This window comes from Coccinella septempunctata, chromosome 3, assembly GCF_907165205.1.
Source record: "Coccinella septempunctata chromosome 3, icCocSept1.1, whole genome shotgun sequence".
In the NCBI taxonomy this organism is placed as follows: Eukaryota; Metazoa; Arthropoda; class Insecta; order Coleoptera; family Coccinellidae; genus Coccinella; species Coccinella septempunctata.
This window is the reverse complement of record NC_058191.1, coordinates 35,184,687-35,256,775: the sequence shown is the minus strand read 5'-3', so window position 1 is coordinate 35,256,775 and position 72,089 is coordinate 35,184,687. Positions and strand designations below refer to the sequence as shown.

The window sequence follows — 72,089 nt, the reverse complement described above, 5'->3', positions numbered from 1 at the left end:
CATCCTTTCATATTCGCAAAAATTTCAGATATTCTTCGTCTAGCTGGCGACTGGTCCGTTTTTTACTGCGATAGAAGGAGCTTTCCGCTCGGATAGATATCAGATTTTCATCCGAGGAAAATAGCATTGTATTTATTTGCGCGAATACAGGTATCTAAGGATGCTTTCCGGCCGTTCGACTGGAATTCCATAACTGAAAATAGCGTGCGGAAATTCATCCCCATTATAGGGAGGATTTGATAGAATCTCGTTGCTCGAAATTGATGTTGCGTTCAAGATTGGCGACATTGTTAGCTTTCGGGATGATATTTCTGATGCTCCACCATGTTATTCGTTCACATCGAAAGTTCAGCGAGAATGTCATCTATTGAGTATCGTTATAGCGTATTTATCGCTGTTCAAATGTTTCTTTACATTCATGATCATTGCTTTGTGAATTATCACGAATAACTAGACATTTAAGAATTCTATTTTATAACGAAAAATACAGAGCATGCTGAAATTGTTCACATTATGAGTTGAAATTTTCATCCTAGGGATATGAACAACCCCAGCACCAACAGAGTTATTTTTTGTACTTGGCATCAAAACTCTTAAACTCAACTAAAACACAACCCCATTCAAGTAGTAGTAGTACCTAGTAGTAACAGTCGTTTATTGCAAATATAGCATATAAGCAATTGGCCCATTCAACAAACAACATAATTGATTACTCTGAAACTTTTCGGACACTTCTCAAATGAGGAGCACTCTTCTCATTCTTTTTCTTCTACTTCCGGGCTGAACTGAAGCCTTACAACGTGCGTTCAAAAAAATTTGTCGTCAAGTAGGCTATGGAATTTTGAACGTCGATATTTCGTGTCTAAACGTAATTCTTAGCTTTTGCTGTACTATATGTTCCAGGTCTGTCAAGTTAGAAGTTAGCATATCGGATTGTTGTTGAATTAAAATGATCAGGAAATTATAAAGATGGTTTTTACCTTTTACGGACGTGTAAAAAGCATTTATTATTGAATTCTACTTCAAAATTGAGGGGAAAATAAAAGGAGGTGGAAATATTCTTTAATGTTCCAGCGACACTTTCAATGTAAGAGGATTTATTGATATCTAGTTAGCCTAGACCAGTTCCATGCATGAAAACTCACTAGAAGTGCCAGTGTTAAGTTTGAGGTCAAAAAAGTACACCAGAGTTACGCAATAAATTAAAAGAAAGAAGATGTCCACCGAAATTGTGAAAATCGAAAAATTGGAGTATCGAGACATCATCAAGTACCTGTATTTAAAACGGTTAAGAGGTAAGCAGATTTACGAAGATATGCTTAATACTCTTGGTGATCAATGTCCTTTGTATGCGACCGAGAAAAATTGGACTACAAGCTTCAAAAGAGGTAAATTTTCCATTGAAGATGATGACCGAACGGGAAGGCCAGTTTCTGTGTCAGTCCCCGAAAATATCGATGCAGTTCATGGCATGATTTTATCAGACCGTCGAATTGGGCTAAAACGGATATCTGAAGCACTGGATATTTCATACGAACGCGTTCATCATATAGTTCACGTCGATTTGGACATGCTGCAAAACGGATCCCCAAATGTTTGAATGTTGGCCAAAAGCGTGCAAGGGTAGAAACATCGACTTCTTAAACCGAATCCAGAAAAAAAGCAACAATCGATGGAATGGCGACACTCTGGTGCTCCAAAACCTAAAAAGTTAGGTCCAAAAATCTGCTGGAAAAGTTCTTGCTTCAGTTTTTTGGGATTGCCATGGAGTGATCATGATTGATTTTTTGGATAAGGGTAAAATAATAACTGGAGCTTACTATTCGACATTACTGACCACTCTACGGGAAAAAATTAAAGAGAAAAGACGCGAAAGCTATCCAAAGGTGTTTTTTTTTGCAGGACAACGCCCCTGCACACAAATCTCATGTTGCCATGCAAAAAATTCTTGATTTACGGTTTGAATTACTAGAACACCCCCCTTATTCACCAGATTTGGCTCCATCTGACTATCATCTCTTTCCTCAACTGAAAAAAAGTTTAAAATGTCGTAAATTTTCTTCCAACAAGGATGTAATAAAAGCTGTGGAGATCTGGTTTGCAGAGCAAGAAGAAACATTTTTTTTTTGAAAGGTCTAGAGACGATGTAGGTTCGCTGTAATAAATTTATCCAATTAAGAGCAGAATATGTTGAGTAATAAAATATTTTGACATTGAAATTTTGTTTGGTTCTATAGTAGGCTAAGAATTCAATATATCCTCGTATATCCCAACCTAATGTTGCTGAAAGAATCAATCTTTCGAAAGTACTATTCTGCGATGCGTTATTTATTGAAAAGGTGGCTTGTCACTGCACCAGTCACCGGAATCTGATGTTTCCTCCCGAGAGCTTTTGACATAAGAGGAGAATCTCTTACTCTGTGTACTCAATGTAATTGCCAGACAATGGGGGTTATTGAAAATCAATCGATGGGTTTCAGGGTTTTCATTTTGAGTTATCGATTGTAGAAATATTAATTTTATTCCAGACTTATGCCCAACCCTGCGTATATTCGCGGAGAGCACGCTTCATACGAGGGTACAACTTCAATCTGAATTCTCGTGAAACAACATCATAACTACCCTCACTTATATGTCATATATATGAGCTCTTCATGTTCATTCCATGATATCTATCTCGAGTTTACCTATTTCGAGTTCGGGAATTACGTCTGATGAGAAGCTGTCTCGTAACTCTGCTCGAAACTAGCATTGCAATAAAAATCTATATTAAATTTCGAAAGTTGTTTGTCGCATCAGAAATTGCTAACTAATAAAGTAAGCGGTCTTCTCGTCCAACTTATTAATTGGATTTTTACTGAGTTATACTCCGGCAGAATGGTGAAATTGCTCTCGAGTTTAGAATAATAGAAATTTATGGACGAAATGTAGGAACTGCAAGATGTAACCATTCCAGTATAAACGTGAATTTGAGTTTTAAGTATATAAAATTACATTGTGAGGTTTATTGGGCGGAAACGATGCTATCTTAATTTTCTCTTTCAGACTGCGACGATGAAAATTTAAACATTTAAGTTTTCAAATTAGTTTCTTTGCGTAGAAATTGTCAGGATATCAAAGTTGATGTGATTCTTGGAAAATATTGGTATATTGTAATATCAACGTATGATGAAACTGATGAGGAAAAGGTTTTTCATGTATCCGTGAATTAACTATGTATACAGGATGTGAATGAATAGTGGCTATAAAATTTAACGGATGGTTCGTCGTAGAAATTAAAGTGTGGGTCTTCCATAATATCTTTTTTGAGCAGCATCCTAAAGGAAGCACCTTACAATACACAAACTCATATCATTTTCGTGGAAAATGGAAGAAATAATAAAACATACAATAAGCAATGTTTGCATGTTTTTTAAAATGTCAAGCATATTTTCGTTTTCAATGATTTTCAATAGTTTTCAATAATCAGACACATACTTCCAGAATAATGAATGACTGTTGAATACAAAATTTTCTTTCAAGAAAAAAAAATTCGCATAAAATCTAAACCCTAATTATCCCGAAAAAGAAAATTGAAATACATACAGGGTGACAATTTAAAAACTTGCCAGGCCAATTATGTCGCGACAAGGATCTTTTCAGAGAAAATGCCGTAACAGGTCAATTTTTTATTCAGAGGGGGATATTTTGAGCAGAATTGTAAGCCGAAATCTCCTCAACCCTAGTTGTAGGGGCTATCACCCCTAAATTCTTGATAGGGAATAGGGGGTGAGATTTACCTCAATTGAAAGATCACTTGTTTCTCTACATGGATACTATGGTTTGCAAATTTTTATTGATTCCTTGAAGTAGTTACAGGAGGTGACAATTTGAAAACTTGTCAGGCCTATTATGTCTCGACAAGGATGTTTTCAAAGAAAAAGTCGGAACAGGTCAATTTCTAAAGAGAGGTGGACATATTTTGAGTAAAATTGACGAAATCTCCTCAAACCTAGGTGTCAGTGCTATCACCCCTAAATTCTTCATAGGAAATAGAGGGTAAGCTAAACCTCAATTGGAAGACAATATGTCCCTCTACATAATACTATTGTCTTCCAATTGAGGTATAGCTCACCCTCCTTATTAAGAATTTAGGGGTGACCTCCCCTTCACCTATGGTTGAGGAGATTTCAGCTTACAATTTTGCTCAAAATATGTTTCCCTCCCTTTAAAAATTGACCTGTTCCGGCATTTTCTCTGAAAACATCCTTGTCGAGACATAATTGGCCTAGCAAGTTTTCAAATTGTCACCCTGTATGTGAAATCAACGAATGGTTGAAATATATTCCGAAATTTATCGAGTAACTTTCAATCAAATCTCCCCCACACATATTAACGTATAATACACGTGCATGTGATTATTGGGAGTGTTTACCTGCTGCATAACTTCTTGGAAGTTGTAGAAAATACTAAGTTACTGGGTCTGGGAAATTCCTACAAGAAACAGTTTCAGGAGAAGGAAAAAATCGAAAGAGAATCACTCTGGAAAAATCTTTCGTGACTGAAACATCCTGAAAGGGAATTTTTGCACTACGGGGCAGAAGAAGTATCCAAATCTTATGGAGAATATGCTAAACCTCCTTAGTGGATTCCTTACAGGGAATCTACAACCATTCCGTGATGAAACAATAATAATTAAAGTAGATGGGAACGCAACTGAGTGTATAGGTACACTCAAATGCATTTTCTCCATTCAGATGGATGATGCAGAACAAAATTAAGGCAATTTAATCCGAGAAGAACATCTCGGCGGTTTATTGCTTCAACTTCGACTGAACTACAATAATTATTTCCTAGTCGAGTGGAAAGTGGATCATTCGGTTAGATTTGAAGTAAATTAATTGAAGAGTACGAGTATATATCTCTACTGGTACAATAGTATCGATTTTGAGGAGAAGAAAGTTTATCATGTGAAGGATATGGTCTATTATCAAGCGATAGTATAATAGCGCTCTATTTATTTAAAATTTCCTATGGAATAGAGGATACCCATGCATTATTATGATGAATGATAACTTACTATGAAATGGAGGTCTTAATTCATGAATAATGTGGTAGGTACATTCTATGTCGACAAAAAGAAAGGAAACTTCATATGAAACTATATCATATCAGTGCTTTAGAGAGACAACACAATAGAGAAATGAAAAAAATAAAGTTTACTCTATCCAACCATGAAAGTTTGCAGGAGGTTTTGCCCACATTCCGTCAAAGCATTGGCGAGCTGTTGTAATGTCTGCGGTGGGTTAGATTAGCAGTGTTTTTGCAGTGACTTGGCAGACTAAACATGTTCAATACAATTTTGGTTTATAGAGGCAGCGGACCAATCCATTCGGTTAACGTCATGCATAAAATTGTAGTTGATGGGTGCCCCAAAGGTAAAAATAATAGGTTCTACAGTAAAATCGTCTTAATTTACATTCACTTTCCAGGAGCTCATAACACCTTCCTTTTCTTGACTATCCCTGTTATAACGGCAATAACAGAAAGAAGCTGGAAGAGTAGAAACTTTGGAAAAACTTCAGCAGTAAATGATTTAATAAGTTCATTTCTAAATGTACTCGTTTTGCACATGTTTTGTACTTGTTTGACCCCTAGTCCTAATAATATATGTATGTACACAGATCATTGCAAATAATTTTGAATAATTAGTTATAGCAATATACTTCTTATTTTCGTTTCACCTTTCCCTGCGAGGATATCGTCTATGAAAGATGCCCAAAAACAACCTACTTATCATTCGTCAAACAGAGCTTGTTTGTGATTGCTTGCTAAGATTAAACTTTTTATGCATTCTTCCGTACCATACCTACCAAACCGTAAATCATTCTTTCTCTTTCCAGAATGAATCATCTAGTTCATGCAACAGCTGACCTGAAATTCCACAGAGTCGTTCCTCAAAGATCAGATGTGTGTATATATTCATGTCCCCTAATGCACTTACACATAAGCGATGATAACGTATGTTGTCAACGGTTCAAGCTTGGCAACCTGCCAAATTCATAATTTCCCGAGAGAATGAGGAAGAGTTGACAAGTAACGATCAAAAAGTGGATCACAGCTCTTAGTGAACCTTGAATAGAAACGGACGAAACGGTATACAATACTGAATTATTGACCAGCGGTTTTTCAATAAGAGTCAGAAACTTAGGTTAATTTTCTCTAGAATAGTGAACGAATAAAACACTTTTGATACTCTCTTTGGATATACTGAGAGTTCATAATATTTTTAGTCATGTGGACAAAGTACTACCATATTTTCTTTTGAGAAGTTTCTGTAGTTTTCAAATATTTTTGACAGCTGGTCAATGCCCTCTTCTGAAGCTTTTTACGAGGATGTGTTTAGCCTAGACCAGTTCCTTGAATAAAAAAAAATATTGCGCTACCATAACAACCAATAATAACTCATTAAAAGTGTCAGTGTGCAGTTTGAGTTCAAAAAAGTAAGCCAGAGTTACGCAATACATTAGAAGAAAGAAGATGTCCACCGAAATTGTGAAAATCGAAAAACTGGAGTATCGAGCCATCATCAACTACCTGTATTTAAAAAGGTTAAGAGGTAAGCAGATTTACAGGCCAGTTTCTGTGTCAGTCCCCGAAAATATCGATGCAGTTCATGACATGATTTTATCAGACCGTCGAATTAGGCTAAAACGTATATCTGAAGCACTTAATATTTCATATGAACGCGTTCATCATATACTTCACGTCAATTTGGACATGAGGAGAATTGCTGCAAAATAGATCCCCAAATGTTTGAATGTTGACCAGAAACGTGCAAGGGTAGAAGCATCGCGTTCGATCTGTGCTCGATTTGAAACGATGTAGACTTCTTAAACCGAATTGTTACTATGGATGAGGCTTGGGTATATTTCTACGATCCAGAAACAAAGCAACAATCGATGAAATGGCGACATTCTGATTCTCCAAGACCTAAGAAGTTTCGTGTCCAAAAATCTGCTGGAAAAGTTCTTGCTTCATTTTTTTGGGACTGCCATGGAGTAATCATGATTGATTTTTTGGATAAGGGTAGAGCAATAACCGGAGATTACTATTCGACCTTACTGACCACTCTAGGGCAAAAAATTAAAGAGAAAAGATGCAGAAAGCTATGCAAAGGTGTTTTGTTTTTGCAGGACAACTCCCCTGCACACAAATCTCATGTTGCCATGCAAAAAATTCGTGGTTTAGGGTTTGAATTACTAGAACACCCCCTTTATTCACCAGATTTGGCTCCATCCGACTATCATCTTATTCCTCAACTGAAAAAAAGTTTAAAAGGTCGTAAATTTTCTTCCAACGAGGAGGTAATAAAAGCTGTGGAGGTCTGGTTTGTAGAGCAAGAAGAAACATTTTTTTGAAAGGTCTAGAGACGTTGCAGGTTCGCTGTAATAAATGTATCCAATTAAGAGGAGAATATGTTGAGTAATAAAATATTTTGACATTGAAATTTCGATTGGTTCTATAGAAAGCTGAAACTTTTTCAATTATATCATCGTATTTCAAAATGAATTTGGTGAAACATTTTTCTGTCCGGTGTTTTTTGTCCAGGAGTAGTGTATATCCAAGAATATTGCGAATTCGGAAGCACTTGTAGTATCAAGTTGAACGAACCGCTGCGTGAGGTTCGCAGCGTTATTACTTTCGGCGTACAAAAATACGTTTCGCAATTAATCTCATATCCATACACAACAAAGCCTGAACGTCGTCGTACAAGTCAACATTGGAATCGTGCCAAATTCAGTATTCCACCGGCAATAAAGGATACGTAACTCCGGTTTCTCTTTGCGATGCTGTGCTTGTTTTCGCATTATTGCATACCCCGACATTTTTTATTAATTCAATAACGAGATGTGACGACCGAGAGCAATCTCGCCCACCGTTCCTCCTTGCTCTTTTTGTTGTGAAATATCAGACGAAAGGTTTCCGATAATATGCGAGCGCGACTTGATGTACGAAATATACGCTGTTACTTTTTGTGATGCATTATTGAAATGAGCTCTGGAATAGTTGATGAGGATAAAAGCATTTTAATGGCGCTTTTCATTTGATACTAGCCATTAACACTCATTACGTAATCTGGTCAACTGAGGGAAAATAGATGTCGCCTTTTAGTGGTCTTCAATGGTGGATAGATGGATGGAGTTTTGTTGAAACACGGTCTGAATATTTGCGCAAATTCATTGGATCCTCTTCGACTATCATACAATGCCAACCCTCGCATTGAAGTACCAAATCTATGCGACACTCTTCAATATAAATGGTCGTCATCGTTGATTGAGTTATGCGATACTGATGAACTCTAATACGAGCGCAACCGGTCTATCGCTTTTCTCCTTGATATTGGCACATTCTCTATGATTAACTTTTGCTTTATATCTTTGCTCGTCTGATTTTCATCTTTATACATATACAGGGTAAGTCGTTGACTCGAACAAATATTTAAACATTATATCCTTCAGGTCAGAAGAAACACTTTTTTCCTACAGGTACTATTTTTTTCGATTCGGCCCTGATATAAAGATATAGTCATTCTAATTTTTCCTAATGAGCTGTGCCACCCCTGGAAAAACATAATTACCATCAGAATAACTAGCTGAATCTGTGTCACTACATATCTGTGAATCTTTCAAACACAGTTGTATTCAGCCAAAGTACCCAATTTTTCGAATTTCCCAGATACATTTCAATCTTTGACCATGAAATTACTCGACAACGGCGCATTATATGAGAAAATATGAGGAATACTTGAATTTTACAAAATGCTCAAATATTGATTAGTTAGCGTCCAACTTAGTTTCAAGAGTTGGAGTTATGTTACGTAATGGTCATAATGGAAAAACTGGAAGACGTGGGTGATATCTTGTGTTCGAAAAAGATTCATCAAATAAATGAAAAACTCTATTCTGAATTTCAGTTCATTCGATAAAACCGTTTGTGAGATAGAAGTAAAAATAATTTTTTTGATGATTTTTCAACAGCCTGTATCTTATAAACCGAGCCGATTCGGAAAAAATTATAAAGGAAAAAAGTGTTTCTTTTGACCTCAAGAATCTACTGTTGAAATATTTGTACGAGTCAGACTCACCCTGTATAGCTTAGTTTGACTGACTTACACTGATTCTTTCAGGGACTATCATCTGAAAAAATCATTTCACATTTTTAAACTTTAGTTCATTGCCTTATCTACTGTGGCCATGGCGTACATATGTCTCATTCAACTGTTTGCCGAAATTGGAAATCAGCCGTTATAAAAACTACCAAAATAGGATAGCCTCCATCCACGAATAAAATAATTATAGATTCTTTCGTCAACTGCAAATCAGTGACAATTAACCGTTTGTGTTAAAGTTGACTGAAAAAATGAAAAACCTTCAGTTATAACAGTCATGAATAAGTTGCATAGAATTCAAAATCCTTCCTTCCTCATTCAAGACTTCAAACGGAACGAAAATAGTACCTTCGAATCTAGTTTCGACTGTGCAAGAAAAAAAATCAAACATTCTCAGTGAAAGGGGGCAGTAACAGAGTTTATTCACCTGATGGAGTGACGTAATTCCATCTCTTTATAAAGTCTCGTGTAATAGGACAATCCTACGGCCAGAACCAGGGATATGCGGATAACATCGATGGTTTTAGAACAACGATTTATTTTCCTCGATATTTCCATGCATCATGTATCTACCAGAAGAATTTTGTTTTCCGATGATAAAGGAGGTCATGCATATCACATTCAACTTGCAAGTAAATATCATTTTTTACCTCAGAATCCAGTCGTACGAAAATCACTGAAATTTGTACACTGGAGTATTATGATATCAGAAATCTCATAGTGCTACCTATTTTGGAGATGGACCCTCTTAAGCTACTTTTTACTGGGCTACGATGAAGCTACTAAACATTAACTCTATATTTGAATTCCTTGACAATTGTTAAAACGTTAGAAAGCCCATTCAATTGAGAAACTTTCTTGTGTCTTGCAATTTTTTATAAAACGCAATATTTCAAACTAATGAATGATAACGCCAGGGTTTTCCATCCAAGAAGGTATTGTGTTGCTCTGACGATGTCAAATGAGACCGAAACCATGGTCAGTATATACTCTTCTTCGTTGGAGCGTTCTCCCTTTCATTATCCTGACGATGATAAATTGGCTACTTCAATTTAGATCGTAACACTTGTTGATATTCATATCAGCGAGTGGTATGCATCTAAATTAATTCTTATTATTTTAAACTAAGCTCAGAGATAAGAGAATATCCATGGTAGGCAATTCACTCGATTCAGGTATTGTATGTAGATCAGTTTGTAATCCAACGATCATCAATGATAACTGCTGTTTGAGATTGATGAAGATAACTGATAGTGGTAAGTAATTATTCATAAGTGAATAAAGTGTGATGTTTGAGAGGTTTTACATAATTACCGTCTCCTATAAAAAAGTGATGTATCACATGGCCAACTTTGCCCTATTGAATTTACCAGGTCAAATTAGTCAAATTCAATCCGATTTCCGAAAAAAGTGCAAAAATAGAATGCTGACGTCATAAGCTTTCATATGAGGGGCCTGTTCCGATATTGCTGGTTTTACTGGCCCGCAATCGAATATCAATAGAACTCGAACGACTGGGCCAATAGGCATCGTCTCTGAAATACTGACAGTACTGTTCAGGAATATCGGAACAGACGGCATGTATTTCATCATCATCTCCCCTATTCAGAATTTGAGGGTGGCCCGGCAGGGTATCCCAAATTGCTTGATTTTGGCTGTTTTTGGTACTTCTAGACTATAGATAGGTAAAAACGTTGAAAGAAGTTCTAGACTCGATTTTCGTGAAAAGTCCATCAGAAGAAACCATTTCACGATATCTCCATTTCTCTTGAATATATAACCAAGTTTAGATATTTTGTCAATTTCGAAAATATGCCATATCTTCTTCATTTTCGAAAATATCTAATAACGATAAAAACTTTCAAGCAATTTGGGATACCCTGTACAGAAGCATGATGTTTGTTAAAGCATTTGGCGTTCACATCAGAAATAATTAGAACAGTGTTTGAAATTTCACCGGAATCGCTTTGGACTAGAGGAATGATAACTTTGTCATAAGACGGTAGTTGGGGAGCCCAAGAGGGAAATTCGGAAATTACTCGAGCGTGTCAGATTAATATAAGGGAAAATAACTTGGACCCTGCTTAGTACCTCTACCAAAAATTAGACCTGCATATAGGGGGAATTGTACATACTCGAGCGTGTCAGATTAAGATATAATAATGAGGTTAATTACATGTTGAAAAGTCTATATTCTCTAAATCTGGCAATTTAAGCATAACGAAAACATTTTGAAGCAAATGATTCGAGAATAACGGAAAAAATATAGGTAATCTGACAGTTTCAGCAAGACGAAACAATAAGAATTGCCCAGGAAGGTCACAAAAATAAGTTTCTTTGAATTATCTCCTCTCCTGGGCTTCAAATTGTTTGCGCCTTCATCATATAAGTTGTAGAGCATAACATTTTCAATAAATTTTGTCCGAAGCAATTTTTTCTACTTTCGAACGTTTTTGAGATATATCGCGATAAATGTACATTATACTGGGTTATTTCTACATTGACCTAGGCCTTTCGCACGTGTGGCTAAGCTCCTCACCCTTATCGCCCTCTTACTCGAAAACGCTCAAGAGTATGTAAAATTGCTTCAGAATACAGAATACAGAAACGATTGAAGGTACAGGAAGGAAGATATTAAAAAAAAATGCCTTGTTATCATCTTCAAACTGTCAGATTAAGAAAGACCCTTCTGATTAGTGTCAGATTAATGGGTCAACACGTCTGCAACACCGAGATTAACCATCTGTATGAAAATCTAACACGAGAATGTAAAATTAACTATATTTTTGCATTTTCAAAGGACCGCTGTGACCTTGCTTCAACTCAGAATTGTCAGTCTCTTGAAAAATAGCTTCCTTTGGGTCCAATTAACATATTCTCAAAAAATCTGATACGTTACCGTTTTCAACTCTTCCGTACGGCCAACCCCACCACGCAAATTGTCAGATTAAAATGAATTTATTATCAGAGACACGTAGGGCATATACAGTATCTTAATCTGACACGCTCGAGTATGTACACCTGAAGATTTTTTTTACATCTTTGAGAACCTGCAGACGCTTTCCCCACCGCTGAAAGTACATACATCATTGAACCTCTCCTTCTTTCTACCATCTAATCTTCAAAATCCACTAGGTCTCCACGACGCTAGAGTAAATCCCGAACTATAAACCCGAGTATAAACCTATAACCTTCTGCAAACAAATCATTCTGTATTGATGTTAAATGGGACACTCTCAGTCAAGAAAGTAGGTACATATTAATTTTCTTTTCGAAATTTTCCCAGCCTGATCCTCGATCGAGAAACGAAATAGAAGATACATGTATATGCTAGCTCCATAACAAATTCAGAGATACAAAAAAAAAGGCGGAACGACTGGAATCTAATTATCTCCCTTATTCCGATTTTTCCGAACCGCCACTAATTTTAGTCGGGCGATATTCCCCAACCGATCCTACCAACATCGGGAAACATGTCAAAGGACCCCGCTCGGGACATGGATGCACATTCAAAGGATCCTGCCTGGGTCCGACCAGCAGCAGCAGCAGCAGCCGAGTAATCATCGTGTTTCGATTTTCGCGGCCGTGAATATCTGAAAGAAATGTCGGTTTGTCATTATAACGAGTCGGATCGATGCAACGCCCGTCGGGGCTTTTCATACCCGGCGTACCCACAAGTCCGAAGAAAGGCTGAATTATAAATAAATAGGTTCGGGCTTGTTGCAACTGCAGAATGACGAATCGCGTTAAAAATTCACGAGGGACGAAATGGAGACGACGTACGAATGATTGGTAGGTATTCATGTCAGAATACATAAAGACTGGAACAAGAATTATCAGTCCATTATGTCCGAGGAACATGAAGTCGAGTTCTAAAGATAGTATAGGAACCTATCCGTAACCATTTCGGCACAGTCGATCGAAGCCATATCTATTATGTAAGATGAAGATGAATACCTGAAGATGCATTTGTAATAGCGAAAAACGGATGGTAGTTTATAACGCTCTATTCAGTGAAAATCATGTAGTTTTATACGACTGGTCTTTAGGATAATTAATATATCAGCTACTTCCATGCTACGGAGATTTATTGAAACATTCTCAGCCTACTATAGAACCAAACAAAATTTCAATGTCAAATTATTTTATTACTCAACATATTCTCCTCTTAATTGGATACATTTATTACAGCGAACCTGCAACGTCTCTAGACCTTTCAAAAAAAATGTTTGTTCTTGCTCTGCAAACCAGACCTCCACAGCTTTTATTACCTCCTCGTTGGAAGAAAATTGACGACCTTTAAACTTTTTTCCAGTTGAGGAAAGGAGATGATAGTCGGATGGAGCCAAATCTGGTGAATAAGGAGGGTGTTCTAGTAATTCAAACCCTAAATCACGAATTTTTTGCATGGCAACATGAGATTTGCGTGCAGGGGCGTTGTCCTGCAAAAACAAAACACCTTTGAATAGCTTTCCGCGTCTTTTCTCTTCAATTTTTTTCCGTAGAGTGGTCAGTAATGTCGAATAGTAATCTCCGGTTATTGTTCTACCCTTATCCATAAAAATCATGATTACTCCATGGCAATCCCAAAAAACTGAGACAAGAACTTTTTCAGCAGATTTTTGGACACGAAACTTCTTAGGTCTTGGAGAACCAGAGTGTCGCCATTCAATCGATTGTGGCTTTGTTTCTGGATCGTAGCAATGAACCCAAGTCTCATCCATAGTAGCAATTCGGTTTAAGAAGTCTTCTTCGTTTTCAAATCGAGCACAGATCGAACGCGATGCTTCTACCCTTGCACGCTTTTGGTCAACATTCAAACATTTGGGAATCCATTTTGCAGCAATTTTTCTCATGTCCAAATTGACGTGAACTATATGATGAACGCGTTCGTATGAAATATTCAGTGCTTCAGATATCCGTTTTAGCCCAATTCGACGGTCTGATGAAATCATGTCATGAACTGTAGCTATTTTTTGGGGGACTGACACATAAACTGGCCTTCCTGATCGGTCATCATCTTCAATGGAAAATTTTCCTCTTTTGAAGCTTGCAGTCTCAGCAGACGTTCTGTTTACTGAAGAGTCAATGTCACTTATTGTAAAATAAGACTACCACTTTGTGATAATCAAGAGTAGGTAAAGAAATAAAGTGGCAATTATATTCAAAGCCGATTAGAAGGGTGCTGACGTAGAAGGTGGCTAAGTCTGGGTTCGTTAGCAGTGGCGTCTCGATAAATAATAGTAATAGGTTAATTGAGAAAGAAGATAATTTTAAATAACCTCAACTTTTGTGCCAAAACGTTGTTATTGGTTAAATTGCACTGCCAATGAGCGCTTGTGTGACGTGGCGTGTGGAGATACCAAAGGGAGCCTAGTATTTTCGATCTCTTATTGAGCCTTCTTTATATATTTTCAATTTAAGCGACCGTGTACCGTGTAGAATCAAAAAACATGCCCCTCTTGACGATCCCCATTGTTATCATTTATTTATATACCAAGAGTATAAATAGATTCTATACCCTGAGGATGAATATCTAAAAAGTCCCAGGGCGTATTTATATCCACGATGCATTCAAACTCCAATCACAAAATATTTCTTTATAACATCTGCAATGAATTATTGTTGAATGGGAGATGTTCGAAAATGTGATTTCAATAAAATCAACGGAAAACTCCAGATACCAGTCCAACTTGAAAAGTAAAACGACTTCATATTTTTCAAAACAATCGTGTCAACGAAAATGAAATATTTATTATGTAGTTAAATGATAAGACTAAATTTATACAGCGAATAAAAAAATACCTACTGTGAAAAATTGAGCAGAATTAGTTGCTGAAGGATGGAGAACAATTTATCTTCAGAATCTTGTACCTTGAAACCCAAAGAATGAACCAGTTTTATGTTAGTTCAACCGAAAAAAGATGAGGAAATATTTTATATGATTTATTTCATAATATGGGTTTTTATAGATACAGCAGAACTGTTTTTCATAGCTTATTTATAATGTAGTTGGTAAATAAGCAATAAAAATACAAGAATTAAAAGTATGAAATGGTATTTTTATTGCACTGCTTGGAGACCTGAATCTTCCAGAGCGATTCATATGTGAAATTTGAATATTCCTGCAACAGCATTTAATCGATAATTTAATTTCATCTGGAAGGTTGAACTGGCTAGACAAATATGCCATTATCATAATGATCGCCTATTACCTATAATCAGCTACCATCCTAATAACCACTTCAAGTCAACAACTTTTTCTGAAAAATGAAAATTGTGGAAGGAATTACTTTTCAATTTTATTATTTCATCAAGAATATCAACATTTCATTACGAAATTTAGACATTCATCAAAACATTTTCTTATGCATCATTAATATGAATAGTTTGATCCACATCATAGTATCAAAATAATGTGAAATGTATAAATAATGCTTGTTAAAATCAAGTCCACATCAACTACAGTTCGCAAAAAAAGTTTCATCAATAATTTAGTGAATCTCATGAATATCCACAATATGTTCATTTCTGATAACGCAGAAAATAACAAAAAATTCAGAAGAAAAAGAGTGAATGATAAGGCATATAATCTGCTTCCAAAATTATTACACAATCATGGTGAATTCTCAAATATTATAACAGATGCAGATGCATTTTCCTCAATAAACCAACAAGTGTAAAATTATTGATCCACATATAAAAATGTCTTTAATGGATAAATTTCACACAAATTTTCAATAATTTCTTCCTCTCAATCTTCAGTATGCGTCATATGGTCATATTTTGTAATATTTATATCAATGAATCGTATAACAGGAAAATTTTACAGGAATATGAACTTCCTACCTCAATTCCAAAAAGATAACGTATCATTTTAGGATAAGGCGTTGTTTACTTACTTAGAATAGGATAATGATCCAATTCAATGTTTATTCAGGAAATCGATATAATTTTATATGTGGGGATTCTCCATTTCGTTTTTTTTTATATAAAAAATCACTTGCTAATTTGAATATTTGAGTAGGTATTCGATGTTTTCCGATAATGGTCTATTGCATAAAAGGGATAAAGTGCAAACTTAGTTGACTAAAAAATAATGTAATTAACCATTGCATTTCATTCCATTGACAGAAGTCAAAGAAACTCATAGAAAACTGAAAACTTGGAAAAAAAATTTAGAACCTTGAAATGGAACAATCCATAAATGACGTGATCTGTTGAAACAGCTCAAGCACTACTTAAGTTCAGTATCTTTCTGATAAGCACAATTTGTAAATAAATTTTAAACTTCTAATTTCGTTTCAATTCAATCATAGAAATCTTTTTTTCTTTACTTCGGGAATGTCCTAGGAAGAACATTCCTTGCTTGCTCCATCATCAGGTCAGACGGAGACAAGAGGCATCAATCTACGTCTTGACGAGTTTGAAACTTTCCCAAAAATGAAACTAAGAATGAAACAGCACACAGATAAGGCCGATTCAGTCCCCGGCAGTTCTATGGTGCGAAGAAGTTTGGAGTTAATCATTTCCAAGAAAGATTGATGAGCCATTTCATCACCATTTGTCCCTTCCACAGAACGTTGTGTAGATGGCGCTTCCAAACGGGACGATAACGGGTCATCTTTGGAGAAAATCGAGCGGGGTAATACCGTTGGGACATAAAATATTATCAACTTTCCACATTTACGCTTTTTACGCGATAGCGATGTTAGGGATCATTACCGCAAGGACTGAAGATAGATAATAATAGTTCCATTATCGATACATGATGGCTATTGGATATTTTCCGAGGGTTTGAATTCGTTTTATCTATAAGCAAAAAGGGATGTGATTCCTTTCTTTCCAATAAGAAATAAATGGTCTGCAATGAAAATTTCCTGCATTGACTCGTACGTAGAAGAGAAATGACCAGAAGAAAAAGACTTTCTTCGTCGATTTACTCTCCGGGTTCTCACAGACTTCTCAAGTTTTTTAGAATAATTTTCGGAATCATAAGAAGAATATCTCAGATTCAGTTAAAAACTAACCTTTGCCATTGGAAATATGGACATGGGAATAAAATCTGAAAGGTTTCGAATGGACACCACACATTCTCATCTCCCTCATCGTCTATTTGATGATGACAAATGTTGTAAGTTAGACGATATGTACAGGGTATCCCAAATAGCTTGATTGTGGCTGTTTCTGGACTGGATTGGTAAAAACGTTGAAAGTAGTCCTAGAATCGTGAAAAGTCCATTACTGGAAACCGTTTCACGATATCTTCATTTGTCTTGGATATATAACCAAATTTTGATATTTTGTCGATTACAAAAATGTGCCATAACTTCTTCATTTCAGAAAATATCTTCATCTGCATCCCCACGAATCATGTTGGCTTCGAATAGCTACCCAAAAACCAATATTCTTTCGTGTAAAGTTTGAGTTTGACACTGACACTGATCAGTTGCATGAAGCCACATTGCGTTTACAAAAATTTCAGGCAAATTTTTCTCTTTGAAATCCAACATAGTGGGATCAAATTTGCTTCGATGCCTCTAACCTTTTTCATACATTTATCTTCTTTTTTCTTTGTTCCATATGTGTTTTGGAACACCTGATATCTAGTCATTGATATACTGTTCAATGCCATACACTCATGAACGCATTCAATTTTTTCTCTTCTGGGTCTGCCAATGATGCGAATATTACCATTTATAAACTAATTTAACATTAAGGGCGCTTCCAAGATCAGGAAACTCGTATTTCTAAACTATCTGTCGCTCCCTGCTAGCGTTTAAACCTGAACATATAAAATCTAGGCAACAATGGATGTGACGGACTTTTGACCAGGCAACCTTATACTGTGAGGTAGGGGATAAAGTAACCTTTCATTAAAAAAAAAATCAATTTAATCAGTTCAATGGAGCCACATTGCGTTAAGAAAAATTTCAAGCAAAATTTTTTATTTAAGTGCAATCTAACATGGTGGAATCAAATTTGCGTCGATGCCTCCAACCTTTTTCATACTTTTATCTTTTATCGTTTTTCTTTGTTCTATATATTTCATGTAACACCCGATATCTAGCGTCATTAATGCTAATACACTGTTTAATGCCATAAATCAGTAAACTCTTTAACGTATTCAATTTTTCTCACCGAAAATATCTTCTGGGTCTGCCAATGATGCGAATATTACCATTCATAAACTGATTGAACATGAGGGGCGCTTCCAAGATCAGAAAAATCGTATTTCTAAACTGCTAGCCTGCTACCCTGCTAGCGGTTAAACTACAACATATAAAATCTAGGCAACAATGTATGTGCCACACTTTTGACCAGGCAACCTTATACTGTGATGTAGGGGATAAAGTAACCTTTCATCTTAAAAAAAAAATCAATTTGATAACTGATTAGGTTATATAAATAACGGCAGTCTACTTGTTTGTACCTGGCAACTTCATAGGCGCACTAAGGGGAAGTAGGGAACCCTTGTTTTCCCAATAACTCGTGTAAAGAATGGCAACTCATTATCTCATGAACATTGAAAACGTTAAAAGGTCTCATACAGCAAAACGCTCAAGTGAGACATACCACTAACACCGTATTCTTTCGAAAAATGGCTCCCAACTTGGATTGCCTCAAAAGACGATACTTCCGATATCTATCTTCATCTTCACATGGTTTCTGCCAATCTGTGCAAAGAAAGAAAAGGTTCTTAAAGGGGTAAATTATCCACATGCCTGGCAACTACCTCAAAATTATCCAACTTTCGAGCGATACCAATCTAGAAGGCCCATACCACTTTGAAATTCAGCTGCTGAACTGACTTCAGAAGCCAACTCGTCGATGACCAGCATGAACGTGCAGCGACTAGGCAAACATCCTTCGAAACCACAACCAAGAGACCACGTGGCCGCATAGGTGAGCGACACCAAAACCAGAAATACGTCAACATCTCCATACAAACCCAACTACGTGATCAACACCGATGTCGAAACAATTCCAATTTATTCCGCAGACTTTATCGCGAATATCGCCTCGTCCAAACAATGGGTTATGACCTCGGTCATGAAATCCTTTCTTGGTTGAGGCAGCGCAGGGGTGTGATGTAAAAATATGTGCGCGTCGTGTTGGGACTACATAATAGCCGGTCCGAATTATAATCGCAAATATCAACAGTGCAATTTATACGGAACACGCCTTCATGCCTTATCATTGGATTGTAGGAATGTGAAAAGCTCGTTTTAATAGCTCTACGATAGCGCGCGTTGGCTCAGTTTCTGAGCAAGGTTAATAACCCTCGTTGTGGTAAAGGAAAAATTTCGCACCCTCATCAAGCAGAAGAAGGAGGTTATCCTCTTGATTTCATGTTAGGGCGGAAAATAATATCCTAAATTAATTTAGATATTGGTCCATTTGTTCATTTGTCTTAGAACAAAATGATTGAACAGATCATTCGAAGTATTGCTGACTACTAGTCTAGATTTCTCCACTTCTCAGAAAATTTTCTAATTTCATCTAGAAAAAATGCCTGAGGCAATCCAGATTGGGAGCATTCAGAGCAACCCTTCAGAATACAGCATATGTGGAAACACAGGGCGACAATTTAAAAACTTGCTAGGCCAATGATCTCGCGACAAGGAGGTTTTCAGAGAAAATGCTGAAACAGGTCAATTTTTATTCGTAAGAGGACATATTTTGAGCAGAATTGTAAGCCGAAATCTCCTCAACCCTTGGTGTAGGGGCTATCACCCCTAAATTCTCAATAGGGAATAGGAGGTGAGATTTACCTCAATAAAAAGATCCCTTGCCCCTTTACATGAATACTATGGTTTGCAAATTTTTATTGATTCCTTGAAGTAGTTACAGGAGGGGGTAATTTGAAAACTTGCCAGGCCCCTACACGGAGAAAGGGGAATGGCTTATACCAATACTGATAAGGCAGATGCATTGGCGGACTCGATCGAACGAGAATCGAGAATAAATTACAGGATAGACGACGATAATGAAGATTTGGAAGAACTGGTTGAAGAAAATGATGAAGAAATGGATGAATTACCAGCGACTGCTGAAATAGACAAGCCAACTTGCCCAGACCCCTACACGGAGAAAGGGGAATGGCTTATACCAATACTGATAAGGCAGATGCATTGGCGGACTCGATCGAACGAGAATCGAGAATAAATTACAGGATAGACGACGATAATGAAGATTTGGAAGAACTGGTTGAAGAAAATGATGAAGAAATGGATGAATTACCAGCGACTGCTGAAATAGACAAGCCAACATCGCCAAATGAAATCAGGGAAATAATAAGAAGTTTGAAGAAGAGGAAAGCTCCCGGAAGCGATAAAATAACGAATGTTATGTTAAAGAAATTACCTAGAAAAGGTATAGCCGCTCTAACAAATATCGCGAATGGAATTATGAGGACAGAACACTACCCAGAAAAATGGAAAACAGCAGAAGTCATAGTATTCAATAAACCATTCAAAGAGAAGAAGTTTCCACAAAACTACAGACCGATAAGTCTACTGTCGGCTTTAGGAAAAGTAGTAGAAAGAATTATCGCCACGAGGCTAAATGAGGAAACCGAAAATCTGGAACTAATTCCACCAGAACAGTTCGGATTCAGAAGAGAGCATTCAACAGAACAACAATTATTGAGGCTCACAGAGTACATAACAGAGGGATTCCAAAATAAACAAGCTACAGGTCTTGTTTTACTAGACGTCGCCAGAGCATTCGACAGAGTATGGCATGAAGGATTAATATATAAGATGAGATGTGCTGGATATTCGATCAAAATATGCAAGTTGATACGGAATTATCTCAAAAATAGAAGATTTTACGTGAAAGTGGGAGGAGAATGCTCCTCAACAAGAGATATAGAGGCTGGAGTACCCCAAGGATCAGTACTTGGGCCACTTCTGTACAACATATACATCCACGATATTCCGAAAAATCCAAGAACCATGCTAACGTTATATGCTGACGACACAGGCATAGCAACTCGACACCGAAACCCTGAAATAATAGAACGAGTTCTACAAGAGTCGATTGACGAAACAAATGACTGGTGCATAAAGTGGAAAATCAAGCTCAATGGACAAAAGAGCCAAGCAATATTACTACAGAAGAGAAGACTGCGACCCACAACGAAACTGGATGTTGACGGCGAAGAAATCGACTGGAAAAATGAAGCCAAATATTTAGGAATAACGCTTGACAAAGGACTTACTTGGAAAAGTCATATCAAACAAGCAATCGACAAAACGAAAGCAGCGATGAATAGACTCTATCCTCTGATAGGAAGAAGAAGCCACATGTCGAAAGAGACAAAATTGAAGATAATCAAAGCCGTTGCTAGGCCTCAACTGACTTATGGATCAGTTGCCTGGGGTTTCGCGGCAAAGAGCCATATCAAAAGAATTCAGGCCACTGAAAACAAGCTGCTACGATGTGCAATAGATGCACCTTGGTTTGTCAGGAATAGACAGATTTATAAGGACCTGAAATGGGAAACCATAACGGAATTCATGAACAGAAAAGCAGAGAAATTATTCGAAACAGCGAAAAACCATCCGAATCAAGAACTCAGGAGACTAGTGGACTACGACCCAGAGGAAGACAAAAGGAGAATGCGAATTTACCGAAGGAGACCAAGAGATCAATTAAAAAGAGATTAAAATAACAACAGAAACTTATTGAAAAATTCAATAAAGTGTTAATCCAATAGAGGATAAACACATAAATCCCAGCACGATAGTGTGCGAGAAGAAAACCGATCAAGAGATGAACGGTTTATAGGCAAATGCCCGGAACCAAAATTCAAGAAGCAGTAGGGTTTTTAGTGGGTCTCGAGCTCAGGAGAGTGAGAAACCCCACACTGTTCCCCCTCAGGAGATGAGGGTGGTTCGTCTGTCTTGCAGATTTTCCCCCTGCTACATCAAAAAAAAAAAAAAAAAAAAAACTTGCCAGGCAATTGGCCTGGCAAGGATATTTTCAAAGAAAAAGCCGAAACAGGTCAATCTTTAAAGGGAGGGGGACATATTTTCAGCAAAATTGTAAGCCGAAATCTCCTCAACCTAGGTGTAGGAGCTATCATCCCTAAATTGTTCATAGGGAATAGAGGGTGAGCTAAACCTCAAATGGAAGACAATATGTCCTTCTACATAATACTATTGTCTTCCAATTGAGGTATAGCTCACCCTCTAATTCCTATTGAGAATTTAGGGATGATAACCCCTACACCTAAGATTGAGGAGATTTTGGCTTACAATTCTGTTAGAAACATGTCCCTCTCCGAATGAAAATTGACCTGTCCCGGCATTTTCTCTGAAAACATCCTTGTCGAGACATAATTGGCCTGGTTTTCAAATTGTCACCCTGTATGTTTCACTAGAACGTTTTGCGATGAGACCTCTTTGTTCAGTTTATGAGGCACTCAATTTCCTTGCTTTTGAATGCTTCCAATGGACATGGTTCTGCAAGTGTCCCTTGCGTTTAACTCACTTTATCATCGAGTTTTGCAAATCGGTGAATGATCAAGAAGTAAAGAACGATAATTATAATCGATACTCCTCAGTAAATTGTACCTGTATGGTACCACTTCGAGCATATAAAGATGCATTTGGATGAAGAGTTCTCAATGGGTTCTTCTTTAAAAAAACAAAACTAGACCAGGATGGGTTTGATTCACTTTAGTTGAATAGTGAAAATAATTCTTCTCTAAATAAAAACTATTAACTATTTTTGGACTGTTCACTTGGACTCAGTGAAACTAAGTACTTTCTTCATGGGTAGGTACCATCATTGATAGTACCTGGTATCATACTGAAAGTGAAGGTAATAATATGTTTACAATGAATATATGATGTTCCCCCGTGTTTGATGTTTTTTGTATTAAAAATACTTCTGGATTTCTCTGTAGTTTCTGTGTACAGAGGCATATAAGGTGCAACATAGTACGATCTGTTTCTGGAACTCATTTTTTCAAGTGCGATATCGTTTCAGTACTGTTTTTTGTACCTGCGTATATTTTGCTCGATTTCTATAATTCTCTTCCATGAATAACAATAATTTTTCCTCAATTCTTCAGTTTCTATGTCTCATCCTTTAGTCTTTGCTCGTTTAAATCATCCGAATATTCTTGATTTCCAATTGATATTGATATTTTAACCTATGAATAATAAACTATTGCAGTTTATTTCTTGAAATCACAAATTTGGCTTTCTTTTTTCATAAATCGAATATCAGTTGAGTAAACGAATTTAAAATTATTTCACAAACTATTTCGTTGGAAAAAAATGAACAAATTAAAGAGTATCGGGAATATTGAAAAACTTTGAAGAAGCTTCTGGACATGAACACATCATTACGTCTTTACGCTTACAAGAAATCGAAGGAGTTCGGAGTAGTATTGACATTACACAAACTGTCAATTTGACGAAATTCTTCAGAATATTTCTTAATAGGGCTCCTGAACATCAACGACCACCAGAATCTAATGTAAGTCACCATATTCAAAGAGAATTATTTGTGAGATATGACCACATCATATACCTAGAGTGATCAGGACTTCTCCAATATTTCTACATATATTGTAACATTTCTACAAAATATGATTGGCTTTTTCTCGTTTGCTTTGACAACTTAGACAGTTTAACCAATTTCCATCGAAGTTTACTTTTCATTGCTTTTTATCTTCCTTTATAGTCAAATTAACATTTTAATCCTATATCCTTCAACATCAAACTGCAGGCAACTATGCATGCCCACTGATCGCCAATCACTTTTAATTAGATATTGACAATTCACTTAATCTGAAAATTCGAATCTAAATTCCATGTTCTGTTAGCCGATAAGAGATTGCGCCAATATCAAAGCATGTATCGTTTTTAATAAGCACGACTAAAATTCAGATTCCATACAGAAATATCGATTCGAAAAGTAAATTTCGAGAATTTTGATTCTGATCTAGCTTTCAAGATATCAGATGTCGGTATTGAAATATTTCCGTGAATATTTTCACAAAAAGATTGCACTATCGATCCATCATTTGTTCTCCAAGGGTATCATTTTATTAATCTCTTGATCTGATGATCAATACGCTGGGGCTGGGAATCAAACTCAGGGCATTGGTTTCAGCTCATATTTCCATTCTCATAAAGGATTCACTCCATTTGCTTCGTCAATTGTTCATATTGTATACTAATGAACAGTATGCCGTCATTTCAATATTCAAAAATTCCTCGTTTACTTCAACCATTTGTACACTTTAGCTTTCCTCCATATAAGGTATTTTCCATTTAGTCACCTTTCACTACCTACTGAATATTTATACACAAACCGGTTTCGTTCTATTGTTATCGTCAAGTAGAGGACTTCATAGTCCATGTGTCATGTGGGCATGCATCCAATTGAAAAATAGCTGAATTCAATTATCAATTCTAAGCGTATTTATTGAGAGCTGTTTAAACATAGATCTCCAGGCGTCGTCAGCAAATTACGTAAAATAACCGATTGCAAATCGGATGAAAAGGTTCTTGTTGCTATCTCGATTGGATTGGATTGGCAGGAAGTGATGATATGAATATATGAGTGAATTTCGTTATCTGCAATGTCTAATTTTCATTTTTGACTAGCTTCTATCGCAACAATGATCGCTATCATATGCAGAGTAGATTCAGCTGAATAACGTCAATCAAGATCAAAATTAAATTATTCGTAAAACTTGTCGATTTTGAAGCTGATTTGGGCAGTCTCTTGATGGTCAAAATAGTCAGAATTTGAATTCTGACTGAATTAGTCTGGTCTCTTCCACCCTTCTAGATAATTCTTCTTCTTGTTCCTAGACTCTCCACATTACAACCTCAAAGATCATATTATGAATAGTTCATTTGACTAGTAGTGAATTTCAAAATTTTTATGAAGACTGCAAGATTTCCAACCCTTCGATACTTACACTGAAACTATCAAGCTTTAACTAGCTTCACTTCCATTGAAATATCCTACAACTCACATAACAAATGATTGCTCTTTTTCTTTCCCACTATTCGTCCTATCTCAACCAACCAAACTTCTCATTTTCCTGATTGTTGATTTGGTGTCAACAACCGTGTAGTCCAAAAATTCCACGAGAAGCAACCGAACAATTTGCAGGATAATTTGAAAACTCGCATCCAAGGCCTTTGGAATCCGAGAACATGGTCAAGGTTCACAATTTTTGACGGCGAAGGTCATTCTAATTATTAACCTGTTAGTCGTATCTGGACTATGCGAGTATTCGCGGAAGATTTTGGCATTTCGCTCAATCTGATTCTAACCAAAGAGAACGAATATGTTTTTCGGGTTAACTTTTCATTGTTTTTCATTGAAAAAGCAGTCTATTCAGCTTTGACTGTTTCTATCTGATCCGAATCATATGCATTCGGTGAAAACCAGGACAAACGTCGAACCGCATCGTATCACAAATCCAGAACGAAGGACCAAAAACCGCATAGGCTGATATATATGTTCGTTCGATTAAAATATGACTGTGTCGATTCATGAATGCGCTTCTGGTTTCTGGATGAATTGGAAACCTCGGTGAGTGTATCGTAAGCTGCATAATCACTGCACAATGTGATTTAATTAAACGAGCTCTGGATCGATTGGCATGCCACCGCGGTGATCCCAATGAAACTGAAAGCAAGTAGGGGAAGCTGATTTTATAGTGAATTCTTCCTGTGTTTTTCTTGCGATGGGTACTTTGATAGGTTAGGTGATAGGGGTCATTCAATGAAATGATAGACTTACGTGCACTGGTGAATTCCGGTTCTAAATCATCATCAGACTCAGTTCCAGAATCACGCTCCTCATCAACCTGCATGAGAGAAAGTACACCATTAACTTAACTGTTACATAGTTGAAGGCCTACGTAATATACGACTTGTGATTGTAAAACCGGTATTAGTCTAAACCTATCGATGAATTTTGCACAGGAAGGATCCGAAAAATTAAATGGCGGATCGATCCAATTGCAGTAGGCCAGGAAAGTGTGAATTATAACAGAACGGTGTTGGATAAACAGTAGGCCTGAGGTGGAAACTGAAAATCCCTTTCCTTTGTTCCAGAACTACGGAACAGTCGGCCATTTTTCACTAGGAAATGACCTTCAATAAGGTTAAAACAAAATCTTAGAAAAACGACGGGATACACACCTTCTCAATGATATTCGGGTCGTTTATCGAATGTGTCCTCAATTTATGAGTTAATAGTTTGAGCATATTATCTTTGGGGGTTTTTTTTCCCGATGTGGCCGCCACGATGACCGATTTTTTCGAACAATACACCGAAATTAGGATCGAACGACGTTATTCATTGTAGATTTTAGGCGAGATTTGGAAATTTTGTCAAATTCTTGCAGGATGTCTGGCTGGCACGCAATGAGGAGCTCACTCTGCACCGGCTTTACTACTACTGAAACCCGAAACAGAACTGAAGTAGTAAGAATAAGAAATAGTCAGCTGAACTACGCGCGTTTGGACGATTCCATTCTTACTATTAAGGGGGGTTTCCGCAACGTATACGCATCTCTCCCGGCTTTTCCCATTCTGAAATCCCGTTTTTCCCGATTCCCATCAATATAACGCTCTACAACTCGTTCAGATGAACCAATTCGATCATAACTTTTGTCTCTGGTGGCTTCCATGGACCGGAATCTCCTTTGATTTGTCCCTCTCAATGACAATGGTTTCGCCCATAATCCATTGATGATAAAGGTAGGTCTGATTCCCAAGCCGTCTGTGATTGGTGCTTGTAGACTTGTTGTTTTTATTTTGGTTTCCACATTGTGTTTCTGTCTCTATTTATGAGTTGCATAATAAGCGTGTAATACTCGTTCCGTATCGCGCATACTACTACTACTACTATGCCATGGGCATTTCATCCATGATGCTCATCACAAATGTACCCCAATTTATGTCCAAAATAAAGTAGAATTTTACTATCAGCGTTATACCTTGTTGAGTATATATGCAAGAATATGAAAGGAAAAGTAGTTGAGAATAGAATCTGTTAAAATAAATTGCATTTCTACTATTTTTGCCAGCACCGAAGCCTCTAATTTGTCTTTATTTCTCACAACATAATGGGATTATCTTTTTTCTGAAAATGTGTGAAATAATCTACAGTTTTGCATAGATATCGTAGTTTAGTTTTATATCAAGCATTGATGATTATGCCTCATGAGTTCTGAATGCATCAGGTCGAGATATCTTTTCAATATTTTTGTAAGAGGAATGATTCTTCGAAATGATCATCAATATCGTTTCATCTATCCCCCTTGGATTTTGAAAGCAAGATGGTATAAATATAAGGTATATAAGATTAATGGAAATATTAGTATTGGTATACCTACCACCTTGGCAGATTTCTTACTTCTTACAGGTATACAGGTAGAATATACATTGCAGGGTTAAACCTGAGAATCTAATCCATTCTTCTATTTTAAATGTTCCACTTGGAAGGTAGGTACCTACAGATCCTTTTACTTTGTTAACAAGTTGAAGCTTCTGTGGAGCTTATATACACAGCTTGTTAATAAGCACCAAGCTCTAATAGAGCTTATATAGGCACTTATTAATATCCGTTTTTTCAACCTACAATCCAGGCATATAGAAACATAGTTATTTGTGTTTCATGCTTTGTCGCAAAGCCAAAGGAGTCAATCTACATAAAGAACATTTACCAAAAATATATAGAATTTCCAAGACGCTTGGAAGCAGACACATTCGGCCATCTTCAAAATTTGTCTGAATGGCCTTAGCAGCTGTGGACAGTTGAAAAAAGAATAAGAACAAGAAAAGCAACTGTTTTATTATACAATCAGTCTAGTTAATTTTATTTGGGCCTTTTTTCAAGAAAACGTTTACGTTTTCATTGTTCTACTGAAACATAAAAAACAACTACTCTCTCCGTTCTGTGAAAGGAAAATATTTGATAAAATATTTAAATGCCTTGATATAAATGGCGGAAGCATCGTCGCCAACAAAACCAGGTCTTGCAGCATAAAAAGTCAACGTAAAAAACATTTCGATTTATTTTCTCCTAAATTTTAATACGGATCTAAGAATATGTACAAATTGAGATCTTATTGTAAAAATATAAATATTTCTCATCAACAGAATCTTAACAATAATTAATCCATATTTAATAAAAAAATTGAGGCAGTCATGAAACTTGAAGGCTCTCTCCATTGAGTTTTGGTCTAACAGCGTTGTATTGTAAACGTTCGCATATTAAAAAAAGTGGTCACTTTTGTTCATTCATCATTTTAAGGAATATTTTTCAATTCAAGGCAATAGCACTCGGGCTTAACTGGTATGAACACAATATTATTTCACTTCAAATACAATTCAACTATTATCACAATGCATCAAAAATCTTTGTGTGATGTTCACTGAGTGCTTTACGAGCACATAAATATATATTTCGAGTTAACAAAACAATACGTATCTTCCAATAAAAATATTCTATCACATGATCATTTTCTTGGACGGTAAATTCACATGGCCGTTTCCAAAGGTTGGCTCTTGCTTCTACTTGAAATTGGTTGATTCATAACCGGGCTACCTATTGGTGTATAATCGAAATTTGTCTCTAATAATACTTCACTTTTAGCCCTCGGATGGGAGGACAAACTGGGTGAGGATATAGTATCAAAATCAGTCTCTAAAATATTGCTAGACGGTGGTCTATCATCTTGATACGAAGCCAGACCTACTGTATTATAGTCTGGACTGAATTCTAACGCTGCAATTTTTTCTTCGTAAGTATTAGGCGGTTCAGGCGGTGGTGGTAACTCTTCTGGAGGTATCCTCTGCTTCAGTTCATACAAAAATTGTTTGTTCGGCCGATCTCTGCTATATTTAGGATCATAACGTTGCTTGGTCCCAGTCTTATTATCAATGCTGTCATAGTGGCCGGTTAAAGGAAGTGTATCAGTCGTGTAATAATCACTTGGGGGATAAGACCTTCCCCTTCCATTCTGTGACTGCATTATGGGTGTCTCATCGTCGTTTATCGAACCTTCATCCACACTCTGATTGGCCGATTGGAAGTTAGAGGTACTAGCAAAAGTCGAGTTGTCTCTAAAACCGTCATTCTTGTACCCTAAATCAAAAGTGTTTGGTTTCGCATACTGGTTTTCGAATTTTGAAGGTGATTTGTGAAGCTCTATCACAGGATTGTAGGCGAATGATGACGGGTTTGGATGTTGGCTATCGTATGTCTCCACTGAATGCGTGTCTTCTATAGAAGAGTTGTAAGCTGATTTTTCCATGCTGTCTATTGAACCATTGGATACTACTTTTCTGTAGTCAGAACCTTTAGTTAGGGTATCAGTGGATCTCGTACTCTACGAAAAAAGAAGGATGTAGCTTTTGAATTTAATGTTGTAGAAAAAATTTAACATACCATTTGACCAACTTTCCTTCTATACGAAGGATCTGAGAAAGCGTTTGGTGTAAGCCCGACAGACCTGAGAGAATGTAAGCTTGTTCGAATGCTGTTCCTTCTCTCCAGCCTTTGTTTCTGCCTGAATTTGGACTTCATCCACCAGAACATGAGGATGACGAGTAGCATTAATATGCTTAGAGTTGCACCAAACATTATAGACATAGTCACAACGTCTTCTGTGAGTGGTATAATCCTGATTGTCACTTGGGGATCTGTTGAAAGAATTAAAAAGTATGATAAAAAATTGTTTCCATTGAAATCTATTTTTCCTGGATAAGAATTAGAACTCACCAATTTCGCATATGAATGAATTCTTCAAGTCGCAGTCTGCGACATCTACCGTTTGATACGCGAACATTGTGCATTCGTTTATTTTGTCGATATGTTGAACCCAAACACGTTCAGAATAGAGAAGCCACTGACTCTGTTTCTTTATGAACTCGTATAATGGTAAATACTGGACGGTTCCCAGAATGAAGGGCATTGATGCATTATCAGCCTGTAAATCGAAAAAATCATTTCAAGTTCAAAGATCCAAGACAAACAAGGTGAGAACAAAATTAAAGCAACTCGCTGTTTTCAATTGGTATATAAGATGTTATTGAATGAATAAATATTGTGAATATACCTATTAAAACAAACCTTGTAGGCATTCTAACTTCAGAGGCACAATAGCCATCAGTAATATGTTAATAGTTGACTGATAAAACAATTACTTACCTCGCAGAAGGCTTTGGCCTCGTGGAAACTCATAGGCGCTCCTATGTACATGAAACATGTTTGTCCGACCATGTTCCATCCAGGTGGGCATTTTCCATCATTCAAGACGGACTTATTGTTCATTAAATAAGGCACTTGTTTGACCTCCAATAAACGTGGGTCATCGTTTTGGTCCCTGACCCTGGCGCTTACTGCCAACGAGTTGTTGACACCCCAATAGTTCGAAATGGCGTCTATTTTCGTATTCCAAAGTTGCAGAGTGCTGGAAAATTTGAAACACCGTTAAATCATCATACTTTATTGAGCTTGCACATAAAACACTGCTCAGGAAAACAAAAACAAAATTTTTCTTTTCGAAACATTATTTGCTATTATCTTCATTTTCTATCCCTTCAAGTTATGAAGTCAAAATATAGCCTTATCTTTTATATCATGATTTGCCTAATTTTTTCTAATTTTATAACATGCACGAAGCCTATGAATAATTCCAAAGTCAAATCGATGAATGTCCACAACAAACTGTTCATATACTAAAAGAATGTTGCGTTAATAGTTTTTAATCAGCCAATCTAACTAACCCTCAAAACAGTCACAAGCAATCAAATTATTTCTCCTAAAACTGTTGCATGGTATCAATAGGTTTGATTAAGGCAAGCGAATAGTAGTACATATGTAGTTTTTCCCTTACATCTCTAGCTTACTCTACTGAGATTAAATACTGGTTTCACAAAGCTTGATCGGGGAATCAACGCTTGATTAAAGATTGATCCTCAATTTGTTTTCGATCGTTACTCTGAATAAGTATCATTTTTGCATAAAATCATTGAGTATTAATTGAGTTTAATACTCAAATATGAAATTATACTTCCATTTGATGATTCTCAACTGCTACTTCTCCAAAGTATCCGGAAATGAAAGAGTTTCAATGATTCAATTCAGGAAATCGAGTGACAGACAAATCATTGATCAGGCAATCAAAGTTTTGTGAAACCAGCTGCTGTCAAAATCACTCTTACCAGTCGCTTACCGAAAATTATTCATCTAGGACGTCACAAAACTAAAAAGCACTATTGTAATAACTATAACTTACCTGTTAAATTCAAATCTGCATGCAGCATGCACATAAAAAAATAAATGGAATTAATTCAGGCATTAATCATTCATGTTCATTTGTATATTGAATTATAGAAAAGATATTAGGCCAAAGCTTAGTGACTATAACGAAAGCATTTAGTTTCATCGATCTGGAATATTTTCAAGAGAATATCTTGACACCCCCCATGAAAATTCTTCGATTCTTTTCATTTTTGGTGCAGATAGTTCGTCATCTAGCAAACATTGAAAATAACGCCAACAAAATCGTTGATTTCTACATGTTGAATGAGCTTACAAAAGTTTACACGTATTATGAAAACGAAATCATTTATTGTCTCATAAATACTGAGTACTTCTGTTACGAAATGAAATGAAAAAATTCAGTATATGCTTGTTCTTTTAATAAAGTAGCCGAGAAAATGTGAAAATGGTATATTTAATGCTTGTGAAACAATGTCCGGTTTCTAGGGGTGGCATTCGTCATTATAAAATGTCAAAACGGCTACATCTTCTTATATAGGCCGAATCGGAAAATTGTGAGTAAAGAAAAAAGTGTTTCCTTTGACCTTAATAATATACTGCAAGAGTAAAACTCAACGACCTATTCTGTATACCTGAGATATATCTTTGAATGAATTTTTGCCCAATGCCTTTTCCAAATGTGTAATTGTAAAGTATAATAATTTATTCTACACGATTTTCATGCATAATAGATTATTGAATGAGTATATTGAATATTCTAAGATTCTACCTCAATTCATAATATCTGTACACCCATTACAGATTCTAATGAGTACTAGGAATTATCATCATTCTTAACTACATCATGTCAAGGATAATCGAAACTTTTTCTAACTTACAATGAGCGGTTTACAGTTATCATCTCATAATCGTTGTCAGGATTGGAAAAAATATTGTCCACATACTGTTGCCCAGCAGTTCCTGCTACAATAGTCGATCGAGAGTCCCAAGATATTGCGTAGTTGCTGAAAGAATTCCAGTAAAACATCACTCTAATTTTTTATGTTTCGTTTCTTACTTGTAAAAACCATTGTGTGACGTTGTCTGGAAAATTGGCAACCTCACCCTATCGAATCCAGATATTTCCACGTTTCTGAAACCGATATTCCTTTTCACGTAGTTGTGGGTGAAGCTCGAAACAACCTGCTTCAGTATTATGTTGTTCACGTATGGGGAAACATTTCTGGTGAAATAGTTTCGGGTCAACGTGACTTCTTGGTATGGGGAAGATTGCCTTCCTTCTACGTACAAGGCTGGGAGATTCGTATTGTTCACGAATAGGTTGTTTCGTATGTAGCCTTTCAAAGATGTCGCCGAGCTGCTTGAATCTGACCTGATAAGAAGACCTCCTTGGTTTCCTTCCACCAAATTGTTCTGAAAAGAATCAAGATTTATACCACCATTTTTGTTTTATCCATTCTGATAGTCAAGCAAAGTAATAAACTCCTATGTCATCGATTCAAAGCTGATACAAGAACAAGGTCTCTTCAGTCTGGGTTCCAGGTCACTCTGGAATTAAAGGAAACGGGGAAGGCAACACACTTGCCAGAAAGGAAACACCACAAACACCAGAGCCTTTCTGTGGCATAGGAAATTGACAATAGACCTTAAAGTCGCAGTGAAATGTAACCTCCTCACCAAACTATAAACTACACCCTTTATGTCGATGAACCTAAATCTGTAATCAGATGTATCTGAATGTGTTAAGATATTCCACATACGCGGTGAATCTACCAGTTCACATGAAGCAGTTCCCAAAGGTTTTCTTCCACTGCATTAAAAAAAACGTCTTAACAGACAGATAAACATAACTTAGTCAAGTCAACATTGTTGACACTCACCCTAAAAAATATGGACTCCGTATTCTGTACATCCATTTCTACAGCAGCGTTGCAGGTTGTGAAGTTTCCGTAGAATTTCTTGCAATTATTCTTGAATCGATTCTTTTCAACTGTCAGAACTGGATTCACCTCTCCAGCGCTCATGTAAAGAAGACCTCCTTCTCTATTGTTCTCCATCGACGAGAATGATATGTTGTGCTGAACATCACGATCTGAAAAATAGCACAAGAAACACTTCAGTAAAGCCTTTTTGGATTAGACTAGAATCACAGACAGACAGAGACTATGATAAAGCCTTTCAATAATAATTTTAAGTAAAGGACTTACTGAATGCTATGGCTGATATCGGCAGAGTCACAACTTCAGCGAAAAATCCATGATTGGACGAAGCACCATTGGCAAAGAGTTTAACGCTCAAACTTGGAAGCCTCGTCTTGTAAAATCTGTCCTCGTTGCCAGAAGTCATTGTGAACTGCGCCATCTTCGTCGATGTCACATTAAAAATATCACCATCGTACAACGAAATGAAATCGGGCACTGTATATTTGTTGGTTGAATTGAAAAGGTTGAACTGAAGTAGTCGGAATCCTAACCCTTTTATGTTGAAGGCACTTTTGAAAATCTTTATACAGTTAACTGGGTGATTGTCGTATTTGTAATAAACCAGTATTTTCTCCTCTATTATTATCTCTTTGTGAGGGTCGCATATGTCCACCAGTCCGAATAATTGATACGGGATATTGAGATCCTTCAATGGTGTGAAACTTGAGTGTTCTGACTCCCTTCCTTCTCCAGTTATAGATAAAATATTGATGGCCACCCCTGCTGAATTCTCTATGTTGTTATGCAGCAAATTCAACGTTTTTTGAGGAGATATGAAGTTTATACCGTGTGAGGCAGTGTCCTTTATGGTCACGTAACTTATTTTGGGACTCTTCAAAATGCCCTGAACTGCTGGTGATTTTTCATTATGTAGAATACCTGCGCCAATAATTTGTACAAATTCCAGGGTAGACTGTTCTTCTTTCAACTCGCTGTGGGTATGGACGTCGTGTAATCTGTGGATGAACAGTTGTTGCTCGAATAGGGGATCAGCAAATCTCACTCCTCCCCAGTAGAAAACTCTGTTATCATCGGTCGCTTCACCACAATTGATGAAAACAAATTTGGAGTTCCATTTGCAGCTGTGGCGATGACCATATTGTTGACCGTTTAATCTTATGGGGCAGTCGGTGTACCTACTTTCAGTTCCATCGCATTGAAGGGGTTCTGGCCAGGACCAAATCCTAGTCAGCGAGTTGCTGTGAAACTCGATTCTGATATCGTGAGCAAAATAAGCGTTCAAGGGGTCGAATCCAAGCTCTCTGCAAACGACCTGTGCATTCCTTTCCGTGAATCTAGGATCGCACATAGGGACCCATTGGAACGTAGTCGAGTTGAAGTATTCCAAGAATCCTTCGTTGGGAATGGCTTTATCATCGTTCTGACATCTGGAATCCTTGCAAAGCCTGATTTGATTCACCTGGAACTTCTCCATGCGTCGCCTCCTCCTCGTTATGAATTTATATCGATCAGAACGTCCGATCGGCCTCATTATTATATCGTTTCCAGGAAATCCCCTGGCCTTCAGAGAGCCCAGCACTAAAATCCCAACGTTAGGAGGAAATTCCATCACTACTCCAGGCTCGATTTTTAAAGTGGCTCCAGGCATAACGGTTATGTCGGATTTTATTGTGTACGGTTTTCCGCGATTGGACAGCGTCAGATTGCCGTATATTTGTCCCCCTAAGTTATCCAGGTCCAGCTGTCGTCCAATATCGTAACTGGTCGAAAAACTCGCCTCAAAATCGTTACTCAGAAGATATGGTTGAAACTGGGCTATGGCGTGATTGTTCCAGTCGTGAAAATCGAAAATTTTCTCTTGGATTTGGTGCAAATCGCTGGTGCCCCACCAGTTCTCTGCTACGTTTATCGTGTTGTTGATTTTGGCCGTCAAGATACCGGCAATCAGAAGAAAGTCTTGTTCGTTATTGGACATCAAGTTTCTCTTCACCCTAACCTTTTGAATACCCCTGAACGATATCACAGTTGTAGCGTCTTGATCTGACCCTTTCAAGTTCGTGAAGTCAGAAATAAAACGATTATCTCTCAGTTCGTTATACATAAAGATGGCGGGTACATCTCCTATTATTTCAGATTGACTGTCCAAGTTGAATTTCACCAAGAACTTCGCGTTGTTGTTGTTGAATTTGTTCTCGACAATCAACAGCTTCTTCTCCATGCCTTTAATCGATAGTAAACCTGATTTACAGTAATTATTGTTGAACTTTGTTCTCGTTATGTTGACTTCTGCATAGTGACCATCAATGTTTATTATCAAATCTTTGTTGTTGGTCCAAGTATTATTGTCCATGAAAACTGAGTGAGTGAAATTTTCGTTGTATTGCCAAACGTAAGGTAGTCTCACATCGAAACCGCCATATTTATTTCGCTCGATAGTATCGTGCTGGAGGACGTAATGGAAGAGGTTGTTAGACTGTCTCATGTCTCTAGAAAAGTGATATATCCCTTGCCCATTATCTGTTATCAGCGAATTATTTATCATAATAACAGTTTCCGAAATATTGCTTTTGTGCAAGTCCCAGTTGGGTGATTCGATCAGGATAGCTTCCCTTCTGTTATGGGAAATATCGCAAAAGATGCATTTTATGGTTTCGTTAGATTTCCTCAAATAATGGTTCCCAAGCTCATCCAGGTATCTGTTATAATAAAGGCCCATTATGCCGATCTCATTGTTACGAATTACGCTTCTGTGTATCGTAAGAGTTGGCACAGGTCCCTTAACTATCTTATTCACTATATTCTGCACAGGGGCTCTGATATTACTCAAGACTATAACGGTGCCTCCTAAAGCGTGATTTCCACTGTTGTATTCCAAAATAATCCCGTAACTACTAGACGTTGTAGGGAAGACAGTCAAATCCGTCTTGAGACTCCACCTGTCTGATTTCCCCGAAATGGTCAAGGCATCCTTTATGAAAATCTCCTCAGTACTTCGATTCTCGATAGGGTTGAGCAACTGTATTCCTATAACCCAACCTGGGTCGCACCTTATAGTGTAAGTATCCGTTATTGCTTCACCATCAACTTTTTTCGTGACCAAGTATTTAGTCTCGCCGTGTTGCAATTCTATATTTCTTGCGCTGGAGTAATACGGTATCAGAATTGGTCTGTAAACGTAATTTTCTTCTTGGTCCACGAACCAACCAGTAAACTCTCGCTGTTGAAGACCAGGCAAAGAAGAGTCGTGCTTTATTCCGATTTTGTTTCCTTCTATGACACTCCCGTAAACATTGAGACCCAGCTGTTTTATACTTATACCAGCCCCTTTATTATTGCTGAACTCGGAATTTTTTATTATATTTATCGTGTCATCTGTGAATATATCAGAGTAGAGAATGCCCAAACCATCTTGGAAGTTGTTGGTTATCTTCACGTTTTCGAAATTGTGACGTGCGAAATCCAGTTGAAGGGCTGGTTTGAAAGAATGCGTGGCATAATCTAGCAGTCCGGATTGTTCTATCGTCAAATATTGGATATTGCTTCTTTCAGCCAATCCAGCAAATCTGACACCAGCCCAAGATGTCTTGTAACATTTCACACCAACGTCGTTTTCGTGCGTGCAGGAGTTTTCGAAATTACCCATTCTTTCAGCTCTGCATTTGGTGATGTCCATGTCAAACTCGTCGCATTGAACATTCGATAACAGGATTTTCTCTGTTGTGCCAGCGTCTGGTAGCTCGTTACGCTCCACCATCCAGTCGTCGGGGTTCAAAACGAAGCCTAATTGTTGACAAACCAGAGCAGCGTTCTCTTTTGTCCATCCATAATTGCAAACCGTTCCCCATTCGTTGTTTATTTTAACTTGTAAACGACCAATAGTCTCTGTGTTACCACCAAGAAGCCTTATCGGACCTTTAGGTTCAACTGGGGAGAATTCTGTGGCGAATTCGAATGTATCCGTATCTGGATTGAAGGTTTCATTGTCGTGAGCATGGGATATTTCTTCTTTCAGTGTTAATTTGATGCTATCAGGTCCTACACCACGTGCTTCTAGTTGTCCACCAACCAGCATACCAATTGAGGAAGGAAACCTCAACGTTACCCCTGGTTCTAAAGTTAATTTTCCTCCTGGTCTTATATTGATATCTTTTTCAACCACATATTCACCTCTTGTCAGGAATTCTTCACCTTCTATTTCACCTCCGATCCTATTGGAATCCCTTGCTGAGAATGTAGGAACGTAAGTTTGTTGAATACTGTACTTGTTCGTGAGGGGATTGGAGTTGTGGAGGAGAAACGGTATGAAGGATATCTTGGCCAGGTTGTATCTGTCAAATCTATGGAATATCCTGTGGAAGATATGTTCATCGCTTCCAAATCCAAGCCAGTTGAAAGTGCAGTTGATGGTTTTACTCTGGTCCTCTAAATGACTTCCAATCTCGTATTTAGAATCCAGATTTTCTATTATGTTCCTGAATATAACGACGTTGTTCGATCCAACAACAACAGGTGCCGCTACCCTGCTTCTTGGGACCAAATTAGATATCGACCCGTCTTCAGGTTGAAACGGCTCTGTGATTTTATTGTTCTTAACGAAGTTTCTCGTAAACATTAAATGTTGGTTGGAAGCATAAGGCGACAGGGCGAAATTCACAACGAATAAACCGGTGTTGTTCAGGAAATAATTCTGTTGTACCAAGATGTCGTTAGGTAACACATTGAATTGTTCCAGAGGTTTATTCTTCATGAGGATACCTCCGAAACTTCCAGATCTGAAATGGTTATACTCTATCCTAGCTTTCAGATTGAGCGCTGGCGTGATCCTCAAACTAATCCTTTCGTTTCCTTGGAATATATTGTGGCCAATTTGTAAGTGAGTTTGTTCGTTGGTATTCTTCCAACAACTTTGTATTTCCAGAGCGTCACTCAGACAACTCCTAAATCGGTTGCCACTGAAATTGAAACTGGAGTGTCCGCAGAAGTTTCCATGGAGAACCCCCACTTCAATGTTCTTGTAAATATCGGAGTATTGTAAAACCGTCGATTGATTAGTGTATATGTATTCTGTTTCTTCGGTGTGGTTGAGCCAGATCGCCACTCCGTAACCTTGATTCGAGCTTATAGTTGATCGGGAGATATTTCTGCTGCCCCCAGTGTAGGTGACGTTGATGCCATCCCCGTTGTTGAAGAATATCTTGGTGTCGGTAACGTTGATATCGCCTACCCCACTGGTCACGTGAACTCCTGCCACGTATTGATTTTTAGATACCGAAGATTTGTAAACGTGTAGCTGCGAACGCAAGTTATCGACCGCAATACCCCTGCCTAAATTGTCGGAAATTTCCGAGTTGCTCACGTTCAAATCGAACATTTTCTGGCGTCCTGAGATAAGTCTCAAGAAAACAACGGTTTGGGTGAAGGAGTCAGCTCTGAATTTGATATACATCTGATTCATTGTCGTGGTTATGGATTGTGGTCTGGTATTGTTTCTTATGGGAAAACTTGCTATTAGTCTGTTGTTCAAGTTGGTACCATCGTATACCTCCAAGTGGGCGCTATCATTTCTGTTTGTTACTGCCCGAACGATGTAGAGGGTCAAAACTTCCCCATATCTAGTCGTGAATACTTTATCGCACATTTTGTCGCGATTCAGGTAGATTGTTTGTTCGAAAAATAATTGTACTGGATATATTTGACTAGTTTGTATAGCTAAATTACAAAAATCATTGTAACCGAATCTGTTGAGTCTATCTTCCGGTCTCTCTAAAGACCTGACAAACCGTACACCATCTCCACCATTCTCGTTTATAATACTGTTATCTATATGTGCTGATCCGTAACTGGAGTTTATAAAAACGCCGTAACCCCTATTGTTCCTCACTGTACAATTGGACAAATAGACCGGAGCTTCGGAGTAAGAAATGTTGATGCCATTGTAGGCAGAGTTTAGAATTTCTATATTGTCCAATACTGGTGCAACACCCACAGCCTCAATAGCACTTGTCGTATTCTGGTATCTCCCAGCTCCGGCGTACATGATGTTCAAATAATTCAACTCCGACAAAGATTTCGGAACGTATAATGTTCTACTCCTACTCAAAAAGCTATCGTATTCGGCATTCTCGAAGTTTAATCCTCTCCAAAAAGGCAGAGGGCGGTCGTGTCGGGGAGAGCATTGTATGGCTAAATCTGGATGGTAATCGCAGACGCCAGCACCCATTTGTCGTGAATTCCATCTACAGTCGAAAAGTGAACTTTCCCTACCCGTACAGCTTGGTTGTTCGTAGAGCAGCCTAGGTTTCAAGGGCATCAGCCTGTTGTACCACATGAAGAAGGAGCCACCTTGGAATCCTAGCTGTCTGCAGGCTGTTTCGATGTCCGCAATGGTCCAACTGGAAAATTAAATTCCTTGAAGTGAGGATATGTTGTGATAAATTCGACAAAAACTTACTTTCGGGAGTTTGTACAAACGCTTCGCCATTCTCCTTTGTGTTTGAGCTGGAGACGTCCAGCTAATATTGTTGGGCCATCTACAAGCCGTATATCTGGAAGTTGGATGATTTTGCTGGACTTCTCTTCAGCAGTTGTTAGTATTATTCTTTCTTCTTGGGTTCCCTGTGAACAAATAATCGATACTGTAGATGTAGAAGATCTGTGTTTCTCTAAGTGATGATTTTGTGAAGAGAATTCAACTCATGACTCTATGAGGGAAAAGTATTTCACTTTAACGGAGTTGATTCGAAGATACTCTAGATGCCATCGAAAATGAGATTAAAACACCCGCAATCAATGATAAACCTGTATACTAAGGTTAATTTTTCTTTACTAGATTATTGCTACCATTTCAAGAAATATTTTCGAGGGTAATATTCGAATGTTTTTGTTAATCTTCATTTGTTATTGTTATTTGGTCTAATAATAGTTTTTACTTAAGGTGGGAAATTTACTTCTTCATCATTACGATATAAAAATAGTATGGAAACTTTGATAGACACTTCTCAATAAACGGTAGAGATCATTGAACTTATTAGAGTATGTTCTGTTGATACTCTTGTTCATTTTACTTTTGTTTTTTATTGAAAATATAAGAAATTCTAGGTTTGAATAACAGAAAAAAAATTATTCACACTTTCGATGAAACAATTTATGAAATTTTGGAACAAATTGGTCCAAATATCCAGCAAAGTGTTAGAAACATGCTCCTGATTGTTAATCGGTTGTTCTTGAGAGGAGAGTTGTCTAGACATCTCTGCACCAATAGTTGCACAATTCAAATCGAACTTATGCATTCAAACGAGAAGAAAATAGTTTTGGCAACAAATACCACATGGTTTTTCATGCCACCATCTGCAGCCTACTAGAGTTGAGTGATTTCATAAGCGAGAGCTTGATAAAGTAAGAAAAAATGATGAAAACAACTTGAAAATATCTCAGTTTTTCCTGGAAGAACATAATATGTATTATATATGTTCCAGATAACTCAACAAAAATCAAAGAAGAGAAATTTATACGTAATCCCTATCAATTGTTGAGCAGTGTACTTCAAGTGGTATATGGGTATATGCTGCTTGTCTACGGATTTCCTTTAGCCTGATTCATTTTTGCGCGCTTGTGCCTAGGAAAAAGTAACTCTTCATTTTGCTCAAATATCTGTAATTTTATGGGATTTTTAGCTTTGTTGCTAACTCAACGTTAATTCTGCCTTTTTTCCTTGTTGCAAATGGTCATGAATGAACGAAATTACACCAAATAATTACGATTCGTTCGATAGATACCTCTCCATCAACCTCATAACTTCAAGAGAAACACGTTTATGACTCAATTTATTGACCTTGCAACTTTCACGCAGGAAAGCATAGCGTTGCTTCGAACCATAGTGTTCAATTGCTGGTGAAATGATACAATCTTTCGTATTCTGAAATCTTTGACGTATTCCTCCTTCGAAGCGTTTCCTACCATCGTTTTCCGCTTATTACACACATCCTCTAGACACCGGAAAACTGTTATGAATTGCTCTATATGAATTTCGTGTTTAATGAAAGCTCCTGAAGAATATTTCATTGTAGAATGGTAATTACTTCTTTTTTGTATCTGAAGGGATCCATTGGAGCAAGTTAGACTTAAGTTGATGTTCTGGCAGAGTTGGAACGTCAAACCACAAACGGTTATCATCTTCTATTTTTCTGAGTCTCATCATTTTGAGATGTGAAAAAAATGAGGAAATCACTTGAAAAGTACCTAAATTAGTCATTTTAAACAACAAACCAGTTTGAAATATTCCAAGAACTCAAAGGGAATGTCTCACCCCAAGAAAACAAAAAATTTCCACATATGATACGTAATTGAATTGTAGGAACATGGATAAAGCAATTAATACCTGGGAAATGACATACTATGCGAATCAACAGCGGTGGATTACTCATTGTGTTCAGAGAAGAATAGCAGTGGGAACTTTTCGAGTTATTTTGTACTTTCTAGAAGACAATATGTATATCCTTAACAAAACAACACCTTCTTAAATAATCAGAGCAGATCTTCAGTTTCAGTTCACCGACTATCAGAGTGAGTTGCCAAGAGCGGATCTAGAAAATTCATCCAGGAGTAGAATGAAGAGATAAGTAGAAGGTAACTCAATAGGTCAATGGCACAGGGACATAATACACAATGCAAAGTTCATCCTACCACTCCATAGGCATTCAAGAGCAACAATGTAACTGGAAGGTACATAAAATGTTAGGTCGACAAATATACAGTGTCACCCTTCACACTTCAACTTCAAGTTTCAATTCGATGATCACATTTTCTTTACTTTTATGCTTTTATGAACGCCATATTGGGTGAATCTATGAAGAATGATGATTCTTGGAAAAAACATGTTGTTCAATTCAGTATTCTGATATACATATCATATGCAGGGAGAATACTAGTTGAAGTAATAGAGGATGTAGGTAAAGTGTAATACATATAATATTGTCTGGCTCTTTTACTGCATATGTTGTGTATCTTCCTAGGGTTGCAGAGGAGAATTATTTCATGAAAGACCAGAAAAAATCAACATCTGATGGCGTAAACGATTATGATGATAATAGTAATAAAAACCCGGAAATCAAGTCACCTGAAACTTCAGATAATCAGTTAATTTCATTAATTTTCTCAAAGTACAAGTAAGTCTTAATTTTTCTTCCCTTTGGCTTGTAACGCCTCAAAATATCGAACAATATTCTTGTCGATTGCTGTTGTTTATATTGAACGAATTATATTGCTATTGGAAATGAAAGTGTTCAAATATTTGAAAAATTATGAAATTACTTCTGCTAACAAAATTCATTTCCTATTAGTTTTGGGGAACACCCCTAAAATATTGATTTAAAAGGTGCTATTATAATCTTGGAAGCACCGACAGAAGGTGTTATTTACAGGAATTCCCTTGATTTACTTTCCACCTTGCAATAATAACGGCTAGAGATAATGAAACGTATTTTTTTACTGCACAATCAAGATGCTCAACAACGTTGACACTAGATATATTTCGCAACTGATCGACAAATATAAATGGTAATTACTGATAAATGAAACACTGTCAGATAATAGTTGATAACACGTTGATATTTCCTTGAAAAGCAAACAGGATATTAATTTGGGAGCCTGTTTTTGTCGGAATATTGGAAATTACTGTACACATCCAGAGATGCAATGAAATAGAACTGGCGTAGCGCATTTTCCAATTTGATTGTTATCACCTTCGAGTTTGAAAAATTACATTCATAGCTTCATGAGAGCTATGTAGCCTATTCAAATTTTATGATAATATATCTATAAAAATGCAATTTATTCTTTGAAGGTTATTTTGCCTTCGAAGTGTTCAACCACTAAGAAATTTTTGGTTTCGAAAAATATCTTCAGTTCAGTGGTGGGGTGAGTACTAACGGTTATATTCATTTGTTATCCATTCAAAATTGATTAAGAATTTTGTTTACTTTTTCTTCTGTTTGTTTCCTCTAGACCTTAGATAGTCTACATTGTTACATAATATGTAGTTTCAAATTAAATGCTAGGGATAGCTGATAATTCAAAGAGCAACTCAGTTTCTTCATTTTTCCAATTCAGAAAATATTCACTGAATGCTGTTCTAAAGTTACCTGTTTCAAAAATTCACATAGGTACTCAAATCTTGAATGTATTTTCACGTCAAATTATGGAATGAAGTTTTGTTGGAAGATTGCATTAAATTGTATTAAGAAAAGTACCCACAAAATAGGTGTTTATTTATGTATATAGCCTTTTTATCTTCCTGTGCATCCCCTCAAACACTAATTCAGATAAAACAATTTGTTCACATGCGTGTACCTCATATAAGTCCGATAGCAATATCAACAAGAGTGTTGAAGCGTTGAAACGGAAATGATAACAAGAAAGAATCAACAATCACTATTGAGGTCAATACACCTCTTTACTATACCATTATTCGGTAAACTGGGAGTTGTAATGATGCAAATAAATAAAATCACAGTCGAAGAAGTAGGTTAGAAGACTCCATGAATCATGAATCATTTGATTATACTGACTCATTTTAAAATATGTCCCCTAGGCACATTGCACGGTTAGCCTCAACTGACCTTTGCTAGGTTGATATCAGTTATAATATGTTTCCAAATAAATATACTAAGCGACATACAAAACGGAACAGCGATCAGTTTTTCAAACTGTGTTGTCGTCGCATCTCACGAAAAAAAAAATAAGTATGTAAGTGAATACATGATAATTGTGTTTCCTAGCTACAATTCGCAGTGGCTTTAGGCTATACGGGACCGCTCCACTTCCACAAGGTCAGTTGTGGACTAATGGTTTGCTCAGCATGACAGGCCAATTAGAATGCGAACTCTTATTTTATACCAAAATAGTATCATTTATCTATAATAAAATTTGGTCCAAATTGTATGACGTTCTCAGAAACAAAAATAGCCTTGAAATGCTGGAATCCTTTATATGCACATTTATTTTAATAATGATCAATTTCCCAGTTATCTACATGATGATTCATTGGGAAATATCTTTTATGGAATAAAGGTTCATATTTATCATTTACCTGTATCAGCCAGATAATTAATTATTAATTCATCATCATATCACGATGTATAACGTATAACATAAAACCAAAAATCAAAAAGGTAGGTGTTTATTATTTTCCCAAGAACCTAATTAAAAACTCGGACGACTTTTTCAATTACTTGCAAATCAGATTCAATATCCCAAGAACATGCGAATGATTCTGCCATCAATGAAAAAAAAACAATTACCCAAAACTAACGAGAATCTGACATACTGAGCAGAAAGCTTACTTGATGTGAAAATTTCCTGAGTTGAGAATATCCACAAAAGTACCCAACGATAAGGTGCATAAATTCTTTTCAATTTTTCTCGATGCTTTTCTGAGACATTCTTTGTATAAATTCCAACTTATCGACTCATTTTGTTTAATCCTACTAACCTTCACATTTAAGAGTACAATGTTAGAGGTCTCTCAACGTGATAAGAACTAGAATAGACATCAGACTATCCATAAAATCCACAAAATGAATGAAAACCTAAAAACTGAATCAAAAAGATAGAGCAAGAATTAACTGATTCATTCTTCTCTAAATACTACACCTCCCCAGGTTTTGTAATAAAATGGGGCAATGCTCTAGCATCTGTTTTAATGTGCTACATTAGCGAAACTGTACCAAAGTGCAAGATCCATTAAAAACCCCGGTGGTAATTGACCTAACTAACTGTTGATTTAGGTGGGTGACTCTGCCGGCGTCAGTCACCAAATTAACGAACAAGGAAAACAAAGAAATTCACGGTCCATAGGTAAACCTGATATTCGCTATATGTGAAACCATACATCAGCCGGCTAAATTATCCCAGTCTATCTCAATTTGGCTGATTAAATCCATGAACGTTACAACGATATAACAGTTCCTTTCCAGAACAGTAGTCTTGAGAAAAAAAAATTCAGAGGAATGGGAGAAAGGGAGGTAGTCTTTAGGTATAATGATCGTTGAGCTTTCTTCATTCTCTTCTTCTCGTTAGCGAAATTAAAAACAATGAATCACATCACGTTTCTACGAAAGGTCGAGACTTGCGATGAACTTTCGTAGATAATCTCATGAGGTCTTGTGGGAGTAGATTTTTAGGTAGATTCTTTTCCACTTTGACACAATAGTTTGTTACCTATTTGAAATAAGGAAGTAGGATCACGCCTAGGCTTTTTGTACAAGTGAAAAAAAAAATTCTGCAAATTCATTCCATAAAACTATTGTTGAAATTTTTTCTAACTGTTTTTAGGACCTAATCTTTCAATCAAATTCTTTATTTTCAAAATACGTAGATAGATCTTAACCACATCAAGTACCAAAAAAGTCAGTGGTAAAAACATGAGAAGTTAAGTAAGTTTTCATCAAAACTTATCACTCAAGGTATCATTCAATTCTTCATTTAGTGACAGTAACTGGAAGTAAAGTTAAATATGTGATTATTTATCTTCTTATTTGTTGAAACCTTCATGCATCTTACTACCTCTTCGAGAAACCCTTCGCAAGATGTGGATCATTGATTTCAGGTGCTTTTCAAGTGGTTCGCTCTTGAAGTCACTGGAGTGTTAAAATATTTCTAGGGTAGGGATCTGTTACAGGTAACCCGCAGGTGCTTCTGTGTAAATTTAACCGGAAAGGAGATACGACGAGTGAATTCAAAGTGAGGGTGTAATTTACATTCCATCACTGTCTAGACAACGCATTAGAAATCCGTTGGAAATAATTCCAAATTATCTCTGCAACCTAAATCCTTTACATGGAAGACCTTCGTGAATTTGATTTTATTTTTCATTCAGTTTAGTCAAATCGTTAAAGAATACCCATTAAGAGTTCTCGTTGAATAGAAACCTGATATCTTCGAAGTTTTCTTGTAATGTTCTTTCATTTAAATGAAGAAACTTACGAGAAGGAGCTCAAACATTTTCTCAATTTTTGCATGAATCACTCTCATGAACTGGTTGCTCACTTTTATTAAGGAACACTACTTATTCTAGTTGTTTATTCCGTATCGTAATGTACCAATATACGATTTCCTTTGAAGACAGTATGTTTATCTACCTACGCACTTTATCTGAACTTGGATGACCTTTTCGTAATTGATGTCATTTAGTAGGAATTTGGAGGATAGTATAATTAGTACAGTGTTGGAATTTTATGAGATATGTATTTCTAAGGAATGCATTTAGTTTTTTTTTTGTTACGAAATGGGGTAGATAGTGAAGGAATAACAACAATATTTCTAGAGGAAGCATTTCTTTCAACAATCATCAATATCATCATACTATAATATTCATGAATATTAAGACTCATCTTTTCATTGAATATTTCCCTCATTGTCGATCTCAAGAATTCCATGATTAATACCTGCGAACTCATAAATATTTCCTAACCATAATAAACTACTTTCGTCACGTAAGTGTGATGCAAGTAGAAAAAATAGCTAATCTCAGCAATTGCCCAATTCAATTGAATCATAGTGATCCAATTAAAAAAAGCGTAATATTTGCTCGATGATAACATGAGAGGAACAAAGTACTAGGATATAACGATTCTCTTAGTCAGTTTTATAGCGCCAAATAGTTTTATGAATCATCATCTTTTCACTTTTCAGAAGCATGCATGAACATTAAAAACTCGTCAATGATATTCATGAAGCGTATTCTCCCGTACATTAAGGAATTCCAGGCAACAAAAATTAATATGCCGATGAGTGATTCGTTGCCTTAGGGCTTGAATGAAATTCGGTAGAAGCAAGAGTTTTTAGGCTAATTTACTGATCGGTATTGATCGACAACATTTTTACCAATTTTTGCTTGATTGTTTCAAGGTTTTAAGAGTCAGTTCAAACACAAAGTTGGGGATTTACTCAAGAGTCGTGTAGACCTAGTGGATTTCGAAGATAAGATGGTAAAAACGTAGAAACAAAAAAAGTTCTATGATGCACTTTCAGAGGTGGGGAAAGCGTCTGTAGGTTTTGAAAGATGTAAAAAAATTATTAAGTGTACATACTTGAGCGTGTCAGATTAAAATACTGTATATGCCCTACGTGTCTCCGATAATAAATTCATGTTAATTTGACAGTTTGCGTGGTGGGGCTGGCCTTATAGAAAAGTTGAAAATGGTAAAAAAAAATTTGAAAGGTCTCAGATTTTCAGAGGCTATGTGTATTGGACCCAATACTTTTCAAGAGACTGACAATTTGGACGGGACGCAAATTCACAGTGGTTCTTTGAAAATGCAAAAAACATGATGGTTAATCTCGGTGTTGCAGACCCATTAATCTTATACTAATTAGGGGGGTTTTCTTAATCTGATAGTTTTAGAATGATAACTAACAATGCAATTTTTTTCTAATATCTCTTTTCCTGTACTTCTAATCGTTTTTGTATTCATTATGAAAGTTAAAGGTAACAAAATTCTATACAACTTTTTTCTGGAGCAATTTTACACAATCGATTTCGAGCTAGAGGATGATGAGGGCGAGGAGCTTAGCCATACATGCGAAAGGCCAAGGTCAATGTAGAATCCCAGTCTAATGTATATTCATCGCCATATGTCCAAAAAACGTTTGAAGGTAGAGAAAATTGTTTCCGACGAAATTTGTAGAAAATGTTATGCTCTACAACTTTTACAATGAATGCGAAAACGATTTGAGGCCCAGGAGAGAAGATAATTCAAAAACACTCATATTTGTGACAAATTTTTTTTTGTTCGAGAATGTACACGTGATGTATTTTATGCAATTTTGGCGCCCTCCCACACATTTTCGTCATTATTAAATTGTCAGATTGGGAGAATGTAGACCAATATGTAATTATCTACATATATCTTAATCTGACATGCTCGAGTATATACAATAATCTTTTTTTTAATATACTGACAGGCTGTACTAGACAATTCCGCCTATGTACAGGTCCTATTTTTGGTAGGGATACTCCCGAGTAGATTCCGAATTAGGGTTGCAATTTGAAAAACTCCCTCGTAGAAGGTGCATAACATGATTATGCATGAAAAGTTGCTTAATTTAATTCATCTGCATTTTTCTACAGAATAGGAAATACCGAATATATGAATTTGTGAGTTACTTTTGTATCACTCTGTATATTTTCCACTTGAGTGAATATCTCTCCATAATCATCAAACAATATAACACTCCGGTAGAATATGCCTCGTTCTGATATAATAGCCCCAAACGAGAAAAGTTCTCCATTAGCAGTCAGAATAATCATTCTTTACTGTAATTTAAAATTTAAAACACTTAAGATACTCTTTTAGTCCATTCCGTGTTTAAGCTATGCAGCAACTTAAAGGATTGAAAGATATGGATGAATTATTGTTTTGTCCTATCAAAAATTACGAACAATGCTCTGAATTTTGTTTCCTGAAAATATGACGCTATAAGATGTATTTATCTTCTTAGAATGATGAAACATTGAGTCACTCGTTTCAAGGATTCAAGAATTCCTAACCAGTTTTCTCAGAAAATGCTTTTTGAAACTATTTACATGTTCACCAGCTTATAAGTTGTCTCTCAGGTAGTCAGAAAATGATGTTCGACCAAAATTTTCACATTCATCCAAGATACTACACATTAATTTGTGTATGATCTTCAGACTCACCCTTGCAATGAGTATTCCCCGAACAGTGATACCAACTTGAGGCTGGACCTTCACCACAACCCCCGGTTCTATGATCAGCTTAGCCCCTCTCTCCACTATAATATCATTGGTCAGCCAATAAGGGCTGAAAGTCCTATTGAGAACAACCACCCCTCTCGAGATGACACCGCCAGGATGCTCGGTCAGTCTCCCACCAGCATCTGTAGCGTAGTTTTCCCTGTTGTCCAAATTTTGGCATGACACTATGGTTACCAGAAAGACGAAGACCACACTCGCAGTCAACTTGCACATTATTAATCCAGGTTCTTCTAAAAAAGTTCATGACATTCTTCTAGTCACCGTTAGCCGTTTAAAGATCAACACTGGTTCGAGACGCCGATTGACGGGGTGAATCCGATTCGTAACGGTCGTTCTCTTCTTCTTGACTTCAAATTTCTAACGCAAGAGCACCAAGTCCCATCACGGATACATTCTTCGGAGCGTTAAATCATACCTATCGATTAACTTGGCACTTTGTGGCTCGTTACGTGGAAGCTGAAGGCGGTCAGGGGCTATTGTTGACCATTTGGTCTCACAAACAAACACATTCACTACACTCTCGCACACCTACGATGGGGTTTCGGAAGAGGGACGTTTTTGATGTCTCTCGAGGTACGTCGTAAGGCGCGGTTGAATCGTTATTGTTGTTTTTTAGCTAAAAAGCTGGTGCTCCCCCTCCGTGCGCACCTGTGACAGGTAAAACAGGTGGGATTGTTTCGTTTTCTCCCGCCAGATAGCGATAGCGTCCGCTTCATTCGTCCTTTAACTCTATCGCAGCTTTGTTTCTATCGTGGATAGATGATGGAGTGTAATCTGTGGCTCGGCAAACTGAGGATGCTGCTGGTTTAATGAGTTCAAGTTGCGTAGGCAGTTGGATGCTCTAGATGTAATTGGTTGCGAGGTACCTAGTTTCTACCTTCCTTCCTTCGTGGCATTAAGTAATTGGAGATAATTAACGTGAGCAATAATTATTTAATAAGGCCTTAATGATGATTCGTCAATCGTTAGAGATTCGAAAATGAAAATGCATAAGCCATAACCTGAAGTCTTCAACTTCAATTAAGGATCTTTCTAATAACTATCTGGTTCATGATTTCTAATGTGGAATCTACACAATAAAGTAATATGCAATGTTTACAATACTATCTTCCACTGTCTTCATATATAGAACTACCACTAATTTTGAATTTTTTGAGCCCAACTTAATTTCAAGACCATATCAGCTACAACATAACTAAAAATTTTTTTTTACAGGACAGAAGTGAAAAAACTATTTCATACAAAGCTACAAAAGCCAGCTTATAAAATAATAAAAATTGGACAATAAATTTGGGGACAAAGATGTAGAAGGTATATGAGTACATATATACATGTTCTTTCTTCTTCAATTAATCATTTTATGCGCCCAAATTGATTTAAATTCATTTATGTTGTTAACTGTAGTTTTCTTTTCCCTAGATATGTTCCGTAAAAAAATATTAATGAAGACGAAAAATTTACACCAGTTGGATTAGGAGTGTATGAAATTTCTGATTGGCAGCAAAAATCATATTCTGCTCTCTTTTGTCCCTTTGCATTCATTATATGTTGTGTTTGTTTTCTAATCTTTTAAAACCATTTATTCTGAGGATGAAGACATTGAAGTAATGAATGTGGCTGACAGGACTAGTGTTATAATGGGATATGAAGTGAATAAAATAGCACTAAGCTATTTGTGCTCTAGAATGGCGGGCACTATACACCCATTTTTTTACAAAAGGCTTCGTGAACACTTATCACTTTGTAAATGTAATTTTTTGCGCACCAAACCTACAAGAACTCTTTGAAGTATTATTGTGGAATAAGAATTGTTTCCACTTGTGAAAACCTGAACTTGTTCGTCTAATTATCAAAAGATGGGTCATTATTGATGGATTAAAAACATAGTACAGCGAAACAAACTTCTATATAATGAAATAATGATATTTAATTCAAAATATTTCGGTTCAGAAATGGAAATATGAATTCTATAGGCGTAACATTTTTCTCTATTTATCGTTTTTCTTGAAAATAGTCGAATGTAGTAAATTTAAAGATAGGGAATGAAGAAAAAAGGTGAATGATGATCAAAACTTTATTGTAGCAGCATATTTCGTAATTCCTCAAAACAACAATTCTGTAGGTTCCACGTTTTAACTGTTGTTGGGTAGAAGTATACAGTTATGGTTAAATTGAATGATGATATGAAGTTGGTAATGCCAAATACAAAATATATCATGATTTTTTTTCATCGTGGGTCAACGTTTATCCACATAAAAAAATGGTAGTGCCAAATTCACACTTTCAAAAATTCATTTATGATCGATTTTCATGGTTCTGTAGATGAACACATCAACAAATTTTCTGACTTACGTTAGGCAGAATATCTGGCATAATATGAAATATTTTTCCACAATTTGGTTTGCTGCCCAAAAACGAAATGAAAAAATTCATTCTCCTATATTTCTTCAATGGTGGATAAATGAAATAAGTAATAAGTCATTTGAAGCCTATTTGGATAATTCAAAGGGTCGAGTTTTTGGCATATTTCATAATTTCAAGATGGGCCGTTATTTTTAGGGTGATATTAGCCAATAAAATCAATAATTTTCCCTCCACACAAGTTTGTCATTTATACATTCAATATAAACTCTAACTTGTATGAATAAATGTGTAGATAATGAAGGAAATTGAATAAGATCGATGTATGAATCACCTAATTTGTATTCTACTTCCTCGAATTCAATAAAATGATTATTAACTTAATCATCATTGTAAAATCTCATTTGTAGGTATTCTGAAATTTTCTATGAAAATTTTCGAGTTCAGTTTTCACATATTACGTGGAAATATATTATGATTGGAGGGGGGGGGGTCAAAAATCAAAAAGGACGTTCTTTCAAAAATTTTATTTGTGCCATTTTTTGTTGATGTAAAACATACAATTAAATCATAAGAGTATTTAGCAGAATAATAATAAACGACTAACATAATCTCAATTCTGTTGACGAATAAACTAGAAGGGTGTTCAATAAATTCCAATAATAGCTAAATAATCTTTCAGAAAAGCAGGCAAAGAATGATAAACATAATGCGTTAAATGGAAAAAACAAAATTTATCCACTCAAGCTGCACTTCCTGAATTGATCTGAATTGTACATAACAATAAAATAAATGTAGGTATAATGAGTCTTAGCAATATCAATGAAAAAAATGCTGCTTTATGAGTTGCTCCTCAAAAATCCGAATAAAAAAGTGTTATTGTATATTTTCGGATCAACTGAACCATACCAAACAAAATGATTCGATGTAAATAAAAAAGTTACAATCTAAAATAAAATCACAGATAACAGAAATTCGTCATATCACGAAACAAGAATTTTAAAATTCAAGGCAACAAAGTGAATTTTCCATAAGAAAATTACTTGAGGTGTGAGAAATAAGAGATAGGTGCTCAATTTTCTTATCATTTCTCAAATAATTGCATCACGACAGTAATTCAATGCACAGCCTAAGTAGGTTGAAAATATCAAGATTCACTTGAAGAAAACTGAATATAATCGTGAAAATACTAATTCGTAAGAGGTTTATATGTACTGTTCAGATCTTCTATCAAGAACAGAGAAATGCATAAAGGTACAGCAAATATAATATAATCGGTTCATTTTCAAAAAACCACAGTCCCGTTTCATGCTGATATGTGGAAAAATTATTTACCCTATTTGTAATCTTATTTTCATTTTTCGTTCTTCACTTTGAAAGTATATTTGGCGTTCACATCTATACTGGAACACCATACTGTTTGTAGATAGCACCATTCATTTTGTAATTGAACGTCTTCGTACATTACGTATTATTATAACATCATAACAATATTATTTGAACTGAAGTATAATAATTATGCCATTGTAGCAAAATTATCCTTCAGAAATACAACTGACCTTGACTTCAAAATCATTAAAATTTCGATAACAGAACAGAAGTGAACGAATATAATGAAACACTAAAATATCGCACTGTAAATAAATTTTATCTAGTAAATCTTATCACCAAAATTATCTTACGTAATTAAGATTCATCCTTCTATTCACCTCCTATTCTAAAATAAGTATATATCACATAAAGAAAAGATGAACCCAATACCTGTTGCCTCTCCCCTAAACATATTCATATCGTTTCGATTTTTTCCACAATCGTATTGCTGGAATGTATATGCATAGTTCTAAATCCATCAATTCCAAAAATTTCATTCAATTTCCAATGGCCAAGAAGAATTTCAACCCGAACTTATCGATTCTGACGCAATTTAATTCTCAACACGAAATAAGTGAAAAATCTCAACGTTAAGAAAATGGCAAGTAGCACAGAAACGTCCAAGATGAAGGTGTTCATGTCGTCCTTCATTGACATGTCTTCCAGGAATTGCTTTGGGTACTTGAAGTGGCAGTAATCTATGTTGCATTCCAGTTTTTGCCTATTCAAACCGTACATGGCTATCATAGTCCCTTCGAAACTGTACTTAACGTAACTAGCGTAGGGCAGCCATTTCAGGTAATAGGGTATGTCGTCCAAGTTAGCGAAGAAGCCTGAGAATAGTACCATAGGAATCGTGGATATTGGTCCAAGGAATACTCCACTCTGCGAAGAAAGTTTGAATCAAACTGGTATTCTTAACAGTGTCAGGAAGTTTTGATTTTAGTTCGACATTTGAATTTGTAATGTAAGAGTATTCTATGCTCCGAAAAACAAGGAAGCATTAAAAAGCTGCAAGTTTTCATGATGATCTACAGTTTTCGAAAACTTGAAATGCTTAAACTTTTTCAGGCGCAGGATGGTGCAATATGGAATTTTCATTGATGATGTTATTAAGGAATGTAAAAAAGTGTAAAATTTATCATGGGAGTTATTGTGAGGGACTAAAAAATAACAAGCTTTCAATTCCAACCGAGCATGTTACATCAAACCCAATAGTATTTTTATGTTCGCAAAATTGTAACAATATTCTTCAACTTTGCAGTATTTCGATCTTCAAGTAGAGGTAAGAAAAAGAACACAGATTGGTCATGCCATGACCATGAATCCGAAAGATTATAGAGTTATATAATCTTTGCAAGAACCCATTGAGACCGAGTAGTTAAGCGGTGATCAATGGAAAATAGGGGAAGGTGGGGTAAGACGGGGTAGCGAGGTAAGATGGGGACCCTACCAAAATGGATAATGCAGTGCCACTAGAAAATTTATTTTAACGTCATCTGACGGTATTCATCAGTATTAGTTAGTGTTAGTAAAATTTAGGAGTAGAAGTGCAGGGACCCACTTGGTAAGTATGTTTTTCTAAAATTACGTGGTTTTATCTAATTATTGGCTGGTATAAAGTGCGTGACTATTCATAATATATGTTATACAAGGTGCGTGATATATTTTTTTATTAATGTACGTTCATTTAACCATTCTTAACTCATGAATTCGTCCCGGTTTGCTTTGGTTTATAACCTGAAAAAATACAATATACCTTATCAATCCAGTTTGGGAAAGATGGGGTACCTACTTCGGGGCAAGACGGGGTTGGGACCCCATCTTACCCGCTCCTTTGGTATTTTTGTTGGATTTAGATTCCATTCAAAATTATATTTATCGATAGCAGCAATCTCACAGCGAACACTGACAGTTCTACCAACAATAACTTCGTCACTTCCTGATACTCAATCGGCCACCTACACCACCATAAATTCTTCAGCAAATACTCTACCTCATCCATCTGCTACGACCTCATATGTAGTACAACAAGCCTCAGTAAATGATTTTTTGGATAATGCAGCATTCCATCTGGTTAGCCCCAAACAGTTAATGCCTTATCCACGAATGGCCGAAAAAAAAACGAGGTGAAGTTCGGAGAAGAGGAAAAGCAGCTTTTATCACTGCTTCTCCATATAAAACAGAATTAGAGGAAAAACAAAACAGTAGGAAACCGAAACCTGATGTCTCAAGCGAAAAGAAAATGAAAAAATCAAATAAGAGGAGATCTCGAAAAACTAAAAAAGCTTAAGAAGAAGCTCAGACATCAGAAGAAAAAGATACTGCATGTCTATACTGCCACGGCTTGTATTCCGAGTCTACCGAAGGATAGATCACTTGCCAGGTTTGTTCTAATTGGGCGCATTGTGGCTGTGCAGGAGTTGAAGACAACGATGATGAAGCTGTCCATATCTGCCCATTATGTGAAGATGAAGACTGTTGAATATTCTGTACCCCATCTTACCCAAGGGGGTACCCCGTCTTGCCCTATAGTTGGGGTAAGACGGTGAGATTTTGTTATTTTTTAAATTAGATATTTAAATGAGAAGAATAATTTTTTGTTTGTTTTGACTGATTGTTATTGAAAAAAGAAATACTGATTATTTTCTTAATAAAAGTTCCTACATTGTGCAATTATAAAGAAGGGTTTTATTCAAGAAATGCCTTAAGGTCCCCGTCATACCCCACCTTCCCCTACAGATTTAGTGTAGCATATAGGGAGTTGATGTCAATCTGGTAAATAAACTTAGTTAAATCATTGAATTGAGTGTTTCTGTAAAAGTTTCCCACACCCATATCATAGAACCTCAAACATAAAAGGACAAATTTATTAGGAGGAAAATTAGTTTAAGGATTGTATCCATTGGGTAAACTAATTTTAACTTAATAGAAAGTGAAGTGAATAAAGCTATGGGGTTGATCAACACATTGAATGTTTTTGGATTTACTTATTAATGAAATTTGTAAAGTCATCAATTTACTTTCGATGAAGGACTGTCACGTTGCAGTATGATCAAGTTGAAAAGGTTATCTCAAAGAGTAACAACTGTTACTCTTTGGTTATTTTTACTAATATGCCATCAGCTCACCTCTATGCTGAAAGCAGCACCCACAAGAAGTCCGAAACTCTGTCCAACAAGAGCAGTGGCAACAGAAATAATTAGCACCATAGAAAACCTAGTGAATTCCATAGGTTGGGCAGTGAGGTAATAAACTCCCATAACATAACCCATAGTCATCACAATCTGAAAAATACAGGATTTTCAAAATTCCACCATTTCATGAGTAGTGAATTCAACTCACTTGGAAGGGTATATCGGCTAAAGTTTTGGCGAAATAATAAGCTTTAACAGAATACCAGTAATTCAGATGCTCCCTCACGAACACTGACATTTCCACTGGGACTGTGAACAATAAAGTTATAAATATTTTACCAGCTCACATCAACAAACATTTTTTTCGAAGAAACTTCGCTGGTTGTAGCTACACCCGACCGATTGAAAATAAATCGATACAGAACTTATTATACGTCCATGTCAGATCAAGCGAAGAAAGTAAAGAGTTTTCAAAGAAAACCCCTAAAATTTCAATATCAAAAACGCAGAGAATCATATAATTGAAAGAGTAAGAGTGACATTTTGCCTAGTTTCTTGATCCTAATGTTTCACCCCATACAAACATATCTCCAAACCAAAACTCACATGTTAAAATAGTTGGCATCATGGATGTGAACATTGTGAACAACGTGATGAAAAATAGGCAACCAGCGTTACTCATAACTTTGGCAGCATCGTTTCCAATATCGTAATAAATTAGACCAAGCAGAATTCCTATAACAACATGCGATAACAATCGTAGTCTTGTCAACATTTTATCCCTCAATATTATATACGTCGTCCTTTTGAGCAAAATCCAAAACTGCAGGAGTCCAGAAGCTGGAAAGCTCTGCAGTCCCAACTGAGCCAAATTATCGGAGGAGTCCAAGAGAGATGTGGTGCAGGTAGGTGCATGTGTGGATCCTTTCATAATACCGTTCTGTATGATGGACTCTGGGGTCACTTGGTGTTTGCTGATGTCGTTCGTAATTTTTTTGGCTTCAAGCGCTTCTTGCTCCAACGCCAGCTGTTGAAGCGATTTGGCGCATCTTCCTTCGTTAACTGCTACCACAAGTTTTGGAACATAGTCGCCATGCTCCCCACTGGCCACTTCCATTACTGTAAAAAAATTTCGGGTAGGTTCAGTTAGAAAAGATAAGGTAAGTAGGATGAATTGGAATGGAAGAGATGTCATATACTCACCATAATCAGCTGGGTTGTGATAACTTGGACAATTCAAGCCCATGTAAGAGAGAAATGGAACTAACCCATTCACCACCCCCCTGTAAATGCACTGGCCTTCCGCTAAAATATACAAACTATCGAACATTTCAAAAAGTCTCGCAGAAGGCTGATGAATGGTACAAATTATAGTCCTTCCACCTCTAGCTAAGGATTTTAACAAACACACGCACTGAAAACAAGTAGAACTGTCTAAACCACTGGTAGGTTCGTCGAAAAACATCACTGGAGGATTGTTCACCATCTCCAGAGCTATCGAGAGCCTTTTTCGTTGTCCCCCAGAAAGGCTGCATGCGTGAGTGTCTATACATTCTTTGAGGCCGAGGGCATCCAACACTTCGTTGACGACAACTTTCTTCTCGGCTCTGCTGATGCTTTTTCCCAGTTTCAAGTTGGCAGATACGTTCAATGCTTCTTTTACTGTCAGATGTGGGGACAGACAGTCATCTTGCATGATATAACAAGACATTTTACGGAATCTTCTTAGACTTCTCTCTTTTCCATTGATCAAAACCGACCCAGTCAAGTTCGAGGTCCTTAAAAAAACAAAAAGTTTTTGATAAGAGAAAAAAAGAAATATTTATATTTCAAAGTGAATTATAGAACACATACGCTGTTTTAAGGGGATCTAACCAATGGTCAGATTCGAAATTTTCAAATTCAATATGTATCTCAATTTTTCATTTTTCTGTTCACTTGGAATGGTTCACTGTTTGTGATGTCAACAAGTTACATAGGTTGATAACCTAACCTGAAGAATTGTTCATTTTTGACCAAGAGAGATTTTCAAATTCAATTTAATAATTTCTCTCAGCTCATTGTGTGATGTCAACACTGAGTTTTGTTTCTTCTTTTTTTTCGTTCTTGCATATTTTTGAGTGTCTCAAAGGCAATAATCTCACGAAATATGATCATAATCAATTCAAAAAATTACAGGAGTTTGAATATTTCATAATTTTCAGGAAACGCTGAGCATCTCAGAAACTATAATAATAGGCATGGAGAGATGTTTCATTCCCCATTTCTGACTCCTCAGATGATTACTCCCAGCCTCTTTAGGCAGAAATCACCCTATTCCTGATATACTCATATAACATGCATGTAGATTTTGATACTAAAATGAAAGCATACATTCCTCATTACCTTTCATGAAAGACTGATAAAAATAATCTGCTAAAAAAATACTCACTTATAACCTGCCAATATATTCATCAAGGTACTTTTTCCAGCACCAGAAGGTCCCATAATAGCTGTTAGTTCCCCTGATTTGAATGTACCATTCACACATTTCAATATGGTCTTATAACCCCTTTTCCTCCCTTCTGATATGGAATAAGACAACTCATTGAATTGTATATCAACAGGGGGTCTCTTCGGTAAATGTGATAACATGATTGTTGGTTTCTTGTAACTGCCAGGGCTATTCTTGTTTGGTACCTTTCGTAAGGTACCGCCGTTGGTACTTATTGTCATCGATGCTTGGCCATTGCAGGGGTTGAAATGTGGTTCACTGAAGACAGAAAAATTTCAGTTACTGAGCTTCCTTGAGTTTTTAATTTAATGATTCATCATCGAAGGACATCATACCATTTGAAGGGAAAATTCGGTTAAATTTTCTCAATCTTTGCTATGTTTTAGATTTTGACATCCTCGGCAAAGGTGTCCATGGCCACAGGAATATCAACTTTCCTGTATGAAAAAAATAATGTCCCGCCTGAATTTAATTCTCAATTTCAATAAGAAAACTCACTTTGGCTGCTTTAAAATATATGGAATTCAAATTTTGATTGTTCATCTCTGTTATCGATCTCAAAAGAATTTTAATGGGAGAGATAATGGATAAAAGATCACTGTGCATTTGGTAATTATTGAGGAGTCGTAAACCAGAATGTCAGTAAGCTCCTTTTTTTGTCCCTATGGACGTCAAAGAATGTCGAAATCTACAACATAGCAAAAAACACAGTTTTTTATCTTTTTAACTCGAGAATGCATGCAGTTTTTCCATTCAAAGGTTGTGTCGATTTAATTCGTATGAAATTTTTTGTTTTTCATTTTGTTGAGGCCTTACAACCTTTCATCATATTACATTTCTAAATATAGGTAGGTATACCGGTTTTACATTAATATCACTCATTTACATTTGATAACTATCGCGAATAGTAATTTCTTTGAAGCAAAAAATAATAGCACCTTAATTAATTTTTTCGGTTATTTGTCTCACAAAATCTCATGGAATTTTTATTGTTGATTATGTATGTTAATGAGTAATACAATTAATTTTGATAATAAATCTCCACAATCCTGCATAACTCGAATAGAATTTAATAAGGTTCGTAAATGTGCGGAATCTCAACTCGTAAAACTCGAAGTTTTATCTGAATGATAGCATAAAAATTTTGCTAATTTGTCATCTCAATCACCTCGAAGACAATCTGTGAACCAAAATTATAACAGGGAATCAAATAAAAACACGATGAATAAAATCATTTTCAATTCATTTTATCACCAAAATTTCATCGGTAATTGAATAAACGCAATTCAATTCATCTGAAAATGAGATTTACTAATTTCATTAGTGATTATGACTGTTTCAACGTTGCAAGGTTCTAAAAATAAAATATCCAATATGAATTCTTGCCTAAGCTGAACTATTTCAGTAGTATCTTTTGATTTATCGATATTTAGATATAATCCAATTCCAATTTCAAGGAGATTGAGATTACACTAACAAAAGCATAGGTTTCTATTCGAAAATTTTATACACAACACAAAGCTAAATGATAAAGGAGGATAAATACTGAGGGAACATAATGACAAACATTTTTCACAATTCAGATACAAAAACATACTGATCGTCTCGTTTGGGAGTGGAAGTTTTCTCTTTTCATTCATAACAGTCTATATACATCCCAAAAATTACACAACTGATGCTTGTTGATTGCACAATTGTTGGCGTTGCTGCATCGTGTGAAGCGGTTTCTTGCATCTCAGTAGAAGTGAGTAGGTACTTCAAATTTTCGATGAATAAACATAGAATGGTTAACAAAATTTATTGACCTATGGTCAGTTGGAAAATTTAAAAAAGTATAAGCTTTTTGGCTCTTGCCAAACCAATTGTGTAGAGTCGATCAAGTTGAGATGTTAACGGCTTATGTCCACATATTTTATAAAATAAACGCTTAAGCGTTTTCTTTCACATGAAAACAAATCTGAACTGAAGAAATGAAAAAAAGTTGAGCCAAAAACGTTCTCAACCACTGTTCATCTATATAGAAACACATATACTATAGGCGAAACGAAAAAATTTAAAATCTACCAAAAAATGTGTCATTTAAAAATTTCACAACTCACCTTATATCACATGCATTGTTCAGTGCCTCGTTTACTTTATAAGATACTGATTGTATTGGACTTTCGGCAGACGGTTGTATCTGGATCTTAACACTTTTCAAGTCGTCCATTTTGAGAACCGGCAGCTAAACTGTTGTCATGAATTCATTCTACGTGATCCAGAAAAATCTGAAAACAAAATTAATATTTATGTTACATGACCTTGTCCACACATAATTTCAATATTTTTTTAATGAGCACAAGCTACAAATCTAGAAAAAAAATGGTTCACTATTCTGGAACTGGAACTGCCGATCAGTTTATCATAATCTTCATTTTAATCTGATTATTGAGGAAGTGTGAATGCTGTTGAATTTCTGAAAACTGATCAGCTAAAATTGTTGAAAACGGGGATCAATTATCAATTAGATTAAGCGAAATCTCATTCTATATCGATTTTCAATCTGCAACATTTCTGACGTAGGTATGTAATATATTTTTCGTACTAATAATATAAAACTTAATACCCATATATTTTGAATTGAGTTTCCGATATAAAGGATTGAATTGATAAATGATATTATCTTTATATACAGGAGACTTCATTGTTTTCATTTTTAGATTTTTACCATAAAGTTTTCATTATCGCATTTTCAATATACTCAAGTATGAAACAATGCAATTTGTATTCATTGAATTCATTTTGTGTACTCTCAATGAAAACTTCTGAATCTGGTTTTGAAAGTAAAACCTACAAATAAATTGAAGAAATACAAGTATCCACTTTTAATCCACCATTAATATCTATCTTAAATTACCCTTTAATAATTTACGAGATCAGTAACGATAACAATTCAAAATCAATCTGTTTTTAATAACATGTACCAACTATGGGTCATTTAACACCTACTAACACACAACAGCGGTATTGAAAAATTTATAATTCAAACTGAAATTAGAGAAAGTGTTTTGAACAACATCCATTAAAATCGTCATAAAAACCTATGGAAATGATTTTATTGACAATTTCACATTCGTTAATTTTATGGGTGTAAAATTCAAAGCTTGCCTATGTTGATAAAATGAAATTTCGAATAAATCTTTAAATTTGAGACTGCATGTGGCAAAACTGTTTGAAAATTCCGTTGAGATTAGTTTTTCATGCTCGATTCCAGAGGGCTATTCTTGGAAACAATGCAGTATGAATACCTATACAAGAAATGGTAATTTTATGTACCTTTGTCTCAGATTTTTGGTAATTTATTTTTTTATTTATTTCTTCGGGATACATTCGTAGTGTATGATAATATCAATTGAAAATTTAATTCAATATTTTTGATCAGACCTTTAACCTTAGAAAACCGATTACATCATAGCAATTTTTTCGTAAATATCTTTTTGTTGGACTGATTATAAATTTAAAAAGGCCTATCCAGATAAGATGGGCTCCTCCTATGTCTAACACCCAGTGAACAATTTTGATTTTGAAGAAAGACCGTTTTTTATCCATAATCAGTTTGTTACCTGATATCTTCTGTTCGAAGGAGTGCAGTGGTTAAATAACTTATCGTTGGGAAGTTCAGGGTGAAGATATTGTTTATTTTAGTTTATATGATTGTCAATAAATGACTATGTTTATTCTATTCATCTCCATTTTCACATCATCAATATAGAAGAAGGAATAATGAATAAATATATTCAGTTTAGTTGACATGCAACAATTGATGATGAAAAATGTTCCTTGAACCAGAAAAGCCCAATAATAATTTAATTCTTCAAGGAATTCAATAAAAAGCAAAACCTCACCCTTCTTCAGCACCCACTGAGTTCTTACGATGAATTCAAAATCTCCCCTATTATTAAATTCACTCAAAAATTCAGCGATGAATTAAATGACACCATGAATTGCATAGAAATTAGATTAATGCATGTTATTATTATCGAAGTGAGCTATTGCAGTTCTTGATTGACAGATAATTTAGATCTATTGATAAAGGTCGAGTCTGAATAAAGGTTAATTGTTCAGTAATTCTCAACACGCGAAATACTACAGGGATACCTTATTCGGCACGTTTGATTACATTCATTCCATCAGACCTCATCAGACACCGAAATCGAATGACAAGGTTCGCACGTGCGATATAAACAAAGAGGAAATTGAAATGAAACGCTCAAACGTACAAAGGAACAAAGGTAAAGCCAAACAAAGAAAAATGACTTGAATATGTTTGAATGAAAGAGAGAACACATGAAATGAAACAGGTGTGATAGCTCTAGCAAATAATCTTTTTTCCATACCAAGAGAGCGATCAGCACACTTGAACACTGTATTTTTTTATGTCCGCAAACAATTTCCCAAGGATAGCCCTACACACTATTCCCCACTATATACATACTCGACTGTCTGATTCTGTCTGTCTCCCCAGAATGTCTCACAGCCTGTGGACAATTTTGACGATAATAGGATAAATATATGCTCCCAATTGGAGCGATTAAAGCTCAACTGGGACAAGTTGTGACAATGTGGAAATTGAAATCCGCAGCTGGTCCCTATTTTACTTGAAAATTATCAGTTTTATCAGTGCGAGCATCACTTTTCCTGATGAGAGCCAGCTTACTCCATAGACTATGATCGGTATAAATAGAAATGGGTCAAGAACCTCGGAGTTCTGGTTGTCCTTCGTCTCAGTTTATATATTCCATTTGGCTTATCCCACCGTTTCCGTACGCTAAGCGCTGAGCCTTCAAACTCGCTTTCATTTGTGAAGCATTTTCTCTTGGTGCGGACAAAGGATTAATGATAATTATCATTTACTACTACTATACTCATGTGAATCAACAATGGAGAATGAAATCGTAACATATTTCTGTTCAGTCTATTTGGGCCGAAGCACTTCGGTCGATGGCCTTTATGACGTCAGTCAATAAAGAACCACATTTATCATTTATTCAGTGAACTAGGAAAAGTAGCAGCATAACAAAATAAATAAAAAAGAAAAAAAAAATGCGAATTTTCGAAAACGCAAGAGTGGAATTCATTCATGATGCCAATTTAGCATTAATTCACACAGGAAGTAAAATAAACATAAAATATTGAATGTAAAAAACTTTTTACGTTGTAGTGACAATACTCACATATAGAGGGTGATTCATAACTATTGGGACATAGGCTAAAGGCAGATTGTTTGGACCAAAATATGGCAATAGGACCAAATATACCTCGATAAAATATTGCTGTGGAAAATTAAATTGCTGTGGGCATTAAAGTTAAAGGAGACAGAATAATATTTTCTTCGAAGTTCGAAAGCCCTTTATTGAAAGAATTAGAAAAGGCATAGAAGTCGGAGGAGGCCACGTAAAACATTCCTTATTATTCTATTTAAGTTTATTCTTTTTATGTCACATTGTTTTTAATTATGCTTTATCGTCGAAATAAATATATATATATAATAAATAAATCGTTACTTCAAATCCCCTCCCGATGCTCTGAACTGTTCAATTGTGTTTTTCCCAAAAACGGATGAAAAAATATACAGTGAAATTATTAGCAAAAAACGAAAAAAAGGTCCAAACATAGGCCCTTAGCCTATGTCCCAATAGTTATGAATCACCCTGTATACAGAGCCTTTGTTTGGAATATTACTGGTCATGGGTATGATAATTAACTTGGTCTCACCTTCAGTATGCCATTATTCATCGAGAAAGAACAAAAGATACTTGTGGTTCAGAGTAGCTTGGAAATGCGTATTGAATGATTGATATATTGAATGACCGATTGTTCAATGACCGGTGACGGAAAGATGATCTATTTTCTTATAGATATGAGATTTCTTTTCAGCAAATTCAATATTCACTTATGATCATGCAAATTCCACAATGAAAAAACGTTATTTCTGACAGAGATCCTTTCAGGATCTAACATGAGAGGAGTCTACAACTCTTTAGTGGTCAGTTCAAAACGAGAAAATGAATATCTTACGTCAGAAACCACTAATTTATATGGGGTTTTCATTATAATTCAATTCAATCACTTCGTCATCTCGGAAAGTCAAAAAAACCGAACGGTTGCACCGAGGTAAGTGAAATTTCGAGATCTATTACTAGAAGAGCTGCTCTTTTAGAATAGATTTGTATCACGTTTGGATCTGCGATTATATTTCTGAACAGTCGCATCGAGCTCGATCAAATTTCGAAATTTAATACTAGAAGAGTTGCTCTTTCAGAATATTCATCACATTCAAGAAATTGTTTACATAGAAACCATAAAACTGACGATAAAAAAATTTGTTGGTGTTCCCCATATAATTTCAAGGATAGAAAAGCCCACACCTAAAATTCGTTTCGGGAGGAAGTTTTTTTTATTTGTTTTTTATATTTTTTTATATACCATTGAAAAATAAGTTGTTGATAGCTTGGTTCATTTTGAACACAGTTCCTTGTAATTTCTTGGTTTTTGGGAAAAAAATTATTCATAGTTTTCTATTTTGATTCACCACTCGTTTCAACAAAGAAAAGCATCCTCGAAATTATTCATGCTGTATTTATTATCCACTAGGTATAAAAACCTGAACTTCACTAATATAAACACAGAAAGTTCAACTTATTTCATTAACAAAACAGTCATTTTGTCTTTTCTAGTTTCATTATTCATTGCTTCATATAGAATTTAATATACAATGAACTCGCAATAATCCAGACTCCTCGAAATAATCATTGTTGAATTCACATTTGTATTTGATTAATTCTCAGTCTGGAGCAATAGCCGACTTCCTGCTATAATTGAGAAGTGAGACAATGAAAGTTGACTGATTCCGGAGCTATTCAAATTTGACGCCTCCAATAAACTTTTTTAATCATGGAATGAGTTATGCTGTAAGCTGGTCTTACTTATTTATTTCAACCGCGGTTTTGCTAGCGCTTAGCGAAATTTAAAATCTTCACAATTTTCTCAATATTTTTAATCATATAGTTTTTATGTGAGAAATGACTACCGAATATAATTTACAAAAAATAATTTCTGAAACTTATCCAACAGTTCTGAAATGATATAAAAAATTTTTTGTTCATAAAGAAAAGACTACTGCTACTGACTACAATATTTAACGAACATCCAAATGACTTCCGTATAATGATTTAAATTATCTACAAATTACTGCATAACATTTTCGAACATTACAGGAGTTGATTTCCACCAATTATGGGCAATAAATGTGGCAAACTGTCAGTTTGTAGAATTCAAATCATGTTTTAATTTTTTTCTTTTTTCATTCTCATTTTTCTTTAATCGAACATTGAGTTATTCGACAAATAAGGATTTTAAATATGTACCTACGTCGAAAACCACTCATTGAATTTCGAATATATTCAGAGAGAAGTCGTTGTTATTCTTATTATACAGGGTGAATCTTTGACTCGTACAGATATTTTAACAGTAGATTCTAGAGGTCAAAGGAAACATTTTCTCGTACAGCATTTTTTCGATTTGGCCCTGACAAAAAAATATAGCCATTTTAAGTTTTCATAATGGGCTGTGGCACCCCTGGAAAAACAAAATTACCTTCTGAATGACTACCTGAATTTGTGACACTACACATCTGTGGATCTTCAAACAGGATTGTTCTTAATTTTTGAACATCAAATTACTTAAAATCTGCGCATTATAGGAGAAAATAATATATAAAGAATACTTTTATTTTACAAAACGTTCAAATATTCCTCAGATAGCGTCCAACTTAGTTTCAAGAGTTGGATTCTTTAAATTTTTGGTAATGGTACGTAATGGTCATAATGGGAAAACTGGAAGACGTGGGTGAATCTTGTGTTCATCGAATAAATAGAAAACTTTAATTCGAAATTCATGTCATTCAATGAAACCGTTTGTGAGATAAAACTAAAAATAATATTTTTTATAGTTTTTCTAGTGTTAAAATATTCATAGGAGTCAAAGACTCACCCTGTATATCTCACGAACACTTTCCTCTTCTCAGATTTCAAAATGCTGTACGAAATTGAAAAATTTTATTTATTTTTTTATCAACGGAATAATCCCAATTCTACAAAATTCCACAAAATATAAAATGAGAGAGAAAAAAACAAAAATGATAAATACCAACAAATTATGAGTACCAAATTTCGATTAACGGAATTTACATATCTCTATTCAACTGAGTATTCAGTAAGATGGCAAGGAAAATATTTTTCTGAATTTGAAGAAACCCACAGCTTGACTCTACGCTTTGCAGACAAGAAGCACCACCTTTCTTCAACGGAATAGCTACGGTTCTGGGTCGATATTTTTGTACCTATTCTCGTTTCGGTCATAACTTCAACTGCCAATAAAATACCTTCCTCAATCTAACAAATACTCAATAGCACCGGAAATTGAACAGAATATCCTAGTTTCTCCTCGCTCCACGAAATATTAGTAGGCATTCAAGTGATATTCAATTTTAATCTACATAAAATATTCATGTGCGTTCAATAATTCATTATTATTCATTTCCCCTATTGGAAGGGTCAGGAAAAATATTGAAATGAGGAAATATATTACATAACAATACTTGCTTCCCAGGGTAATTGGTTTTTTATTGCGATAAAAAAAATTGGTCAAGGTCCTTGTTTACATTTACCCAAATTTCCACTGATCATAACAATGAGTATTCTCCAAGAAAGGAATATACCAATGAGTACCAAAATTTTCACGGTAGAGAGCAGAATAATTAATTAAATGATATCAATTTTTTCATGAAGATGTGGAAAAGGAGTTTGACTGGATTATTGAATACATACCCAATAGATTCAGAAAAAACTCAAACCATACAATGCAATGATTTTATCATTAAATGAAAAGAAAGAAAATAATATGGAAGCAGGAAATTTTGCTTTGAATTCTCCAACTTTTTCTAAAAGTATTCATTGAATTATCGTTATGTCCGAGATGTGGAGACAATTCTTCAAATAATGTATTCTTCACTATCTTTGGAAGAGCTTAGCTTGGAAGAGAAAGCTTTGATACCCTGAATAAGTGATGTCGATGTTTTCCAGGTATTTGTACCATTTTGAAGCGCTTCTACTCTCAAATTTTGATCTGGAAACAATGACAAAGAAGTTGTGAATACTTCCTGGATTTAGATGTCCCAAATTGTACGCTCCTATACTATGAAAAACGCCGTTAAAATTCGACAATAGAAGTAGTAAATTCAGACATTGTGAACGCTTCACAAAAAATTATAAGTACCTAATTTTAAGCTTAATGGCTCGAAGTGCATTATTGGTTTTCCATTTGTTGCGATAGAAAGTGTTTGTTTCAGTGTAAAATTTGTTAATAACAATTTTTATTGCCCATGCGACATTTACATAACATGGGACATTAATGTAATGCTAACATAGCAAAATAATCATTATTTCAACAGTTACTCGAAAATTCTTTGACCTATCAATTTGGTATGTTAAACTTTAGTGATATTTTCATACCTAATTAAAAGTTTTTTAAATAAAAGTAAAAGATAATGTCCAAAATACTGCTCTTTTTCGTTTCTGTTTCGCATTGTAATTTCAAACTCTTGTCCTTGATATACCACAAAAATCAATTGATCACGTATCACATTCTCGGTCTGCAAAAATGATTGATTAACAAGAGAAATTAGCTCATTTATTTGCCCCATTCGTGTTAATGTTGATAATTTGACACAAATGTGACTGCGTCATTCTTATATCGAATTTCCTTCATTACTGATAAGTTTTGATGCAACAAAGCGTTAATTTACAAATCGACCGATGATGTAGCTGATGCTCGGCCATTGTGTGATTGATTCCTTTTAGTTGAATCATACCTGCATATCACAATTGAGAATGCATATAATGTACCAAATAAATATCCAAATAATCACACGCATACGTTTCATTTTGAAATCTTTTTTTTTGATGAATTCTTCGTCTTTGGCAATATATATTACCTTACTTTTTCTTCCATTGATTCCTTCAAGGAATTATTTCTTTTGAAGAAGAATTAATCAGAATTCAGTTCAACAGATATTTCTTCGTCATTTGGTTAGGGCATGTTAAGCATCAGTGTCAACCACCAAGGGACAAATTGTTTTTGAAAATTTTTTTTCTTCATAACTGAGTTGTTTCATGGCCTATTTCAGGAAAAATAATTCATTTTCATGCATTCAAATTGAGGCTAATGAATATGGGTCACCTTCTAAAATGTATAATGCTGCTAAATCCGATAAGGGAGTAAAATAATCGAAGTTGATTAGTGTTTACCCATAAAAAAGTAATGGCTGTTGAATCAGGATGTTTTTTCCGATTCGTGTCTTAATCGTTAAAACTCCAGCACGATAAGCTTTTCGCTCAATTTCTTTTCTTATCAAGGACCAAGACGCAGTTTGAATGTGGTAATCTGAAATCTGAAAAATCAATGGATTTACGTTATCATTTCGAACAGGTTCTAGTCGATTTGAATTTTCGATTAGGTCCTGCTACCTGCTCCGAATCTATTCATTCACGAGAAGATTTTTGTGGAGTAAAATCCTATCTAGAAGCCGAGGATAATTTATAACCTATTCTCCAAATAACTGGTTGAATTCTCGGTAAAAACTAGCCTGGACAAGTCGATTAAAATGCTATAAGGTTGAAAAAAATTTGTATAAAAACATATAGGTACCTAGTTATTTTCGAAATATTCGTGTAGCATTAGAAGGTAATAACATATTAAGCAAACCTTGAAACTCGCGTTGTTTTGATTCAACGAAGAAACATTTCAGCATATTACGTCGCTAACTTCCAAAACCTGCGATCTTCTCTAGAAGTGCAAAAATCTTGCTTGACGTTAGTTTGTGGACAATCATTTTGAAATTTATAGAATGAATACACAGTTAGTAAAAGAAAAAAAGCGCAAGATTCATATGTCGTAATTTTATAGAGCAATGCTCGAACACATCAATTTCTATTTTAAATTACGCATCTTTTAATCTAGGTATATAATCTTTGAGTATTCAGGTTTAATACTCCATGGTGTAATTGAGGAAATTGTCGTGCATCCTCTATGAGGGGTGGAGAGTAGTTTAGTTTTTCAAATGCAACCCTAACTCTTTGTGACAGAAAAAGAAATACGTTCTTTTAAATGTCAGGAATACATTTTTAGTTAGAACTTGCGGAGTAAGGTCTGGTCATTGATATCAGCTATTTTTATTATGGGGATGAAATGGGTACAGAATAACTCTAGAAACGATTGATATTTTTGAAATGTTTTCGAAAACATCCCTTTTTTTTTGAGGAAAGATTTAGGTAGTGAATTATCTGAAATAAATATAGCAACAACGACAAAAGTACTATGCGTAGGCATTGTACCAAATGGGAATGGAAATTTTGGAGAATCATGAATACAAAGGTAATAATTTCTAAAAACCAGGAACACCTATTAAAAAATTTGACTAATGACAATAGATTCGCTGATTATGAAATATTTAAAATGTTGTGTTAGGGTACAAGACCCTTCAATGATTCAATTCATTCATGAAAAAATTTACAATGGCTGGATTTGTATAATCAAATTTCCATAAATTAACTTTTATTGTTAATGCGAACGGGAATCATTATCATTCAAATATATAAAAAAGGATTTGCAGGGGAAAATTAACAAAGCAACCTATAAAACCATTGACCATAACTAATGAACGTAAAATGGAGTTTCAGCCTGATTGGGACTTTACTCAATTTGATACTAAATGGGTTTAAACTTCAATCGATGAAATTTTGTTAATTAATTTTGATCGTTGCTGTATCATTATATACTGTTTGTATTTCCCTCCATATGATAGTCATATGATAGTCATCATACTATTAAGATACCTATAACGCTATAATTTGAGAATTTCAAGATCAAAACTGCATAAATTATCATGAAATAAAAGTACCTAATTATATGGAAACTAAGAAACTTGAGATAAAATGCACATTTCTTGAAGAATTTCAGGTTTATAATTCAAATCCTATAAATATTCCAAATTCAGTATTTACCTGGACATATATACAATGGATTTTTCTGAAGAATCTGCTCTACTTATTTTCCAAAGAAGGTTGAAAAATTCAACAAGCCCAATCTATAAAATTTTCGGTACAATGATACATTGCACTTGAAACATTCTAGATTTCAATAAAAAATTCAACCTCTACCTATGATACCTGATAATGAAGCTATGGAATATATGTACGCGTCTTAAGACTCGTTCAAAATTGCCCTTTAACATTTCATGCTATAATTCTCAAAAATGAAAAAAAATGTTTTCAGTGATTATTGAAATGAAAGCTCGAAAATTGATAAGAAAAATTAGAAAAAGAAAGCTAAGATGTGTGAATTATATTTATTGAATGAAAACATGAAATATAAACATTTTAAATTGCAAAACTGATTGGGGTGGGCCATTGAAATTCAGAAATTACGCACTAGCAATATTTTTCAATTGTTCTTGATTGAGAAGTTCGAATTTCATTCACTATTTTTCGTGACTCTTTGGCAGACTGCATTTATTTCAATTTAGCAACCGAGAATACAAGAGGAAACCATATTAAGCTCACCAAAGACTCTAGGACTCCAGGTTGTGGTCAACGAACTGACCTGCCACACTATAATTTTCAAAACCGATCACACGATAGCGTTTCACTCGTGAATGGGAAAACTCACACCGCTCACATACTATAGCTCTGGACGCTGTACACTTTCTGGTGGTATAAACAACTCAGCTGATTTGTGCGATGACGGGTAGTAGAACAATGTACCGGCAAATCCAGCATTTCTCCATGCAATAAGGTCGATTTTGAACCGAAAACAGCGTTGGAGTTGGACCTTATAGACCCCGGTGCAAGTACGAACCGGGTACAAGCGAACTCGTATGCACGTAAGGCTCACCTTGAACCCCATTTGCCCGCATTATGGACCGTATTGCTATGGGTTCAAGTAAACTCGGTCATTGTGGATTGATTTTCCACGGACTCTATCCCATGCGCGGGCCGAGGAAATTTCTAGGGATTTTCTCAGCATCCGGTGCGACCAGCGATAGGGAACTGAGAGTATGCCCAGCTTTATCGCATTGAGGGGGTAAAAGTAAAATAGTGCACTATCGTGTGAGTCATAATCGTTGCAAATAATGACTGATTGTTTTCAATTGAATTCTGCACATTAAACGGACTGTAATCAAGAGTCAGAAATGAGTTTCGAAGCCGAAAACTGATTTTTTTAGTTTTTGTAATTGTATCAATCATCCTGCATCTGTAAATGCGCCCTATTTTATTTTTTTTTTCTGTCCAGGAAGAGGAAAACCCATGTCACCTAGTTGGTGCCCTGAACAGAAAATAGCGTCTATTTTGAATCAGTTGGAAGTTCCACAGTTTTCCAGTTTGATGTAAGAAAGATTTCTCATATAGGCTTCACCCATCAGGTGAAAAGCTTCACTAGAACTACCATGTGGACAAAACCATTCACAAAACCAGAC

General features: G+C 35.7%; 3 protein-coding genes and 1 long non-coding RNA gene across 7 annotated transcripts in view; all 4 read right to left on the bottom strand.

Annotated features, from left to right (window-relative positions):
* Nucleotides 1-26,618, bottom strand: part of LOC123309042 — an 86,306-nt gene extending 59,688 nt beyond the window's left edge. Inside the window, exons 1-2 of the mRNA XM_044891887.1 lie at nt 26,341-26,618; nt 25,937-26,003 (exon numbers count right to left, since the gene is read on the bottom strand). Of these exons, the coding sequence (XP_044747822.1) occupies nt 25,937-26,003; nt 26,341-26,406 (133 nt within the window). The 5' untranslated portion in view covers nt 26,407-26,618. The remainder of the gene's footprint in view (nt 1-25,936; nt 26,004-26,340) is intronic.
* On the bottom strand, nt 15,085-16,258 carry LOC123309043. The gene is made up of 3 exons (XR_006537215.1): nt 16,054-16,258; nt 15,367-15,414; nt 15,085-15,276 (listed from the first exon to the last, which is right to left on the bottom strand). It is a non-coding gene; the product is annotated as an uncharacterized LOC123309043 (long non-coding RNA).
* Nucleotides 26,619-28,202: 1,584 nt separating the features above from the next.
* LOC123308984 (protein bark beetle) lies at nt 28,203-49,547 on the bottom strand. The gene is made up of 11 exons (XM_044891813.1): nt 49,076-49,547; nt 39,830-39,993; nt 33,643-39,770; nt 33,316-33,527; nt 32,493-32,848; nt 32,314-32,439; nt 31,449-31,463; nt 30,359-30,620; nt 29,930-30,137; nt 29,597-29,850; nt 28,203-29,537 (listed from the first exon to the last, which is right to left on the bottom strand). Exons 1-11 carry the CDS (start codon nt 49,364-49,366, stop codon nt 28,686-28,688), a joined length of 8,868 nt encoding a protein of 2,955 aa, XP_044747748.1. The 5' UTR covers nt 49,367-49,547; the 3' UTR covers nt 28,203-28,685.
* A 3,778-nt stretch (nt 49,548-53,325) lies between these two features.
* LOC123309328 (ATP-binding cassette sub-family G member 4-like) lies at nt 53,326-71,593 on the bottom strand. 4 transcript variants are annotated; one of them, XM_044892384.1, is made up of 8 exons: nt 71,176-71,593; nt 60,616-60,783; nt 58,454-58,774; nt 57,226-57,800; nt 56,629-57,141; nt 56,231-56,331; nt 56,017-56,172; nt 53,326-53,770 (listed from the first exon to the last, which is right to left on the bottom strand). In XM_044892384.1, exons 2-8 carry the CDS (start codon nt 60,723-60,725, stop codon nt 53,420-53,422), a joined length of 2,127 nt encoding a protein of 708 aa, XP_044748319.1. In that variant the 5' UTR covers nt 60,726-60,783; nt 71,176-71,593; the 3' UTR covers nt 53,326-53,419. The 4 variants fall into 4 exon arrangements, with proteins under 4 accessions (XP_044748319.1, XP_044748320.1, XP_044748317.1 ...); XM_044892385.1 differs by lacking the exon at nt 71,176-71,593 and adding an exon at nt 62,991-63,139; XM_044892382.1 differs by lacking the exon at nt 71,176-71,593 and adding an exon at nt 62,893-63,101.
* Between the last annotated feature and the right edge of the window lie 496 nt (nt 71,594-72,089).

Bases quoted from the DNA above. Each gene is read 5' to 3' on its own strand.
- LOC123308984 (XM_044891813.1), bottom strand. From the start codon at position 49,366: ATGTGCAAGTTGACTGCGAGTGTGGTCTTCGTCTTTCTGGTAACCATA. The intron at 39,771-39,829 runs GTAAGTTTTTGT...TTAATTTTCCAG, and splicing joins GTTTGTACAAACTCCCGAAA to TTGGACCATTGCGGACATCG. The intron at 33,528-33,642 runs GTAAGTCCTTTA...GCTATTTTTCAG, and splicing joins GATATCAGCCATAGCATTCA to ATCGTGATGTTCAGCACAAC.
- LOC123309328 (XM_044892384.1), bottom strand. From the start codon at position 60,725: ATGGACGACTTGAAAAGTGTTAAGATCCAGATACAACCGTCTGCCGAA. The intron at 58,775-60,615 runs GTGAGTTGTGAA...TTCTGTCTTCAG, and splicing joins AACAATGCATGTGATATAAG to TGAACCACATTTCAACCCCT. The intron at 57,142-57,225 runs GTGAGTATATGA...ATTTTTTTACAG, and splicing joins TCACAACCCAGCTGATTATG to TAATGGAAGTGGCCAGTGGG.